At 40.9% G+C, this 72,089-nt stretch overlaps 5 protein-coding genes and 3 pseudogenes across 5 annotated transcripts; 7 read left to right on the top strand and 1 right to left on the bottom strand.

The window, feature by feature from the left end:
- Window positions 1-19,989: 19,989 nt before the first annotated feature.
- Window positions 19,990-20,988, top strand: LOC146594502 (olfactory receptor 5AR1-like). Its single transcript, XM_085307401.1, has one exon. The coding sequence runs from the start codon at window positions 19,990-19,992 to the stop codon at window positions 20,986-20,988; it is 999 nt and encodes a 332-aa protein (XP_085163527.1).
- Window positions 20,989-24,498: 3,510 nt separating this feature from the next.
- LOC146594501 (olfactory receptor 5F1-like) lies at window positions 24,499-30,572 on the top strand (annotated as a pseudogene).
- Window positions 30,573-35,388: 4,816 nt separating this feature from the next.
- LOC146594500 (olfactory receptor 8U3-like) lies at window positions 35,389-36,324 on the bottom strand. The gene has a single exon (XM_085307400.1). It carries the CDS (start codon window positions 36,322-36,324, stop codon window positions 35,389-35,391), a length of 936 nt encoding a protein of 311 aa, XP_085163526.1.
- A 7,086-nt stretch (window positions 36,325-43,410) lies between these two features.
- On the top strand, window positions 43,411-44,242 carry LOC146594499 (olfactory receptor 5AR1-like; annotated as a pseudogene).
- Window positions 44,243-49,396: 5,154 nt separating this feature from the next.
- On the top strand, window positions 49,397-50,344 carry LOC146594498 (olfactory receptor 5AS1-like). Its single transcript, XM_085307399.1, has one exon. It carries the CDS (start codon window positions 49,397-49,399, stop codon window positions 50,342-50,344), a length of 948 nt encoding a protein of 315 aa, XP_085163525.1.
- Window positions 50,345-56,881: 6,537 nt separating this feature from the next.
- Window positions 56,882-57,814, top strand: LOC146594497 (olfactory receptor 5J3-like; annotated as a pseudogene).
- Window positions 57,815-61,573: 3,759 nt separating this feature from the next.
- On the top strand, window positions 61,574-63,360 carry LOC146594496 (olfactory receptor 5J3-like). The gene is made up of 2 exons (XM_085307386.1): window positions 61,574-62,482; window positions 63,280-63,360. Exons 1-2 carry the CDS (start codon window positions 61,574-61,576, stop codon window positions 63,358-63,360), a joined length of 990 nt encoding a protein of 329 aa, XP_085163512.1.
- Window positions 63,361-67,367: 4,007 nt separating this feature from the next.
- Window positions 67,368-68,364, top strand: LOC146594495 (olfactory receptor 5J3-like). The gene is given in 2 exon segments (XM_085307398.1): window positions 67,368-68,155; window positions 68,157-68,364. Coding segments are annotated over 2 exon segments (930 nt in total). The 5' UTR covers window positions 67,368-67,433.
- The last annotated feature ends 3,725 nt before the right edge of the window (window positions 68,365-72,089 follow it).

Below are 72,089 nucleotides of genomic sequence, written 5' to 3'. Positions count from 1 at the left end.
GGTGATGGGATTTGTCTCCTGGTTGCCCAGCTCCCCTTGTGAGCAGAATACAGRTTCCTGGGGCCCCACAGCCGCTTCCCTTCCCAGTGACAAAGTCATCGTCTCACCAGATCATCATCCCCTAGAGAGGGCTCCAGCTCTTTGCACATCTGCCCAGGCCCATCTCCCTCCTCCAGGAGGACAGTTTGGCCCATCAAGCCCCCAGTTCTGAACAGGGGTGGTAGTACACTGCCGTACTGAGGCAGTTGCAGGCCATGGCAGCAGTGTTCTGACCACAAGCAGGTTGTTGGCAGTGGGGAGGCTCACGTGGCCAAGCCCATTGCTTGGCACCAGCACTGACAGCTGAGCTSTGGGATACTTGATCATGGGGTGGTGCTAACCTGGGCGGGGGGGGGCACATCTGGCTGTTTTCACATTAGGGCAGATCATGGGGGCCAGGCAGTCCCCAAGCCCTAGAGCAGGAAGAAGGGGGCTGCTGAAGGTGTGAGAGCAGGTGCAGTACATGAGGGGCTGAGTGCATACAGATGCAAAGGTGCTGTGCCAGCGAGAAAGCACCRTGGCAGGGGGATGGAGAATGCAGGCATGGGCTGATGGGAGAAGCTGATCTCTGTGTGCCAGCCTGGCTGCTGACTGCTGCCAGCCCCCTTGCTGTAGCAAGCTGGTGGCAAGATGTGGTAGAGGAGTCACTCCCTTGGACCCCTGCTTGAATTAAGGGATGCTGAGAGAGGCAATATGAGGCTGGAGGTGGATGTTTCCCTCCATTACACCATCCTGGCTCTTAGCACGTTTCAGCTATTCATGCAACAGCCTCTGGCAGCTCATCCGACAGCCTGCCATCAGCACCCATTATTAAAAAGCACAGCAGTATTTCGAGGCCTTCACAACATTTCATTAGTTCATGTAATGCCTCTGTGGCTCTGGGGAGGTGCAAGCAGTCCTCCCTACCAGCCCACCCTAGCTGAATCCCAAACAGCAGTCTCATCTCTCCCTTGCTCCTCTGCAGGGAAGACTGACCCCTTGCCTCCAGCTTTCTGTGCTGGGGACCCTCTGAGCCCACCTATGCAGTGCTAGTTCTGATGAGGACTAGCTCTGTCTGTGCTCAGCCCCAGGGCTCAGATCCCCTCCATCCATCTTCCTGTCAGTGCGCCTGCGCCACCTCTCACACCTCCTCATCTTTACACTCAATACCTACCCGACGGCAAGAGACGGGAGCTGCCAGCACTGTTGACAGCAGGAGATGAATGGGGCTGAGTTGTGGCTACAGGGCACAGGGAAGGAGGAGAGATGAGCACAGTTGTGATGAGTGCCAGGGCTCGGGAGGATTGTCTGAGAGGCCAAGGCTATGGGATGACTGTCCACCAAGCATCTGCATGGCAGGTTGTTAATGAGCTACCAGGATTGGGTCTCACTACTAGGCTGAAAACATCCATGGGGAGATTCTGGCTGGTGGGTGCCTGCCCAGCCCTGTGCTGTCTACCCCCATCCCTGCCCCTGGACCTATGGGCTTTGCTGGGTTTGGGTTCTTTAGGTATGTATCTGAGTTTGCTGCCTTCTGTCCCTGGAAATGCTAGATGGGGTTGTCCCACTGGCCACAAGAGCTGGGGTTGATCTCATGGATGCCACCAAAGGACAAACCCAAGGAAAAGGAGCAGATGCTGAGACTAGCTCTATGTAAGGACGCTCACGGTCTTTCTGTGGATTCTGCTCCCCTTGCAGCACCTCAGGATGCCCCAGGAGCCCCTACTCTAGCCTTCTCCTTGGGCTTCTCCTGCCCTGAGTGCTGCCAGCCCCACATTTGCTCCAGTGCCAGACTGATCCCTTGCTTCTCCTACCTTGCTTCTCCTTCAGGTGCATAGCAGCAGCGCTGAAGCAGACACTACACCCACAGAGCAGCAGAAGTGATGGGCTTCGGGCTCCGGTGCTGGATAAGAATCACTGTACACAGCCTGCTCCCTCCTYATATCCCACACCAGGCCAGGAGACACCACCTGGAAGAACATGTAGGAGCACTGACTGGCCCTACMAAAGCAGCCCATAGTAACAAGGCAGGCCAGAGAAGAGGCTATGCCATGGTTGAGGATGGGGAGTGAGACTGCCTGCCTGCAAGAGAAAGGAAGAATAGGGTGCAGGTGGGAGTAGCAGAGGGGACATTATGTACAGGGATTGAACTGGAGGCCATGTTCCTTCCTAGTTCAGCCAGGTAATTTATACAATGAATGCTTGGACCTGGAGTGTCCAGGATTTCTGTAGGTGCATGTTGAAGGAGCCACAAAACATGCCTGTTCTGGTGCACCTATATTGGGTTATTGGCTGGAAAGTGGTGGTCAAACCAGAGGACTGTGTCTGCACTGAGCCTGTGTGGTGGATGAGGCACTTCAGAGCTGGGACCTGCCTGATGGAATCACAATTCCTCAAGAGCTGGGGCTCCTCTGTGACCTCTTCATTAAAGCAAGTGGCTTTGGAAAAGCTGGTCCTAGGTGTCCTGTCTGTGGCAGATGGCAGATGAGGTGGCTGCAGTACTATTGCTCTGTCCTTGTCTTGTACATGGGTCACCTAGAGCCTCCCAGAGGTCTTCCCTCTCCAGCAAAGCCTAAGTGATGGTGAGCAAGGGCTCTAATCCTTCCCCATCAGAGGCTTTGCAACTGCTTGCTTCAGCAAAGCCAGCTCTTTCCTGTAAACTTGGACTATTAACTTAAGCAGCAGCTCAGGCTTCAGTTTTGCATATGGGTTTGGTGCTTAAAATCCTTCACAATTCTTGGCTCCCCAAGACTGAAGTGTCTGCCACAGCTCCACATATCTCCTCTCCCTCCCCATGCCCTGCAGCGACCACTTAGCCCCATTCATCTCCTTCTGTCAGCAGCACTCAGAGCTTCTATCTCTTGCCATTGGGCAGGTATTGAGCGTAGAGATGAGGAGGTGTGAGAGGTGGTGCAGATGCACTGACAGCAAGAAGATGGATGGAGGGGATCTGAGCCCTGGGGCTGAGCAGAGCCAGAGCTGATGCTGTGCAGGACTGGCACTGCATGGGGCAGACTGGGCTGGGGAGATGCTCAAGATGTTGCTCAGTACACAGTGTGCTACTTAGGGGTCCCACCTGCTGCAGGCAGAGCTTCCACACTGCATATCATGCTTACTCACTGGAGGGAGCTGCTGCCACTCTGCAAGGGAATCCCCAAGGCATTGCAAGTATGAACCCAAGAGCAAGAAACATCTTCCAAAATCCCTTCCCTGGGCTCTGGGGAGCTTGTCCTCAACACAGTCTCTCAGCCAGAGAAAACACAGCTAGATGCCACTGAGGGCAAAGGCAGTGAGAGTGGGAGTTTTCCAGTGTGTGGGGGGGTGGGAGGTAAGAAGTTGCCCCTCATCCAGGCTTGCAGCTGAATGTCGGTAATGAAACTCCCTGGTCCACACTTGGGAGCTGGCTTACAGGCACYTGCCCCCTTCAAAGAGATCTCCTTGCACAGTGCCTCCAGTTGTCTAAAAATGTGAGATTCATCTTCAAAATCAGGTGGTGGGCTTAAAAACTGCAAGGCTTTTGTAAACAATTGTTATATTTCTGAGACAGAGTGTTAGCTTGATTAGTTTTTTTTACTTCTTTCTTCCCAAGGCTACAAACCTGTTCCCATCTCCCACATTTTTTAGTAAATGAAGACTGAGATTCCCCTTTAACCACGGCACTGCAATGACAAGGCAGCAGAAAGCAGACTCATCTGCCAGGAGAGCTGTCAGTACTGACCCCACCAATGTCTTTAAAATGGACAATGCCAGTTAGGGAATGGTCTCATAGTGCCCAAGTATGTGAAGAAGATAAACACGAGACCGCTTTAAATCAGACCATTTTATATGACATTCCAGATTGGTTGGTCTCTGCAGAATTTGGTCCTCTGTAGTGGAAGAAAATTTTATTGGTATTTTTTCTTGGTGTTTCCTAGCAGATTTTTAAAAATATTCTGTTTGCTTTGTTTCTCCCTGCAGTCTGAGACTCAAATTTTGTTATGGAGCTTTGTGAAAGGGGTGGAGACGTCCAACATATAGAAAAGAGAAAGAGAGAGGCAAGCAAGGGAGRTCCTTCTTTTAGGAAGTGATACTTTGGCTTGGTAAGAGTCTGTCCAGTTCTTGGTTTCACGCAGAGAAAAAAAACGATGCCAAGACTGAATGATCCAGGCTGCTGCTGCACTGGATAGTGAATTATGCACAAGCTGCATGAGACGCTCTGAGGGTGGCTACCTTGTACGTCATGCAAAAGCAGGGACACTTCCAGGCATCAGAGAGCAGTGCTCCTGCAATCTGAAGTGCTCCTGGGTGAGCCTGAGAGCCTGTTACCCTCTCTGTGTGTGAAATTGCAAAGGGGTGTTTGCAATTTCCTCTTGTTTCCTGTGCTGTAGCAGATGCAGAGCAGGAGGGAGGGGGAACTGAAGCAATCAGGGGGTGACATCCAAAGTGAAAGGGGAAGAGGACTTGTCCTAGAGTTGATAACTCCAGCTGCAAACCCAGAAGGTGTCAGGGCACTGGAGGAGAGAGCACAATGTATTCTGGATGCTGACAGCCCAGGGGGAACTTACTGTAACCTATTGTTAATATTCTAGGGCTGTTTCTCTTCCAGCTCTGGGTAACAACGAACAAAAGCCTGGAAGACCAGCAAATGGTAGGAGACCTTGTGGTACACAGCTGTRCTGAGCAGTTAGCAGGGAGCAGAGGCAGTGATCAAGTCAAGCTGGCATCACCAGAGTCCCCTGGAAGATATGGAAAAGATGGAAATATGGAGGAGTTGCCCTCTCAGAGGCCCTAGTGCTTGTGTCTTAGGTTTTCTTACACTTTCAGAATGATTAAACAATCTTAGATCATGGCCTATACCCCTTAATGAGGCTCTAGAAAGGTTTTAAACCTCAGATCCTGGACATACACTGGTGGTCTGCTCTCAGCTCTGGACATTGTCAGAGAAGGGCTATAGAAGTCTATCTCAGAAATCTGAAGATCCAGGACAGAGGAAAGGTTTATATTGATAGCACCACTTCAGTAGGTCAGACGGGTCCCAGCACATTTGCATGGCACTACTCAGGGCGTGCAGTTCAGGAGACAGGAGAGTGAGACAACCCTAACAACACGCTGGGGTGGGACAGCATGGAAAGGCTCATTCCATCAGCTTTGAAAGGGTACTAAAAGAAACATCCAACCCAGCATGCTATTTCCAACCTGGGAACCAAAGAGGTGTAAGGAAGACTTGATAGCCACTGACCTTCATCTTCTGTGTGATTGCAAGGGCTCCTGGACAGACTGCTTGGATGTAAGCACTTTAGTGACTGCATGCTTCAAACTGCACGCTCTGAGAACTGACTGCTGAGCAGATTCCTTGGAAACACACATTCTGGTGCTTCTGAGTACATGAGAGTAGGAGAGTGAGAATAAATGAGACAAATTGGTCTTTCATTTTTTTCTTTTTAAAAAAAGACCATTTCCCTCATCTAGGATCTCATTTGTTACACTTGTTACAATGTTGCAACACCTTCTTAGACAGCTGTATAATGTAATCTGCTTTGGAAAACCTCTGTGCTGTATTTGTGTTCACAAGGAGACCTAGTTTTTGATTGTACTTCTATTTCCCATTCCCTACTAAAGGAAAATCAAAGAGAACTGGGGAGACCTGCTATGGAAATTCATTATTCATTATTATTCATCCTTCTTTTCCAGGAAGACTCTATAAGGCTTAAATATCCACTACCATATTGTGACCTGGGGGACAAAGACGACATTCCTCAATGCATCCTAAGGGTTGCTGACACGTGAGATATTAGGAGAGTCTTTTTTTTTTCCTATAATGGTGGAAATACTGCAGCGGACAGCACTACGCAAGTTCTCACATGGATGAATTTCAGAGATTCTACTCCTAGCTCAGAAGAGGAAGAGGTAAGAAACCCAAAGTGGCTGCAAAACCTGTAAGTTTTTGTTGAAGAAAGGTGCCTCGACCACAGGAATGAGAAAGCCAAAGCCCTACAAAGAATTTCCAAGCAGTGAGTGCCCTCTATTCCCTTCAGACAGTGCAGGAACAAAAGATAGGGTCTGCAGCCATCCAGCTGAGGCTGTCTTTGCCATGTGGTCTTGGCCTGACGGAGCGGGGAATAGTTGGTCAGCAATAGAGCCACCCAGACTTTTATCATGGACAGTTACCAACCTCTAGGATCCCTTGCTGGAGGATGCAGATGGAGTTCATGCTATCTGCCACTCAGGCAAGATCAAACTTCATTCACWGAGCCTAATTTGCTGATTTGCCTGCCCAGGGGCCTACCACATCCTTCATGTTCCCTTCACATTAGGGAATTGAGACCTTCTGTGCATGCGACATCCTTAGGATGGCTTTAGCAGACAAGCTCCTTCATGGAGCTGACTTGGAGTAAAAGTTCATCAGAAAGGCATGTATATCTGTTCAAAGAATCCAAGTCTTCCCTAACTTGACAGAGAGGGGGACAGAGCTCTGACTTTTTAACTGACTGACCAACAGATACAGAAGAAATATGAACTCCATATATGCAAATTGATCTGCCTGGACATGTTAAGGCAGAATAAGTTCTTGCATGGAAATGAATATATTGCAAGTGCATCTGAACACATGGCCCGTTCCCCATTGTGGGATGTGGAATGGAGGTACTAAGAAAATGAGGACAGGAGAGTGCAGGAAGTGCTGGGGAGCTGGAGGAAGCAATACTAGAGTACTGCAGAGCAAATGGCCATCTGGGTCAGCTCCTGCTGACTCTCTGGTGTCTCAGCATCACCATCTGTTGGCCAGAAATGATTATGATCCAGATGTGGCCTCTGGCTCTAAGTCTGTAAAATATTAATGCTTAGAGGCTAAGGGAGTGTCCAGCCCTATCTGACTTCATATTAATCATTCTTCACCATGAGTGGAGGTAGGGTCTTAAACCTGCCTGAACTCTAGTGGGAATCCATGTGACTTTTACTTTCTTTTCTGTGAGTAGCTCTAAAAGTTTTCAATCTGCTACCCAATGCCATGTTCTGCAAAGGATAGGGGTCAAGACTTTTGAGTCTAAGCTAATTGCCATCTGCAAAATATATTGTGTGACCCTATCCTACAGGCACAGATAACTTGTGCTGACCTCAGCACTCACCATCATTAGTTGTGGAGGATGGACAGGGAGCTACTGGAGAGAGTCCAGCAGAGGGCTACAAAGATGATTAGACAACTGGAGCATCTCCCCTATGAGGAAAGGCTGCAAGAGCTGGGCCTGTTTAGTCTGGAGAAGAGAAAACTGAGAGGGAGTCTTATCAATGTATACAAATACCTTAGGAGGGTGTATCAAGATGGGGCCAAACTCTTTTCCGTAGTGCCATGAGACAGGACAAGAGGCAATAGGCACAAACTGAGCCACAGGAAGTTCTGCCTGAATAAGAGGAGGAATTTCTTCACTGTGAGAGTGACAGGGCACTGGAAGAGGTTGCCCAGTGAGGTTGTGGAATCTCCTTCTCTGGAGATATTCAAAACCTGCCTGGATGCAATCCTGTCCAGCGTGCTCTAGGTGACCCTTCTTGAGCAGGGAGGTTGGACTAGATGATCTCCAGAGGTCCCTTCCAACCTGTGATTCTGTGTGATTTTGCGGAAGAGCCATCGAAGGAGGAACGTTGTAACTTTCACTGGACTTGGAAATCTGCCATCAGAGCCACTGGAAATAGGGCCAGCCTTACCATTTTTCTTTGTGTCTTCAGAAGATCATTGTTTTCCCCACTTGCTGCCCCACTGGCTCCTTTTTCATGCTCCAAGTTTGATCCTTCTTGTCATCTTCCTCCCTGCTTTGGGCCTCTCTCCCTCAAGCTCTCGGGTCCATTTTCTCCTTCAGCTGACACAGGTAGGTGCCTGATGACTGCAAAAGCCAAGTGTCTTTCCAAGCACCAAGAAGGAGAAGCCGGGAATTACAGACTGCCTCAGTCTCTAGAAATATGAAATAAATCATCTTGGAAGTTTTCTCCAGGCAGATGAAGGACAAGAAGATGATTGTGAATAACCAGCATAGATTTACCAAGGGCAAATCAGGCATAACTAAGCTGATTGCCTTGGATAATGAGATGACTGGCTGTGTGGACAAAAGGAGAGCAGTAGATGTCCTTCACCTCAAATAATTTTTCTGACATGATCTTCCATTGGCTTCTTATACTCAAACTCATGAGATGTGGTTCACATACATGGAATTTAAGGTGGGTAGAAGGCTGGACTGCTAAGGTCAAAAGGTGATGATGAATGGTAGAATTTCTCAGGGCTACTGTTGAACATCTTGATTAATGACCTGGATGAAAGGACAGAGCGTACCCTCAGCAAGTTTGTGCATGATATGAAATTGAGGAGAGCAGTAAATGTTAACTGTGACAGCAGTTAACTGTTTAATCTCAGTCCTAAACCAATCAGTTTCTAACCAACAGAGAAGAACTGCTTAGAGATGTGAAGGTTGGTGGCAGCCTTGGCCACTTGGGAGGATTATAAGAATGTTGTCAGAGTATGCAGGGATGCGATGAGGAGGACTAAGGCCCATTTGGAATTAAATCTGGCAAAATGTTAAGAAAAAAAAGAAAGGATTCTTCAAATACATTAGTAGCAAAAGGAAGACTAGGGAAATGTGGACCCGCTGCTGAATGGGGTGGGGGCCCTGGTGACGAAGGATACAGAGAAGACAGAGTTACTGAATGCCTCCTTTGCTTCAGTCTTTACTGCTAAGGGCAGCCCTCAGGAATCCCAGAGCCTGGAGACAGGGGAGAAAGTCTGGAGAAAGGAAGACTTTCCTTTGGTCAAGAAGGATTGGATTAGAGATCACTTAGGCAAACTTGGCATCCAAAATCCATGGGCCCTGATGGGATGCACCCATGGGTACTGAGGCAGCTGGAAGATGTTGTTGCCAGGCAGTACTCCATAATCTTTGAAAGGTCCTGGAGAACTGGAGAGGTGCCTGAGGACTGGAAGAAAGCCAGTGTCACTCCTGTCTTCAAAAAGGGCAAGAAAGAGGACCCAGGCAACTATAGGCCAGTCAGCCTCACCTCCATCCCTGGAAAGGTGATGGAACAGCTCATTCTGGATGTCATTTCCAAGCATRTGGAGGAAAAGAAGGTGATGARTAGTCAGAAGGGATTCACCAATGGGAAATCATGCTTAACCATTCTGGTAGCTTTCTATGATAGCATGACTGGCTGGGTAGATGAGGGGACAGCAGTGGATGTTGTCCACCTTGACTTCAGCAAGGTTTTCGACACTGTCTCCCATAACATCTTCCTGGGCAAGCTCAGGAAGTGCAGGCTAGATAAGCAGACTGTCAGGTGACTTGAGAACTGGATGAAAGGCAGAGCTCAGAGGGCTGTACTCAGCAGCACAGAGTTGAGTTGGAGGCCTGTGGCTAGAGGAGTTCCCCAGGGCTCTGTACTTGGTCCCATCCTGATCCGCTTATTCATCAATGACATGGATGAAGGTACAGAGTGCCTCCTCAGCAAGTTTGCTGATGATACCAAACTGGGAGGAGTGGCTGATACACCTGAGGGCTGTGCTGTCATTCAGAGAGGCCTGGACAGGCTGGAGAGCTGGGCGGAGAGGAACCTCCTGAGGTTCAACAAGGGCAAGTGCAGGGTCCTGCACCTAGGGAGGAATAACCCCATGCACCAGTACAGGCTGAGGGCTGACCTGCTGGAAAGCAGGTCTGCAGAGAAGGAYCTGGGAGTGCTGGTGGATGACAAGCTGACCATGAGCCAGCAAGGTGCCCTTGTGGCCAGGAAGGCCAATGGTATTGTGGGGTGCATTAGGAAGAGTGTTGCCAGCAGGTCGAGGGAGGTGATCCTGCCCCTCTACTCAGCCCTGGKGAGACCTCATCTGGAGTCCTGTGTCCAGCCCTGGGCTCCCCAGTACAAGAGAGGCATGGAGCTGCTGGGAGAGATTCCAACAGACCTACGAAGATGATGAGAGGGCTGGAGCATCTCCCCTGTGCTGARGGGAACRGCTGTGAGAGCTGGGCCTGTTTAGCCTGGAGAAGAGAAGACTGAGCGGGGATCTTACCAATGTGYATAAGTACTTTAAGGGGGAGTGTCAAGGGAATGGGGCTAAACTCTTCAGTTGTCCCATGCAAAAGGGCAAGAGGCAATGGGCACAAACTGAACCGCAGGAAGTTCTGCCTGAATGTGAGGAGGAACTTCTTTTTTGTGAGAGTGACAGAGCACTGGAAGAGGTTGCCCAGAGGGGTCGTGGGGTCTCCTTCTCTGGAGATATTCAAAACCTGCCTGGATGCAACCCTGCCTAACAAGCTCTAGGCAACCCTTCTTGAGCAGGGAGGTTGGACCAGATGATCTCCAGAGGTCCCTTCCAACCTTACCTATTCTGCTATATTCTGTGATTCCTGGGCTTTCAGTCCCTGTTTGAGCTGTTTTGTAAGAGTGTGTGTCTCTAGCCTTGACTATGGCCCTATTTCCTACATGGTCCTTGGACCTATGCTGTAGTAAGATTGTTCCTGAATGGAACATACCCCTGTCTCCAGTCCTGTTTTTGACTCCATTTCCTTTTACTTCTGCCTGGAGTCCCTGGATGAACCCTGGACCTCTTTTTTCTTTTTTTTCTTTTTTTTTTCTTTGGCTTGTGGTACCTGGAGTTGTCAGAAGACTCCAAAATCAGCCCCTAGTTCTGCCCTCTGTGTTCCCTGCAGGGCAGCAACCTGTTGGTGCATGCACGACCTGCACTAGGGTGACCCTCAGCTGCCATTCTCTTAGGGAACAGCCAGCCTCGACTACACCCTGACAGGGACCTCAACAATCTTGAGATGTGGGCTAACCATGCTGTGTTCTGCATTTTGGATGGGCTCAGGGCAAGTGAATGAAGAGCAGTTCAACAGTAAAGGACCTACAGGTTCTGGTGGACACCAGGTTGTCCACAAGTCATCAGGGTGCCCCTGCAGCCAACAGAGGCCAGCCACTTCTTGGGCTGTGTTAGCGAGAGTGTGGGCAGTAAATTGAGGGAAGGCATTGTTCCCCTCTGTTCAGCACTAATGAGACCATATCTGGAATATTAAACTGAGTTTGGGGCTTCCCAGAATAGGAAAGACATTAATGCACTGGAGGAAGTCCAGTGGAGACCACTAATCTAGTCAGAGGGCTGGAACACGCGATATATAAGGAGAGGCTGAAAAAAWTTGTTTTGCTTTCCCTGAAGAAGAGATGATCTTTTTGCTGTCTTCAAATACCTTGTGGGTGGATAGAGAGAAGACTATAGCCAGATGTTTTGGAGGTGCACACTGGCAGTGTGAAAGATAAACAACCAAGCTGTAACACAGGAAATTTGGATGAGATATTAGGAAAAAWATGTTTCACCCATGAGAGTGGGCAAACATTGGAAAGCATCTTGATCAGATATCTTTGATCTTTTTTGAGATAAGAAAGCCAAAGGCTTCAGAGAGACCTCACCTTCAAAGAGATTGCCTAACCATGCCATCCCCAGCTCAGTCCTCCAAAGCTATAGAAGCTGCATCTACTGACCATATGCTCTTGTTTGAGTTCTTGGAAAGAAAAAGGCAGGGTCAGCTGATTCACCTTCTGTGATCATATTATCAAATTATGAAAAGAGGTACTACTTTCAAGAAGTGTCTATTATCTCTATATGCTTTATGAAGTCAGCTGATAGTGAAAAGCTTGATATAGAAGTCTCAATTTTTGGCTTTCACAATTTGGTGGAGCTGGGCCACGAGCCAATTGGAAAAGCATATACGTCACAGTAAGGGAAATTCAAGTCTGATACCGAGAAATAAAAGGTGAGGCTGGTCAAACACTAGGAGTTTCCCAAGCAGGTTGCAGAATTTCTATCCTTTGAGAATTTTAAAACTAAACTTCTATCTTTGAAGCTCTCCTGCTCTATGTTGGGATTTGGACCACATGACACTCAGAGGTCCCTTCTAAACTCCCAAAGTTTGACTCTGTGATTGTATAATTCTATTTCTCTTGTGCATGGTAAAGTTAAACTAACCACTTCTGGAGTTATTATTGTCTCTGAGAAGTTGTTCAAAAAATGGACATGAAAGATAGGATGTGGTTCTGTGGTTTGTCCTTTTTGATTTACTTGGCTCAAAGTCCTATTGTTCGTTTAGAATGAGGTCATTTCCTCTGGGTATGCTTCTCCAGACTGAGAAGTGTAGCAAAAAGATAATGACCTGCTTTGAGCTCTTTAATGCTGCAGAGACTTGAAGGAGATTCTCAGTCTCCAAACCTCCATATTAGGTAAACTAATAAGGGTGTTTGGTGAAGGTGGCTTGTTTTCAAGTTCTACTCTACAGCTTAAGCCAGGTGCTTCTTCATATCCCTCACCCCTAGACATCTGCATAGCAGACATCTGTGTGTGTTCTGTGCACACTGTGCTCCATTTGTGGAAAAGGGAGAGTATAGGTCAGCTTTTGTTATTTGAAATTCTCCTTTCCTCTCTGTGTGAAAGAGCCCCTCCATGCTTTCCCAAGCATCTGCTTTCTTTCTACATAATCCTTCCAAAACCTCTTCCAGTCTCTATGTCATACCCTCTCTGTAGGATCCTGAGTTTCAGTTCCTCAGTCAAATATTTGTCCTGCCAGCAGTAGCTACCTGGATGATTTACTTCTGGAGCTTTTACAGGTCTGTAATTCTGGCTTTGCTGACARCATAGGCATCCTTACTCACTCTTCATTCCTTCACAACCCAGTTTGTTCTTTGTAAAAGCCTCCTCTGCCTGCCTCAGTGGAGTCCTTGTCATGTCATTGTGGGCTCTTTAAAGATATTTTTTCCATGTTGCCCAAACTGGGAAGCTCTGATTTTGGTCAAAGCTCTAGTTACCTCTTTGGTAAGAGGGAAGAGTGATGTTTCTTCTGTGGTATGATGCTCTGTACTTCTCAAAATGGGCAACTCACTGTTCTGCCTTCTTATTGCGTAACTGTTGAGATGGCAGGTCTGGTGATTACATTACCGGAGCGTGTTCTCAGGAGACATTCTTTCCCCATTGACCAGAACGGACTCCCGGGTGAGGACCAGAGTCGTTCCCATAATGAATATTTAGGGACATTACTTTGAAGATGAGGCATGTCCAAAGGCTGATTTACCTCCCTCTCCCCATGTATTTTCAAGGAGAGATTCTTCAGTTTCTAAGGCTGCCCTTAGCAGTAAAGACTGAAGCAAAGGAGGCATTCAGTAACTCTGTCTTCTCTGTATCCTTTGTCACCAGGGCCCCCACCCCATTCAGCAGCGGGTCCACATTTTCCGCAGCGGGTCCACGTTTTCCGCAGCGGGTCCACATTTTCCCTAGATTGGACTAGATGATCTTCAGAGGTCCCTTCTAACCTTACCGATTCTATGATTCTATGATTCTATGAAATTGTATGTTAGCCTCTGGCACTACTCTTGCTAGTAGAAATGATTTTACCTCTTCTTTGTGTTTCTTTCCACTTCCTTTGCCTTGGTACCAGGAGAATGGCTGAGGGAAACCATTCAGAAGTGAAAGAATTTGTTCTCCTGGTTTTCACAGATCTGCCAGGACTGCTTTTTGTGATGTGACTTCCTCCTTAGCAAACTCTCTAGTCTGGACACCTATTATTCTTCACCTGTAACTCCTAAGCTCCTGCCATGCTTTCTTGCTGAGAGGAATATAATTTCTTTTAACAACTGCGTTGCACAATTTTATGCAGTATTTGGAACTACAGAAGCTATCCTTCTGGATAGCTGTTATGGCTTATGATCACTATATGGCCAGCTGTGAACCGCTGCACTATTTGTCTATTATGTCCCCTACAATCTGTGTCCAGCTGGTAGCGGGCTTTTGCATTGCTGAGACTCTGAATGCCCTGGTGCACACTAGTGTCGGAGGTGGGCTTGTGGAATCATAAGACGACTCAATATGAGCTAGCAATATGATCCGTTTATTTCAGCAACTTAGCCTGCTTATACACCATCGTATGCTGTTCACATGCTCAAGTATCCTGCTGGCTATATCTAATTGGCTTACTACTATAGTTCACGCCGCAAAGCTCTCTGCTATTGGCTATCCACATATTCGCTGTCCCATCTTGCTAATCTCTTCATTCTGTTTTTACATAGCATTCATACTTTCTCCCTCATTACTTGTCCTTCAAGGTGTCTCCTTGAAGGACATATCAACAAGTCAGAGTTGCTCATTTGCATGGCCTGATATCCATGCTCATGCAGCCAATTCTCTACACACTAGTACTCTCTTCCAACTGTCTTTCTGTAGCCCAGATGTTGTCAATCATTTCTATTGTGAAATCCCACCACTCCTGTTACTCTCATGCTCTGACACTCCGATCAATGAGATGGTAATGGTAATGAATATTGATTTCATCATAACATCTTCAGCCTTGGCCATCTTTGTCTCTTATACCTGCATTCTGCTCACTATCTGGAATATCCATTCTGTGGAGGGCAGTTACAAAGCCTTCTCTGCCTGCACCTCTGACTTCATGGCTGTTGCCCTTCTATGGCTCTGCTGCTTTCTTGTATCTACATGCCCTTTCCGATTACTGAGAAGATCAATGGAAAACAGCCTCCATCCTCTGCACTGTGGTGATTGCCATGCTAAACTCTTTCATCTGCAGCCTGAAGAACAAGGAGATGAAGAACATCCTCAGAAGAGTGATGAAGTTCCTCTCCTGAGTGTGTTTCCATAGGCCTTTCCCTAACCAAACTGAAATAGACATTAATTGTCACAGTGGTGGGAACAGAAGGAATATACTTGATAGCTGACTCAGCAAGGGCATTTTACATTTCTTCATAGATGATGAGATGTACTTATGCTGTCTTCTGTTGAACATAGCAAAATGTTTGAATTATGAATAGATTCAATGTTGGAGTCTTTTAAAGAATAAATTACCTGCAATTATAATTTCCTTAAAAAGAGAAAAAAGAAAAGGAAACAAAGAGAGAAAAACTATCCTAAAAACTTCCCACTTACATTTTGGAGGAAACAAAGTTATGAACAGAACTAGAATACCTACAATTAATACCTTTTACCAAGGAGGATTTATGCAATGCTGCAACAATATTTGAATTTTTGACTTGAAAGAGGTGTCTCAAAAGAGAATGGAACAAGCTAAAGAAAGAAAATATGTTGGAGAGGAACAATGCTTTTCATTTTTCCACAATTTCTGAGTATTCGGAACAATGTTTTTCATAATTTTGTTTCCACATTTTCTAAGTATTCGGAACAATGCTTTTCACAGCTTGTTTCCACATTTTCTAAGTATTTATCTGAGGTTTTACTTTAGTACAATACACTTGACTTATTATTCTGTCTGATTTCTCTATCCAAAGATAAGGGTATCCCCTTTACTGTGGGATAGCTTATCTCAATGCTTCATATCTTCCATGCAGATCACTTGCATTGGGCATCATACTCTCCCAGATGTGTCTCCGTCATGGACAACTTCCAGGCTACAAGTTACGATGTTGACAGTTTGCCTAGGAGTAAGAATAGTTTTTTATCACCTGAGACAATGGGTTGCTCAACTTGGTAAGCAAACTTTCAAGGTACTACTTGAGCAGACTTRGATAATTCCAGGATTTCATGGCCATCTCTCAGGTGCTGACAGCACAGAAAACCTCCATGCTTCTGGCAAGACCCTGCATCCCTACGTGCCTGACTCATTTAATGGTTCTGGCATGCTAACCATTGGCCAGAACTCCTCCACTATGATTTCTCTCTCTTACTTACATGTCTCAGGACACGTAAAGTTTATTTTCTAGTAAGTAAACGGGACTTCAGTTTACTAATACTTTCTGCTTCCACGGTTCACTGTGGCAGGGATTTAGTCATCTCAGTCCAGAAGTCATCTTAGCTAATTTTAGGTGTCACCTGCTATGGGGAGAATGAGGAATCTGACAGGTTTGATTCATCTGATCTTTCTTAATCATCTGTTTCAGGATTTGATGAATTGTTCTGGAAAAATGCATAGTTTTCTCTGTTTGCTCCCAGGCTAAGGGAGATTAGCTGCCAGGTCTACATGGCAAATACGGATTTTTGTTCAGAGCAGTCACATTGAGGGTACATTGTAAAGAGTTAATTTAAGCATAAGGGGGAAAACTTCAGCTCATCATGCTGAAAGAGTGTATGTCCATTCTAAAATTAACATTTCAAGTCAGTGTATCAGAACAAATGGGTACTTGCTGCTGAGTCCCTCAGACAAAACCTTAACCTGCTCAGGACCCCCAAAGAATTAACAGCAACATTTTTAGGCTAACCTTGATAGCTGCGGAGCAAGGAAACTACTGTGGGCATCCCTGGAAATGCACTTGGCCCTGCCCAGTCTGTAGGTATTGCTAAGGGGAGCATCATTTCCCTCCATTTGCACACTGCAGACATACCTTTGTGCTTCTGCAGTATGTTCACTTCTCCTGTGGCTCTTCTGAAATCAGTATTTTGGTGTTTACATCTGGTGAGCATAGGGCCTATTAAGGTGAAGAGAAAGCTTCATCCTTTGAAGAGTAGATCTGCATGCAGCTGATCTGTGCTTGCCTTCTGTCTGTTTACCGTCCCTGGTCTCTCCCCCTTTCCTCTCTTCTGCAACAGACAGCTGTGCTTGTTACAGGGTAACTAAAAGTGCACCCATACGAAGCTGTCTTGTCTCAGGACTTCTTGAAATTAWGGTTACTGGGAGGGAAAGAGACAGACCCCACACACCTCAGAAAAGGGTGTAGGTACATAGTAGGCAGTTTAGGGTCAGGATGAATGCTTTTAATGGCTTGCTTTGACAGCTTATGGAATTAGTATCAATCCCACGGTCTTCTGCTTGCAAGGTGCAAGTGTACTTTGGACACTTCTGAGAACGCAATGGGGCTCAATACTGATGCACATGAAGAGAGCCAACACAAGTCACCCCACCTCTGGGCTGTTTTCAGGGGTCCTGGAGTGAAGCACAGCCAAATGACAAATCAGGAACTGTGACTTCTGGCCCCTGCAGGAGAGCAGAGATGTGTCTGCACACAGTTTTCAGAAACGCTCTCAAAGTTGGCACAGACAGGACTTTGGCTTCAAAGGGAGGGTGCTGATTAACAAATTGCAAGAGTTATTTTGGGTGCTGATGAGCTACAGGCACTGTCTTTGGAGGAAGCTTCTTTTGGTGATCCAAATAAGCATCTTTAGGCCAGTAGCAGGTAATGAAGAGATGACGTGAATGAACTTCTGCTTCATCTTTAGAAGCCAGGTTCACACAGGTGATGCTGCACCAACACCCATTAGGGCAAAGTGATCCAAAGGACGTGACAGCACAATTTATGTAGGAGCAAATCTGACAATCTCATGAATAAGAAATAGAAGACAGATGAGGAGGAAAAAATACAAAAGTAGAAGCTTACAAGCATGAAGGATACGGAAGAACTGGGTTTGTTAGATGTTTTGGAGACCTTCAAAAATCATGTACAAATAAAAGTGAGAATGTGAAACTAGCTGTTAAATTATTATCTATAATTCAGATGAGCACAGATGCTTTCTGCATGCAAGAAAGTTTCTGAAATGAACAGAAATGCAAAATGGACAAAGGCAGTGTCTAAGCTATGCTTTTTCTTTGATATAAAGGTCACTAAGACACAAACTTCTTGAAGAAAGGCTGATATTTTATATGGTTGGTTTCCCTAGAAAAATCTAACTGCAAATGCCAGAATTGTTTTTTCCCCCTTTAAAGCAATAAAAGGGAATTTTGTCTTTATGAGCCCAGCTTTGACTCTCACAGAAGACCTAGATACAACTCTCTATTTTTTTATTAACAGAATATCTTATTTAATGTCAGGACAAACTGTAGTAGAAGAGTTCATGAATGGTTTTCCTTCCCCTTCTTCCCTTCCTCCTCAAGTAGCATATGCAAAAGTCTTCAAAATCCTAAATCTATTTCCTAATCCTTGAATCTTTTTTTCTTGAATCAATTCTTTTTAATTCTCTATGGTTCTAAGAGATAAATTGTACAAAAAAGAAGTAGGAAAAACACCTTAGTTTACACCTTCCTTGATGAAAGTAATTATGTTTACTTAGTATTAGTACATGTCTCCTCCTTAAGGAGCTATTTTCAAACTCATGAACTCCCAGGAGAAATTTCTGCATGACACAATTAAGAAGTTACCGATAAAACCCTTGGTATATTAATAAAAGAATCACTTAAACAGTGATTTTCTTGGTCACGAAGGCCCTTCATGACTGGCAAATTATTCTTGCTTTTAACAAAAACACTTGGAGAAGAAGGGTCTTATCTCCCACATCAAATTTTGGTCTAGGAGATATCAAGCATCACCTGCATGTCTCCAATGAGCTGAAAAAGCCCCTGAAATGTAAGTAAACAGGTGAGTTGGGGAGCACCTCTCAATTCCAGCCTAAATCATGCCATGAAGAGTTGGTCTGTTATCAAGGGCATACTTCAGACAGGAACCTGTTTGCATGTGAAATAGTCACTCAAGGTTAGGATACGTCTTGCTAAAGCCAGGTATTTAAAAGATGTTTATCCAAGTCTCAGGTAGATGCTAGACTCTATTTAAAGTCAACTGAGGTACATAGGCAGAGGTTATTATCTCCAGAAACTTAGCTGATTATTTTAATTAAGATTACTGGCATTCAAAATTAATTTCTAGTGATTGGTGAGGTCAGCTAGTTTGGACAAGGTGATGAAATGGCTCAACAAGCACTGGTGGTCTGAGACAGTTAAGTAGTCAGCAGCTACTTACCAAACACTTAATGACCAGGAACTTCACACTGCTTTTACATGCTCTCTGTTAAGAATTACCTGTATGATCATTGTTATCTATCTCACGTTGTTGCTATTTATGAAGCAGATTAATATGACAAGAGAGTACATAAGAAACTAAATAGAAAGTGTGTGACATAATTGTTTCTCACTGAGTGCCTTTTTACTATGTTGGAAAAAGCATGCTATCTTGCTCTTGAGCATTTTTTATCTCACACTTTTCACATGAAGCATAAGAGGACTGGCATTGTTTCTGCTACTTGATATACTTTGAATATCACCGCATGGAAACCTTCATGGTGGGCTATTTGGCAAACTTCAAATTATTTTAGACTGGTGTGAAAGTTTCTATAATTGGTTTGAATCCTGGAATGAAAATTTGTGAAGTCCTACTTTCACAAAATCCAGATTTAAGGGAGACTTACATGCAAGTCAAATAAGGATATATGTATTATATTTTCCATAGATTATTGCATGCAGAATGGACCTTTAAAATGACATAATTCAATATCTTGTGTAACACAATTCACAGACCTTCATTGAAGGCTTTCTGTAACTCATTCTAACTTCGGTTTTAAAAGGACAYAGGCTTTTATTGTTATTTTTCTAAATGGTATTATCAATATCTTACTTCCTCTGTTTAGTAACAGGACTGTAGCATTACTGGGGTGTCCACTGGTGCTGATCTTTTGCAATTTCCATCGTTTTTCTCAATTTAGTGGCATCACAAGAATGATACAAATATAACCATTTTTAAAAGGACATTACACTTCCACTCCTAGTTCAAATCTAATCTAGTTCAAACTTAATTTCAATGTTGCTCCCACCTTTTTCATTGGAAGGAAGAGAAGAAATGAGAATTTTATGCTAATTTTTCTAAAGTTAGCTCCCTAAAAAGAATCTCTCTCTCACCAGTGTTTTCCCTCTTTCTACCTTCTTAGACACCTTTTTAAAAAAATATAGACTTAGTTTTCTAGAGCCAGAAGAAATTGCTGTGGTCGTTTCTTTGGATCTGATAAGTAACAAACTTACAGCTTCTTCAGGAGATGGAACAAGTCTTCTATTGAGAAGTAATATTTTCAGACCAAATTAGTAGGGACTGGAAGAGAATACTACTTTTAAAAATACATTCTATCATGCACTTTTTTCCCCCCTGAAATGTGTTTTGAGAYAAATCTTCAATATGTTGTCCCATAGCTCCTGCCTCTGAGCTTTTTGCTTCCTAATAAAAAAGAGATGTATTTGTCTACTATTTATATGGGAAGGAAGGAATATGCTGACTTTGTGTTTCTCTATGTCTCTGCTTTCATACAGCAACTCTGTTATGATGATGGACAAAGGAAATCACACCCTCATTGCTGAATTTGTTCTCTCAGGATTCTCAGAGCATCTGAATGTTCAGGCCATTCTCTTTATCATGTTTTTAGTGTTCTATGTGATTACTSTATTAGGGAATCTAGGGATGATTGTATTAATCCAAATAGATTTTCATCTTCACACCCCAATGTACTTCTTCCTAAGTAGCTTATCCTTCTTAGACATCTGTTATTCTTCCTCAATCACCCCCAGATTGCTCAAAGATCTTGTAGCAAAGAGGAAAGTCATTTCTTACTCTGCATGCCTTACACAATTTTATTTCTATGCTACCTTCGCCACCACTGAATGCTACCTCCTGGCTGTTATGGCATATGATCGCTACATTGCCACCTGTAGCCCATTGCTCTATGCGATCTCTATGTCCAGCAGAGTTTGTGCCTTGCTGGTAGCTGGCTCATATATTGCTGGGATCGTGAATGCCACCATCCATACAGGTTTTGCATTTCGACTGTCTTTCTGTGGTCCCAATGTCATCAATCACTTTTACTGTGAGGGGCCCCCACTTTATGCCATTTCTTGCGTGGACCCAACCATCAATGAGATTATGATGTTTGTTGTGGTTGGCTTCAATTTGTTGATAACCAGCCTGATCATTCTTCTCTCCTATACTTACATCCTGGCCACCATCCTGAGAATGCACTCAGCTGTGGGCAGGTACAAAACCTTCTCCACTTGTGCTTCCCACCTGACAGCTGTGACTCTTTTCTATGGATCTGCTGCGTCTATGTACTCCCGGCCTAGCTCCAGGCACTCCCAACATCTTGACAAAGTGTCCTCTGTGTTTTACACTGTGATGACCCCCATGCTGAACCCCCTCATCTATAGCCTGAGGAACAAGGAGGTGAAAGATGCCCTTGGGAGAGTGATAGATAGGAAACATTYATCTGAAAGATGATTTTTCCTGATGCTTCAGAAGAACTGAGAGGTCTCTTTAGAAAGATTTATACTTTTCTATATCTATACTGCTATGATATGAAAAGAAACAGAGTTCTCCTGTGAGCAAGTGGTGAGCAACTGGACATGCATATTGGGAAATTGCTGCCTTGTTTCTAAACATTTGATCATTAACTGCTCTTGGATTAAATCATTTAATGAACTTTCTTAGTAAGGCATGCATTTATCATTCTTTCCTTTGTATTTTCAGTTTTATATTAGTAATTTCAGGAATTCAGCCCTTTGGACCACTTGTGATTTGAGAATACATTAGCACTGTTATCTCGGATAATGACAATGAATAATAGCTATTGCTTTCAGTGTGAAAATGATTATCAGAGCTCCTTTCATATCAAAAATGGGCAAATTTCAAGTGAACACATCAAAGTKTTTACAGCTCATTGACCATGAAACTTGATAATCTAACCAGAAGATCACAGTTCAGTTCCCAGAAATGTCACAGACTCCTTGTGTGACATGAGGCAAGTTGCTTAGACCCAGATTTGACCATCTAAGTAAAGTGCCTCCTAGGTTCTCTTTCTAATCATTAGGGGAAAAGATATCTAGAGCTGATTGAACTCATGAGATATTCATTGCCTTCTGAAGTGCCTACCTCCTTCAACAAGGGCAAGTGCAGAGTCCTGAACCTAGGGAAAACTAACCCAAGGCATCAGTTCATGCTGGGGGCTGACCTGCTGGAAAGCAGCTCTGCAGAGAAGGATCTGGGAGTGTTGGTGGATGACAAGTTGACCATGAGCCAGCAGTGTGCCCTTGTGGCCAGGAAGGCCAATGGTATTGCGGAGTGCATTAGGAAGAGTGTTGCCAGCAGGTCGAGGGAGGTGATCCTGCCCCTCTACTCAGCCCTGGGGAGGCCTCATCTCGAGTCCTGYRTCCAGTCCTGGGCTCCTCAGTACAAGAGAGGCATGGAGCTGCTGGGAGAGATTCCAACAGACCTACGAAGATGATGAGAGGGCTGGAGCATCTCCCCTGTGCTGAGGGGAACGGCTGTGAGAGCTGGGCCTGTTTAGCCTGGAGAAGAGAAGACTGAGCGGGGATCTTACCAATGTGTATAAGTACTTTAAGGGGGAGTGTCAAGGGAATGGGGCTAAACTCTTCAGTTGTCCCATGCAAAAGGGCAAGAGGCAATGGGCACAAACTGAACTGCAGGAAGTTCTGCCTGAACGTGAGGAGGAACTTCTTTTTTTGTGAGGGTGACAGAGCGCTGGCACAGGTTGCCCAGAGAGGTTGTGGAGTCTCCTTCTCTGGAGATATTCAAGGCCCGCCTGGCTGCAACTCTGTCTAACACGCTCTGGGTGACCCTGCTGAGCAGGGAGGTTGGACTAGATGATCTCCAGAGGTCCCTTCCAACATTACTGATTCTATGATTCCATAGAGTATAGGGGGAACATGTATTGCCTATGTTGTTAAATTAGGCACTATCTTTTCGTTAAAGGCAGGTCAGATGAATGTAGGGTGAAAGAGAGAACATATTCAACTCCAACTTGAATATATATGAATGCATGTGTATAAATATATGCCTGCACATACACATTTATTTATAAAATAGACAATATAATATGCTTATGTGTGTATGTATATACATCATGTATGTTTATTTAGGGTTTTGATGGGTTACTATTTTGATTCTTGGTTCATCTGACCTAGTTTTAAATTGTTATAAATTACAGTATGTGCATTTGTAGATACGTAATGCAATTTTATGTATATAAATTGGGACTTTGGTCAGGAAAGTCTTCCCCTCCCTCAAGAAATCCCTGACTCCAGGGGCCAAGCAGGTTCCTTTTTTCTTAGCCTGAAAGTTCCTTAGATGCTTAAATATATACACCTTCACCTCAAAGGCAGTGCTYTCTGCAGGTTCGTGTTCTCAGCTTCTTCCTAATTTTTATATTGTGCTTTTTAACTCTAAAATGTGGTATTTCCAGCCAGTATGTTACCACAAACATTAGTAATCTAGCAATGTTTCAGATAACATGGTTTATCTCAGACCTGGAGTATGACTCTGGCCATAATCTTGTCTGGATGGCTTAATGGAGTGTTCAGATGAGCTTGTATAGCAGTTCACAGTATAAGCCAATCTACTTGATGAGATATGTATTTGTTTTTGGAACAAAGAACATTCTGATGTATTGTTTAATACAGCAAAAACAGCAACGGAGATGGAAAATCATATCCACTTAGAAGAAGTTGTGATATGACTTATTAAGTGGTCAGGATTGAGACTACAGCCTCATCAGTCAAGGTCACTGATAGTTACCTCTTGTGGATCAAAGTGCTTAATATTCACTGAGATATTAAAACAAACTAGAGAAAAAGTCTATAAATGCAAAAGCTGCTCAAATATTTATTTTTTTTCCTCACCTCTCCTTCCCTGACTCTATACACATCAAGGTCACTGAAATCACTTTGTGTGTGTTTCTGCTATGCATTTGCCCACACAGGAATTTTGAAAAATAAAAGAGAACAAACTTGGGGTCTTTGCATACAGATCCTGGAAATTCTTCCTCTTACTTAAGGGAAATCACTGAGTTCTTCAGAAAAGAATAGTTTTCATGGCTCTCCACTGATTTTATGTGCAGGCAAGACAGAAGACATTTCTATGAATCATTTGGTCGGAGTTTGTACTTGAACCCATTGTATATATTGTCTTTGTCTCTCAGAAGAAGCAGAAGTGCCTTTGATCACAAGATGTCAGATAAGTTCAAGAACCTTCCACTCTAAATTGTTACAGAAGATTTAATTATGAGGAGAATTATTTCCTTCTCATGTTTATCTTTTAATAAAATACATTTAAGTGAGTTATTTGAAGACACTCAGGAGAAACCTATGAGAGACTGATTCATATTCTTGCTAGTTTTCTTCATTTCCATAGACAACATAAACAGCATCATAGAGGTGATGTGTGTTATGCTTAGCAAAGATCATATTTACTCCTGCAGAACAAGAATGAGAAAGCACCTGATTAGGATTTTATTTTTGCTTACTTTGAACTACGTAATCATTTTGAAAACTATATTATTGTTTCTCTGATTTTTTTTTTGCTGGTGTCACCTCCTCTTTCATGCATATTGTGGTTTGTGGTGTGTTCATGTCACTTAACCTCAGCCATCCATAAGTTAGGCATTAGCTTGGAATAGTTGCTGAGGCTTCTTTTCAAGTCAATAGAGACAGAGAAGTGGATATTTCTTGTGGATGATTCATCTCATCTTTCTTAGATAACCTTATGATGATGAGATGACTCAGGCTCCAATATTGTCTTTCTCTTTAGGTTACTTGTAACAGAACATGGATATTCAGGTTTTAGATGGTTTGCTGGAAGATGGGAATCCCTTTCAAGCTTTCTTACAGAGTATTTCTTATCAAAACAATTTTCTCTGAGACCTCTTTTTCTAACATTAGAGAATACTGATTTCCAGTTTGTTTTATCTATTCCTAATCACCAAAAAAGGACAAAATGGAGAGATTCTTGATGATTTGTTTCCAGCTGTATCTTTATCTTCACAGTTATTGGAATTCCTTGGATTCAAGGAAATCATTGAGTCTGATCACTGAGTTCATTTTAATGGGACTGACAGACTGTCGAGATTTTCAGGTGCTCATATTTCTCTTTTCCTTGTGATCTATATCATCCTCCTGTTTGGAAATTTTGGGATGATTACTCCCATCAAAAATCAGTCTCAGACTTCACACCCACCACGTACTTTTTCCTGAGTAACCTACCCTTCTTAGAAATCTGCTGTTCCTCCTGCATTACCCCCAGAATGCTGTCAGAGCTATAGTCAGAGACAAAAGTCATTTCTTCTGTTGAATGTGTTAGTTTTATTTTGATGCAGCCTTTGCCACTACGACTGTTCCGAGCTAATGCTTAATTTATGGATGGTGAAGGTTAAGTGCCATGTCCTGGCCATGATGATGTGTGACTGTTACCTAGCCATCTGTAGCCTGCTGAACTATAAAGTCACCAAAGGATTTCTGTTCTGCTTGTATTGGCTCATATTTGGCTGGGACTTTGAACTCCATGGTACATACTGCCAACACCTTTCATCTGTCTTTTTGTGGTCCAAATATCATCAATCATTTCTACTGTGAAGGTTCTCCAGTATGAAAGTTCTCCTTTGATTCTAATGTCAGTGACATAGACATGCTTGTGTTTGTTGAATTCAATGTGATCACCATGAGCTTGACTATCTTCACATCCTATGCTTATGCTCTGATTACTCTCCTGAAAATTCACTTTAAGCAGGACAAGTACCAAGCCTTTCCTACCTGTGCTTCCCATCTAACTGCAGTCACTGTCTTCTATGGAAACGTTGCATTCCTTTTTTTATGGCCTACAAACACTTGCTGGATCAGGAAATGGTGGTCTCTGTTTTCTACATGGTGGTGATTTGAATGCAGAATCCTCTCCTTTACAGCCTGAGGACCATGAGTATGAAGGACAAGCAGAGGACACTCCTGATGGGGAAGCTTTTTTTCAAAAATGTCTAAAAACAATTGGAGTACAGAAAATGGATTTACCTTTAAAATAGGTCTTCTGGAAGGCACAGAGAGTGGAATGCACATAATCTAATTTTAATTAGGTGTACAAAAATAGTCCTAGCTTCCTGTATAGAATATGAAGAGGAAAAAAAAAAAAAAACCTTTCAGAAGGTGTTTCCAGGTGGGATTACAATACAGGTGAGATGAGATGACAGTTTCTTTCATCTGCTTATAAAGGAAGCCTAGATAATTATCTTATTTGTGCATAACTGAACATTTGTAAGTGTCAATGAATCAAGATTAATTTTTAAAATAAAAAATAGAACTAATATATTGCTATGTATTTCCCAATTTGTTAATATCCTGCTTATTTCTAATGAATGAGCTCTAAGGCTTATTCTTAAATATAATTGACATCATTGATTTTCAAGAGCAATTTTGGGTGATTGCTTGCAATGAATCCCATTTTGCACACAGCATTTTTCTTGACCAGTCAATTTCTTATGCAAGTGGCAGCCTCACTGTTTATGACAATTCTTTCCCACCTGTGCTTCCCATCTAACTGTGGTCTCTGTCTTCTATAGAAACGCTGCATTCCTTTTTTTATGGCCTACAAACACTTGCTGGATCAGGAAACGGTGGTCTTTATTCTTTATTATTTTGTGATACTTAGAGTTTTTCTTAAAATTCAAACTTCTGAAACCAATAACTAATACCAGTATTTAATAATTATTAATATCAAATTAATAATTAAAACAATCAATTGATTAAAATTAAATTAAATTAAATTATATAAAAATTCATAATAATTAATCATGCTGTCATACAAGGCAAGGTCTGGTGGTTGTGTGCTGGAGGTGACGTGAAGCAGAATATGTAGGGAAATGAGAAGAACAGAAGTGTTAGTAGCATTGCTTTTTGATTATGATGTGCCACTTGCAACACAGCAGAAGACATCAGCGTGCAATCATATCTCCTACATTCCTCTGCAGCGATTGTTGAGGCATCACCCCATGCTCAGGTGCTATCCTGCCCCGATAGAGAGCTTTCCAAATAGCTTCTAGAAAAGGCAGTCCCTCCAATATCAACAGGGGTAGAGAGGATCACCAGCATCCTCACATAGATTGAGGGAGGCACAGCAGATACCTGTCAGGGTCCTAAGTGCTGGTCCTGCAACCTCTTCTCCTTACCAGGGCTTTGATGGTGCACAAGGCCAGCTCTGATATGGTGACTGTGGTGGTGGTGGTGGTGGGGTGTATGTGTGTGTGTGTTCATGTGTGTCTGTTTGTCTCCTCCTTCTCTTTGCTTGAGAGCTGCATTTAAGCTCTACTTGCTCTGGTCCACAAGCAAGCAATATTGCAGTTATGCCTGGTGAGGTATCCTGCTGGTCTGGATCTGATTTCCTGGGTGACCCTAGTAACTATTACTGAGCCAGCTCTACTCTTCTTCTTTGGGCCCTCTGGGACTGTCCTGTTGCTGGTGTGGTCCCTGTCCAGTATGCCTTGCTGTCAGATGCTTGATTGGCTGATGGTAGGAGATATACAGCTTTGTTTTCCTTCAGACTCTTACAACAAATTCTGTACCAACAGAGCAGTAGCTCCTATGATAAGAGTGGAAGACTGGAGGTATGAAAGAGTGAGTCTGAGGCTCCTTAAAAACTAGTCCCTTAAATTATTCATATGTTAGCACACTGACCCTTCTACTCTGTGATCACTGACTTCAGGGCCCAGTCTATCTGTGACAAACCTACTTTAGAAATGTTCATTGCCATTAACAAAGAAGAAAGTTTCTTTCTTGTTGGTTTCTGCTAATTAATCCCTCATGATTTATTAAGAACAATGAGTAAATTGACTACCAGCTTACTAGGAAGGTTTCAGCAGCAGTAGGATAATTTCTTCATGAAACCCAGAAGGGCTTGTTAAGCTGATGCCTCCTGGAAAGGTGGCTAGTCCCTGAAGTGCATTTCTTGCTCGGGGAGGGAGAGTAGTGCCATTTGTGATGGCAGTAGATTTAACCTCCTAAATGATGAGAGCTTTGCATTTAGGCCAGCTGAAAGGCTTTCTGTAGGTCCAGCTACAACTATTACCACTGTTCACACTGGTACAAGCCTGTTCATTCAATCTCATTAGAGAATAAAGGCATCCCTGTTCTAATGACATGAACAGTTAACAAGCTCTTGCTAGTTCTCACTGATCAGACAGTTTGTTCTTGCCTGCTTTTCATTAATGGAAAGAAAATAAAAAAATAGTTCAAATGCCCTTTAAATATTTTGAAAGTTAGGGTTAGTCTAGTATTTGCTCCTGAATATACTCCCTTTTTTTCTGATTTACCCTGCACTAAGCACAAGGGAGTATATATATTGCATTTGTCTTTATCTAGTAAAAGCTTCATTTGCTTCAGTTACTCCCAAGGAGTCTGTGATATATACTAGTATGCCCAGCAAGTCACTAAATCCAGACTTAATATACCTAGACTTGCTCGACTGACATTAGTCAAGGCTTACTGATGCGAGCTGCTGCAGTGGCTGGCTGGATTATCTTGATTGGGTTAGGAAAGTATCCTGGTGAGAAGTAGGAGCACCTGCCATCATAGTGTATCTCTATCAAGACTGCAAAAAATATCTCTTTCCTCAAACAGAAGGTAGGACCTACTTCAGCAAGGTCAGTACTTATTCTGTGCTGGCTATCATACTCAGATTTTTCACTTGACCATCTTTGCATATGGCAGCGAGGGCAGCAATTTGACATGTGATCTGCCTTTGAAGGATGAGGATTTGCCTAGAAACCCAAGGATGGGGATAGTCTTGTTTCATTCCATAAGCTGAGCCCTAGCAGAAAGAGTAAAAAGTGTTTTTTAGTGAGCTTGATGGTTCCTGATTCTGCTTGAGTTGGATCACAATGATAGGCAGGCAGAGGTTATTTCAACAACCTATCTACCAACAGAAGTGTGGAGAAAATGGTAGCTGGTCATTGAATCTGTATCATGGATATCATTAACTATCAGTTACCCTAGGCAATGGAAACCAGAAGTACTTACCCTTACCATGAACAGGAAAGGACTAGCCAAGCGGCAGTCTCAACCTGGACTCTGACACTGCATTGGGCCTCATAAAGAGGTTACTGTGCCTGTGGATACCCTTGGGGTCCTGAGAGAAGGAACCAGGGAAGCTTGTTGGACTTCTCCAGATTTCTTCAAGAACACCACAGACTTTGAGTTTCTCAGTGTTAATGGGCCCGGTATAGAACTTCATTTTTTGTTTTGTTTTGTTTTTCTTTTCATTCTTAGACTGTAAAACAAATTGAAATACACTTCATATCCTCTGCATCTGATGGGTGTTCATAAATCTATATTTCCTCCTATTAAGACTTTTGGACTGGTGAATTAGTCTCACCTGACCCTGGACATCTAAAAATTCATTGTCCAAATCCGAGTTAATGAGAATAGAGGATATTTCATCCCATCCTAAAATGGATAATTAAGGCAGGTGGGATGAATGGAGTAATAGGAGCAGATCTGTATAGCAAAATAGCAGGTGCGAAGGAGATGATGTCTATGATATATACATTTCAGGACAGTTTCCTTTGGACTAAACTTACTCTGGTCCAAGGGTTTGAACAGCTATTGGAAGTCATATTATATTAGATGCATTCCTAAAGTACATCTTCGTCGGAGGCGAGCTTGCGGAATCATAAGACGACCCAATATGAGCTAGCAATATGATCCATTTATTTCAGCAACTTAACCTGCTTATATACCATCGTATGCTGTTCACACGCTCAAGCATCCAGCTGGCTATATCTAATTGGCTTACTACTATAGTTCACGCCGCAAAGCTCTCTGCTATTGGCTATCCACATATTCACTGTCCCGTCTCACCAACCCCTTCATCCGGTTTTTACATAGCATTCATTCTTACTCCCTCATTACTTGTCCTTCAAGGTGTCTCCAAGGTTACTCCATATCAACAAGTCAGGGTTGCTCATTTGCACGGCCTGATATCCATGCTCGTCCAGCAAATTCTCTACACATCTTCATTTTAATTTCATCTAAAAGACCCCAGTTAAGACTGACCCTACCCTACTTTGCAATGCAAACTAGAAAATGTAAGTAGAGAAAACTGGAAGATCCTGTTTAAAAMTGTGCTCTTCATCTGAACAAAAAAATTAATAGAGACACATCCTTATTGATTAGAGAGTAACTTAGACTTAATTAATCTTATTTGTCTGCATTTGAAGGAGATGAATACACTCACCATACCTTAAAATAGGTGTCTAAATTGAGCTATCCTGCCTGGGCAGATACACAAGAATACAAAAAATGCCCATGGCAGCATTATTCATACATTACAGTCTTTCAAACATGTTTTCTTTATTTGTCCCCTTTGAACACTACGATGTTGTTAAGATGGAGGACTATATTCTTAGTTTTTGATTCACACTTTAAACAACCTAGTAAATTTTAATCTTGACAGAAGTATGGGTTTGGTGGTTTGTTTGTTTGTTTTTTAAACTGTAGAATTCAGAGAGATTTTTCTTAGTTTTATTGAGCACTGCTTTTGTCCAGCATGTGAATTTCTGAGAAAACAATGGGACATCCTTTCCAAAATCATATCTGGCAAACCAGCTGGCTGGTATGCCTCGTGTCCCTAAGCAATCTGCCACATCCCTCTGATATCTCACTTATCTTAGTACTTAGTGTTTCTAGTGGACTAGCGAGGGCACCTGGAGAACCAACTTAAAGCCTAGAAAGCTTTTTTAGAAGTCTGAAGTAAAGCATTCATATCTAACAACAGCTGAGGTGAATCCCATCTTTAGAGACTACAGGGTGAGCTACATCTTGCTACTTCATCATAACTTTCCCTAAGCTTGCTCCAGTTTTCTGAGCACCTCCTTCAGATGTTCCTGGTGCTATCTGTATGTTGAAGGTGGTGCGATAGGTTTGATGATTTAATTTTCATCTGGCCTAATATGATGATTCTAATGTTTCCGCTTGGATAGCACAGTGACGAAGAAGAAGAAAGAAGAGGAGAAAAGGAAAGAGGAAAATTAGTCCCCTTTAAGACATATCTTCCTGAATATCCCCTTTAAAAAAAAAAAGACAAAAAATTGGAAGCACTAGAATTTCACTTAAAATATCAGATTCTTTTACCTTGCCACGAGGATGCAGGAAGAACTGGCACTAGTAATGACAAGTTTTAGCACATCTGAGCCCTCAAGATAAACAAATGGAAAATAAACACATAATTGTTATACAGGAATAAGAATACGTAATGGTCCCATCAACCTATCCATAGTATATACTCTTTACTGTCCCAATTATCCCTCTTATTCATGGTGTTGTCCTGCACAACACTGACAGGAACCAAAAGATTAGAGGTCATCAGAAGAAAGAACAATGATGCTTTCCCTGTAAAATCACTGCACTATCTTATAGGGCAAGGCACAGAAAGCAGATATACTCTTGCCACAACAAATACTGCCAGTTGTGGGTGCCTGGGGTATTCATCCACTGGCTTGTTGTGCAGTTCCTTAAGGACCTGATCCCTCAAGTGTTTATTTCAGCTGTTCAGCATATTCTTCGCATAGAAAAAAGCTTTGCTGTTCCTTGTGTAAATATGCAGTTGCACATCCTATAGAGATCTCCTTAATTAGTCTTTGTATCCTTGAAAAAGAATTTCAGCACCCTCTTGGCTTTGTGTGTTATGTGAACGTATTTTTGTGCTTTTTAATACACTTGAATTTTCCAGCACTGTTCTTGGAAAAGGTAGCAGAGGTCAATGTTGTGATGGAGGCAAGGAGGTCTTTCATTTCTGTGTCTTATGTAATTTTGAGCTTCAGACGTTTTAGTTGAAACAGTTCGGGCTTAGTAACTGGGTTTGCTGCAATGACAATTTTTTTGTCAAGTGTCAGACCTGTGCTCAAGATTCACTCAAACTTTTGAGGGCCTAAAGGGAAGTGACAATCCCTTCAGTGCAATCACATTCAGTTCCTACATTTTAGAGGGGATTCACTCCACCTCTCTTCGGATATGCCAAAGTTTTAAAGTGTAAGCTATTTTCTAGACAGAACTATACCTTTCTGGGGAGTACTGGAAGGCTTCTGTAGTGGAAGAACATTGTAGAAAAAGTGATGGACAACATTAGGGCCACAGAAGTGTAAATTAAACTCTGAGCTGATGTGCATGTTTTGGTCACAGCAAAGAAGCTCAGCAGCATTTTGGGAGCAACTGCTGAGGAATTGCCTGCGTCTAGCACAGAAAGGTGGCAGAGGAAGAAGTACGTGAGGGCAGAGTCAAGAGTCAAGCCTGACTAACATAATCATATTGAGATACTCCACCAAGGCGGTGACATAGATCAGAGGGAACAGTACAAAAAGAAGGACCTGCAGCTCCTGAATATCTGTGATTCTTGAAAGAATAAACTCTTCAGTTGTGGTCCTATTTCTTTTGACTATTCCCGTAATGAATGTCGGCCTCTCTGAGTGGGACAAAAGACAAAGAACACAAATCAGTTATGACCATGAGATGAAAAGATAATTCATAGTGACACTAGGAATATTTTGGATTTCACAGAGATAAGGAAAAAAATTAGATACTCTCATTTTAATAGCACCCAAACTCCCTGTAGGTATATGAGAGCTGCTTGCTTGAGTTCAAGTGTTTTTGAGAACTCTGCTGTTCTGACGTATATACTATTTCTCTAATGATACTTCCAGAGAGGGTTTACTTTCTCTTCAATGTTGAGATTGTCCCAGGAAAGATCAGAAACCTTCTGATCTCATTTTAGAGCTATTTATCATTGAATTTGGGGGCATATTGAAAAACTCATCTTTGTTCACTAGTTTTGGACAGCCTAAAAGGATGACTTTGGTTATTTGCTCTGCTGTTATAATACAATGGAGTAGTTAATAGTCACTCTAAGATGAAGAGAAGTAGGAATCTTAAATCACTACTTATATGAGCTATGCAGGATGTTTATTTTGGAGCAAGGTGAACTGCTTCCTGTAGAGCCTGGTAATAAAGTGTAGAATGGCTAGGTCAGATGTAGAAGTTTATACTTGTAGGTGACAGCATTTAGCCAGCTAAAATTGTATGCTCAAACTCAGTGACAAGGTGACAAGTATGTTAAATAAAAGCACTGTAGTAGTTGTGGATGAGATAGAAAAGAAAGAAAAGCACTATAAACCAACAACTAGCTTTTCATTTCTCTGAAAATGATAATTTAAAGAAAAAAATAGTTGCCATTTTATTATTCCAATGTTATTTTGATATTTCTAGATTTCCATAGTTATAATAAATAAAGGCCTGAATTTTACTTGGCAAAATATTTAAATAATTTAAGAATTGCTTAAGCTCCTGTTACTTATACTGTGTTCAGAATAACTGCAGAGTACACTTTTATCAGTTACAGTGACTCAGCTACCTGGTAGCAACCAGCAAAAGCCTACAGCCTGCTTGCTGCTGACATGCATTCATAATTTTGTATGATGAGAAATTCCATGTGAATCAATGGGACTATTTGTGGCGACTGGCACTATAGTATGCATCACATGCTCGTGCTGCTGAATGATTCATCTCATGTCTTACCACTTTTAAAATTTTACTTGGAGCAATCCAGTGCTCATCAAGTTAATATTGAAATTTTATAAATGTTGGTGGTATAAGATTATGCACAGTTTATAAGAATATTTTGAATCAATTCACAGCTGCTTTTAACCCACGCAGAAGAGCTGTCAAAGATCTACTCCAGGAAAGGACAAATTATTCTGTTGTGTGCTTGTTTGGATGTCGTTTCTCATTCCAAGTCCAAACTTTTGGGAGCAAGAGTCCCAAAGCCACCAGATATGTTAGGGAAAGAAACCGTGCAGATTCTCATTTTTTKGGGGGGGGGTAGATTTTGATTTTAGCATACTTTTCTATTAAATTTATTAGAGGATTTTTGGCAGTGTAGTACACTTGAGCACAGATTGCATTTTTGTGTATTCCCTAAATGACTAAGATTTAATGGACAGAATGAGGATAGAGAATACAAATAATAATGCAGACACAAGCAGTTAGATGTCATAATATTTCAAGCTGTAAATATTTTTCCTGCCTTTGAAACTACCTTAGAAATCTGTTAGAAAATTTTGCTTCCATTTTCCTAGACACAAATTCTGTTGAAAAGCTGGAAACATGAAGGAATTTAGATAAGGATCAAGTAGGCCTTTAGTTCATTACCAGGTAATGAAAGACAGACTGTATACTACAGTCAGAAGAGGAAATTACAAGATTTTCATGTTCTTAAGTCCTCCGTTGAAAGAATGTTGCCATGGTCGCAAGTGTCTATGGAGGCTTTTGGTCTCAAATCTCATTCAGAAAAAATAAAATGGAAGAAAAAGTTCAGCACAGAAGTTAGTATAGGACCTGTTTCTGTGGAAAATGCTATCCTAATATTTTGACAGTAACTTGAACTTTTCTTTTCATGTTGCTTTTTTTAACAGATGAAGGTGTTCATCATAGGCATGGGGCTACAGATAGTGACAGATCACAGAGGATAGGGTGCATGTAGTGATCAATATTGATGAAAGGCAAGATCTCTAGGTTCATACCTGCCCAGGCTGAAGACTTAGAACTCAGTTTTGCTATCCTCCAGCTAAATGCTGTAATCTCCAGGCCACTATACACAGGGGGATGTCCTTATTTCCAGTTGGACTTGAAGTGTCAGATGCTATTTTGGATTTGGGCTAGGGAGATTGAGATTATCACCAGGCAGCCTGAGTATAATATTTAAGGGACTTCTGCAAACTTTATCTCAGGGAATTTATAACGCTTCTTAATTCTTACTGTAAAAATGAATACACGTTTGCATACAATCTTATTCCCATTAATAATGGCAACAAGTAATAAAAGATCTCTTAATCATAGCTTTTTGAAGTTCTGAAAGTAGTTGCAACCTATTCAAGCAAATAGCAACATGGAAAGACTGTTGAGTCTGTAAACAACTAAACCCCTTGAAAACGAAATTCAAGGAGAGCACCTCATGATTCCATAAATCAAATCTACAGTCCTGTAGATAATATTTTGCATGGCATTTGGACTGTGTAGACAAGTCTCAGTGAAAAATATTTCTTTTAGGTAAGAATACAATTCTAGAATTGCTTTGAATTTAGATATTTTTCATTACTTTTTTCTTTGCACTGTAAATAGCAAAAGAAAAGAAAGATAAAAAAGACTTGATGGGAGGAAAATCACTGTCTTACCAAACCCACATTCATTTACATTGCCTAAGATATTTTGAATTTCTATTTGGTGAGATTTCATATGAATTGTATTTAAGAATGAGCAGACCCTGTGGATTCACAGATGCATTTTCAACTGAGGGCTTTTCATAGATCTCATTTTTATTTTCAGAGAGTCCTTGTCTCCCAAGAGAGCTAATGATTCCCAGCAACTATTCACCAGAATAAAGAAGCTTCATTTCTCTTCATTTCTCAGACCTTGGGAGAAAACAATTGAAGCTGTAGAATTTTATTTTGCAATAAGCAGATGTCAAGATCCTTTCATCGCAACACAAGGTATTACAACCTGAAGCTGCATTTGTTTTATGCCTAACTTTCCCACAGTAGCTCACAGGTTGCCCAGAAATAGGGAATCTGTGTTCTGAGCCCTCCTTAGTGTGAACTGTTTTGAAATTACATCCACCATAACACATAAATGACAGTTCACAGTAGGAAAGTCCTTCTTTTTTTTTCCCTGTATGTCACAGAAATGCCAGGCTTCCTAAAGTATCTACTTTTTTGTTCAGAAAAGATCTAATGAATGTAACGAGAAAAGTCAAAAGTTGAAAAAAGGGGGGAGGGGGACAGTTTCCTTTCTACAACATTATTTAAAACACTAATATTTTATACACAACTTTCCTTAGGGCAGCCTTCACCTCCTGATTCCTCAGGCTGTAGATAAGGGGGTTCAGCATGGGGATCACCACTATGTAGAAAAGTGAGGCCACCTTGTCTCTGTCCAGTGAATGGTTAGAGCTGGGCTGTAAGTACATAAAAATTAGGGTTCCGTAGAAGGTGGTGACAGCTGTCAGGTGGGAGACACAGGTGCTGAAAGCTTTCTGCCTGCCGTGAGTAGACTGGATCTTAAAAATGGTAGAGAAGATGCAGAGGTAGGAGACAAGCACAATCAGAAGTGAGAAAATAATATTAAAGCTGCCAAAGGCAAATATTAACATTTCTTTGGTGTAGGTGTTGGAACAGGAGAGTGCTAATAAGGGGAGGTCATCACAGTAGAAATGGTTGATTATATTAGAAGCACAGAAATTCAAACAAAATGTTATTATAGTGTGGAATAAGGCTACACAGAAACTGTATAGGTAAGGGCCAGCCACCAGTTGGATACAGACAYGCCGGGACATGATGGCCCTATAGTGGAGAGGATTACAGATGGCCACATAGCGATCGTATGCCATCCCAGCCAGAAAGAAACACTCTGTAACAGTGCATGTGAGGAAACAACACAGCTGTGCAGCACAGGCATGGAAAGAAATTGCTTTTCTGTCTGATAAGAAGTTTGCCAGCATTTTGGGTGTGATGGTTGAAGAGTAACAGAAGTCTACAAAGGCCAAGTGGCTGAGGAAGAAATACATTGGAGTATGAAGCTGGGAGTCAATCCTGATGAGTACAATCATCCCTAAATTCCCCAGCAGGGTCACAATGTAGATTAGCAGGAACATCATAAAGAGAGGAATCTGAAGATATGGATGACTGGTGAACCCAATAAGAATGAATTCTGTCACTGTGGTTTGATTCCTATCTGTCATTTATCTGTCTTTAAAAAAAGATGTGGATAAGAAAATGGAAAGCACTCCTTAGACATAACGTTGTTGATGGAAAATAGAAATTTGATCTTTATTTGATCTTTAAGATCAAAGAAATTTCTCTCCCGGTATCTGCAAATATTCTGCAATCTCAGTTAATTCAGTGACCTTTCGTGGTCATTCTCACATTTTCTCCTGAGCAGTATATATGAGATCAAAAAGTCATCTTTAGGCCATTGGAAATGAAAACTAAGTGATGCAGGAGGAATGCAGTTGCTATGAAAATGAAGGAATGCCATAATATTCCACCAGGTAGATGATATTTCAGGTCATATTTTTAAATGGTAGGGAGGAAGCTCTTCTGTTCATTCTAGAATGACAAATATTTTCAAAACTATTTTCAGTCTTTTTCCCCTCTCCAGCTACGGAAAATACAACAAAATAGTGCCAGGATTTTAATATTCAGTGCAAAAGTTCCCTTTTTTATGTACATGTACCATCTAAATATATATTGAAGGTATTAAACAGAACTTTCCTGCATTATAATATCACATCCAAACATTTCAGGGTTTGGGCTTCTATAGAATTTATCCAGACAATCTTCAGATGGACTTATCATCGGCTATTTGAATTCAATATAACAGTGAGTGATTTGAACCAGTGGATACACAACACTGCCAGATTCTCACTACCTGTATTAGTAGGAAGAGATAATAATGGCACCTAATATCCACGCTTGGACTGCATCTCACAGAACTTCCTTCATCTTCAGAAACTGCTGAGCTGAACCTGATGATGATATATTTCACATGCTAGCCAAGGGGGGAAAAAAAGGTAAATAGTAAAAAAAAGAAAAAGCAGTACAAAAAAAATCTGAAGCCTAGTATTACTCTGAGGACTTTATTAAATTGTTTGTCTGCTTAAAACTAAACTCATTTGGAAAACTTCATAGTCTTCATATTTTTCACAATTTGTATTAATTCTAAAATTATTTGGATGAAGTAAGTGACCCAAGCAAAATAGATAATAAGGTCTTCAGTGATTACAGTGAACGAAAAAGATCTCTCTTGCATTTCAGAAGTGCTTTGTAATGGGGATTTACCCCATTAGAAGTGGAGCTTAAAGTGCTAATTCCAGTAAATAAAGTGGACATCTATCTGTTGATGGCTGAATAATTCTCAAGGCCCTACTAAGAATTATGCTGAATCTCCATGAACAGTTGTGTTATAGATTCCCAGAAGGAAAGTAGGTGCATAAATACAGGTCTCTAGCACCAGTTCAGCCCCATCTAGAGTACCTCTTCTTGCTGTCTCCCTGGTAGAACATGATCTCTACAGCTCTCTACAGATCCCATCTGTCAGGCCTATGCAGATTTCCTAGGGCATCTAAAATAGTACCTGAGTCTCTTTTCTGGAAGTAAGATGAATCCCAATAGAGAATTCTATTCCTTGTACTGAGTTTCTACATGCATGAATAGGGCTTCCTAATACAAATAAAAGAAAAAATAAAGATAATATAAAATAAATTCAAGGTTTAAACAGCTGGCAATGAACAGCTTAAGAAATGAATCCACCTGTTATGAGAACTAGAGACAGGCAGTCAGAGGACTGAAGGCGGGACACATAGGTAGGTAAAACGAGGTCTGACAACAGGAAATCGATGTCTTCTGTACAACAGAAAGAAGAAAAGAAGTAGCATTTAAACGTATAACATCCATGCTTATATACAAGACCAAGCTGTGTCTCCTCCTAAAATCATAGGAATATTAAAATTAAAAAATACAACTACACTGGTCTAACCTACCTTTTCAACAGCTTTCCCTGTTCTTTCTTTCATGAGTCTGCTGTTTTCCTCATACATACATACACATATATGTATATATATAAAAAACTCTGGATCCCTCTGGGATGTGTTTTTCTTCTGAGACATACGTTGATGTCAGCACAGGATATGTAAGATATATTTAAACCTGAAAAAAGCCTACTATTAATTAGCCAAAATTGTGAATCCCTTGTGAATCCTTTCTAGATACTACTAAAAAATCCCTCAAAACCAAACCAAAACAAAAAACCAAAAATCTAAACCCTCCTCCCCAAGGAAACAGGGAAGAAGAAGAAACAGAATTTAAGAACTAGACAGTGAAGGCTCTCATATTTTATTAGGTTACTTAGGTTACTTTCCTAAAATACCTAATCATGGTATGTTTTTCTCACAGTTAGTCATGAAGAACAGACATTTTTTGAGCACCTATTTGAATCTGTATCGTCCCCCAGAGATGCCTTCTTTACTATATAGAATGGTTCCTTCTTAATTGGAAATACACTTCTGTGTGTATAATTTTGCTTCTGCCTGTGCCCATAGATATTTGACCAGCCAGATTCTTGCCTACGTAAAGCTAGGTTCCAGAAATTAGATGGAGAGTTGCCTACATTGCCTGGGTAACTGTGTTTTGTTGGCATGAACAGAGCTTCCTTAACAAGCAGTGACAGTACCAAGTTTCTTCACAGAATGACATTATACTCTGTATTTTTGGCAGCAGACAAAAAGCTGGTGTTAGAGATGAGGCTAATATACAATCTCAGACATCAATAAGAATAATCATTAATGATTTACTGCAATTCAGTTGTATCCATTTTACTGCATAAATGAGAAGTGAGGAACATTATTTTTATCCTGTGCATATGAGGCTTGTTGAAGTGAATTAACTTCTCTGCAACAAAACAGCAAATACCTTCTGGGAGAACCCAGGTCTCCTGCATCTTTACTCCTGACCTTAGTCATTGGATAGCAAAGAAAAGTACAGAGAGGAGGACGGGGAAATTTAAGCCAGGCAATCTGAGCGTTCAGAATGATCAGAATAAAAGATAAAATAACAGTCAAATTCTGCAAATTCGATTTCTCCTGGAAGATATCTGCAGAAAATGTATGAATGTAAGATTCAGGCAACCCATCTCAGATGTGTGCAATGGAGCACCACATCTGAGCTATCTGTCTAGAATCTCTTGATCACTGATGGAAAGGAATGGGCACTTTAAGATTTGATTCTTCTTAGCCTAATATAAATGTTTATAATGGGTAGTATAAATTCATTTCAAAATTTACTCTTGATCTCAACTGAGTGCAAAAGGAATCTAGAGAACTAGTTACCTATTAAGAGGATCACTGCTTAGAATATCTCTGCAATTTGGATAGTAATGATCAGAAATTGGCCATTTTCTCCAGCAGGGATGATACAGATATATTATGTAAGTGAAGAATGAACATTAGTTCATATTTGAATAATAAGAGCCCAGAATAAGCAGACTAGACTGAAAAAAATTGCTGGAGGTGTTACTGGAGAAACGGCCTCCAAAGTTTGCTTTTATCATTGGATCATCGTGATCACAACAGCATCGCTGTTACTTTTCACAGGAACACTTGAGAAAAGGGGATTTGATGTCTGTATTTCTAGAGGTCATGATAAGGTAGAAAATAATGCACATCTGATGAGCATTGGTGAAGCTATATGAACTGACAACCAAAGCAATGAGGTTTATGCTGATTCTTAGAAGCTGAGGATACGCTCTTGCATCTTTATATATTTTTCATGGATTTATTAGGTGAGTGTTGCTAGTACGGAAAGGTTGCACTGAAGTATTACATTGAAGGAAAATACAAAGAAACATATATGGCTGCTGTTCACAGCCGAGTGGCAAAGTCCTGGATGCAGGGAAAGTGTGCATGACATCATATTTAATCATCTTCTACATTAAGACAGATGTAGATCAGAGCAATATTTTCCAATCAATTTGTCCAATTTTAGATATCCAAGTTTCTAAGTGACAGCCTGTTAGTTTTGAGCTATAACACAGGATGCTTGCAGAGCTTGGAGGGTTGTGTTCAGTGGCACAGAGTTTAGTTGGAGGCCTATGGCTAGTGGAGTTCCCCAGGGCTCTGTACTTGGTCCCATCCGGGTCCACTTACTCATCAATGACATGGATGAAGGCACAGAGTGCCTCCTCAGCAAGTTTGCTGATGATACCAAACTGGGAGGAGTGGCTGATACTCCTGAGGGCTGTTCTGCCATTCAGAGAGACCTGGACAGGCTGGAGAACTGGGTGGAAAGAAACATCCTGAGGTTCAATAAGGGCAAGTGCAGGGTCCTGCACCTAGGGAGGAATAACTCCATGCACCAGTAGAGGGTGGGTGCTGACCTGCTGGAAAGCAGCTCTGCAGAGAAGGGAGAAGGACCTGGGAGTGCTGGTGGATGACAAGTTGACCACGAGCCAGCAGCGTGCTCTTGTGGCCAGGAAGGCCAATGGTATCGTGGGGTGCATTAGCGTTTCCAGTAGGTCAAGGGAGGTGATCCTGCCCCTCTACTCAGCCCTGGTGAGACCTCATCTGGAGTATTGTGTCCAGTCCTGGGCTCCCCACTACAAGAGAGGCATTGAGGTACTGGCGAGAGGGCTACGAAGACGATCAGAGGACTGGAGCATCTGCCCTACGAGGAATGGCTGCAAGAGCTGGGCCTGTTTAGCCTGGAGAAGAGAAGACTGAAGGGGGGATCTTACCAATGTGTATAAGTACCTTAAGGGGGAGTTTCAAGTGGATGGGGCTAAACTCTTTTCAGTTGTCCCATGTAAAAGCACAAGAGGCAACAGGCACAAACTGAACCGCAGGAAGTTCCGCCTGAATGTGAGAAGGAATTTCTTTCTTGTGAGAGTGACAGAGCACTGGAAGAGGTTGCCCAGAGAGGTTGTGGAGTCTGCTTTTCTGGAGATATTCAAAACTTGCCTGGATGCAACCCTGCCTAACAAGCTCTAGGCAACCCTTCTTGAGCCGGGAGGTTGGACTAGAGGATCTCCAGGGGTCCTTTCCAGCCTCAACCATTCTGTAATTCTGTGATTCTGTGGTTAGTGGAAAAACAGGGACAACTTCTTAGAAAAAGTAGTTTCCCTGTATCCTCAGAGGGTTTATTTACAATTTCTATTTTCCATAGGGGAAAATGGGGGGGAAACAGGACTTCAAATGATCACAGTAATGTTTCTAAAGTGCTTCTTTTATCCATTTTATATTTATAAGCAGATATAGACAGAGCTTTCATAATCAATTGTAACAAAGGTCTGTGCTGTAATCCTTATTTTCACATGTGAAAATTGAGGCATGGTGAGATGCAGTGATGTGCTAAAGGTCAGCTGAGAAGATTTCTTTCAACTTCGAATTTGATTCCAGGTGCTCTGGGCTCGGAGCTCTGCCTGCTGTGTCATGTTGTTTTCTGCAAGTACTGAGTGGAGTGACGTGAGGTTGAAAGAAAAATTTTTCCATTGCTAATAGCTATTTTACTTGTGACACTAAAAAAGATACTCAAGAAAGTTAGATAATAACAAGGGATGACAGTGTAAAAAAGGTTGGGTTTGCTTTTGCTGAGTCATTTTTAAATGCTCATATTTTGTGCACTGGAGATGGGGGAGGATATCTATTTAAACCCAGACATTCATAACAAATTGTTCCTAGACCTCATTTATGAGGCTACAGATTAAGAAATTTGTATCCCAGGTGGACTTTGCTTGATTCAAGCTTCTATTCTCCATAGACTGAAATAACTCCAAGGTCATAGCAATTAATATAAACACAACATGAATAATAAAACTAAAGAGAGGTCTTGTCTGTGGTCTGGAAGCTACAGGAACAAATCATCCTCAGTACTTCATTAAAGGAACAAGTACTAAAAAACACTCCTGATATTTGTTTAAAGGTGAATTTTAGCTGTGGTCATACGCTCTGGAGGAACAGCCAAAAGTATCGCAATTCCTAAAAGTGCTACGCTGACCTGTCTATGCTGGCTGTAGACCCTGAATGTGTGAGTTTTATGGAAGAAGTCACATCCAAGATGAGAAGTTATTTTGTATTCTGGTCAGTCCTCAGCCTTCTCAGTTTGAACAGATGGGATGTGAAAGGGCATCATGTAGCTAAGATAAACATGTCTTTTGTTTTTTTTTTTTTTTCTTAAGAACTTGAAGGCATTAAGATAGTTGAAAGAAAGGACCAGAGGTTTAAGATATCTCATTTATAGCAATGAGGTTGAGAACGACAGAAGGAATCTAACACAAGGAGAGGACTCTGCTGCTTGAAATTACAGATGACATAAAACAGGGAGAGTGTAGACGTTAAATCTCTTTGCAGCTCCCATTGCAATGGTGAGGGATGATTGTGGTGGCCAAGGCAACAGGAGCCACATTAAGCTAGTTTGCTGTGCACAGTATGTACAGCATAGGCTGTATTATCTTCTCTGTCTGCCCTGCTCTGCTCTTCACAAGTATTTTTTTATGGCTTTGGCAATGCCAAGTTCAAGTTAGTTCCCCAGTCATTACTGTACTGCCGTGACTTCTTTTTCTACAGAGTAGTCAAAGCAGTGTATACTGAAAACTGTATTTTCATGTCAGCTTAAAAATAAAAACACACACACTTTTATTTTGCTTTGATTTGCATAGGGGAAATGAAAATCAACAAGAAAAGTATTTCTACAAGTCAAAATATTTCACATTGTTTTATTTTTCAAAAATGTTTTTTTCCCCTTAATTCTTTTCAAAATGTACCTGTGATTTACCAAGGAAAAACCAGCATACATTAAGTATTTTAACTGAAAAAAAAAAGTTATCACTTAAAAATGCCCAGTGTATTGACTTTTTACCAGTGCTAAATGTTGCCAGGAATTCACAGATAGAAAGCTATGTAAGACATGAAATGCTGAATTAAACCCGGGTGGGTATTCTCACTGTTTAGTTTGACAACTAGGTTTTGGCTTTAGTTTCCTTTTAAAGTCATCAGACAGAGGCCTACCAAGAATGACTCAGAGTCTAACTGACATTTTACGTCCTATGCATAGGAAGTACTTTGTCTCTCTTCAGTAATATAGAGGAAGTTGGCTACTGAAGTGTCAAAATCAGATGACTGAAGCTGCAGGATTGTAAAGCTCAGTTTCCTCCACTCCTTTTCCAACCCTGCTTTTTCTGTCATTTTATCTATTCACTGCAGATTTAATGTGCTACAGAAAACAATCCCTGCAAATTACACTGAAGGTCAGTGACAGAGTTCATTCTCTCAGGGTTGATGGATCTGCAGGTCCTTCTTTTCTTACTTTTCCTGGTAATGTACACTGTCACACTTTAGAATGATTATATTAATCAGTGTGGATCTTCATCTTCACGCTCTCATGTACTATTTCCTCAGCCACTTGGCTTTTGTTGACATTTACTATTCCTCTGTCATCATCCCCCAAATGCTAGTATATATCTTGGAAAAGGAGAAAAACACTGGTTTCTCAGGGTGTGCTGCTCAGCTGTGCTTTGCTGTTATCTTTGCGATCACTGAGTGTCTTTTGCTGGCTATCATGCCATATGACAGGTATGTGGCCATCTGTAAGCCGTGTCATTATTTGTGGGAAGACACGTGCATGGCCAGTAGTTGGTTCCCATCAGCAATTGGCATCCAGTGACACATGCCACTTTCATCTTTCTGTTGAGCGAATATTATCAATCATTACTTCTGTGATATTCCCCCACTCTTAGTTCTTTCCTGCTCTGACACCGACACCTATGAGGTCATCATCTTTGCTTTTGTCAGCATCAATTGACTCAGCACATTTAAAATTATCTTTGTCTTCTATAATTATATCTTTCCCAGTATTCTGAGGATCTGATCTCCAGAGAGCCAGAGAAAAGCCTTCTCCATCTGTGCCCCCCATCTATTAGTTGTCACCATGTTTTACGGGGCAATTTTGTTCATGTACCTCTGCCCCAGCTCCACCTATGCATTGGCCAAGGACAAAGTGGCCATTCTGTTTTACATAGTTATGATTCCTATGCTAAATCCCTTTATCTACAACCTGAGGAAGAGTGAGGTAAAGGTTGCCATGAAAAGAGCGGTTCAGAGAATGCAATAAATGCAATATATTAATGAAGAAAATTGGTGACCAGGAAAGCATTTTCCTACTGCCATTATAGAACTCCCAGTTGCAAAGAAATCTGTACGACAGTGTACTGAAAGTCATATGCAGGCTATATTGGATGAATAATTTCAGCTGAAAAATTATGAAAACACTTTGACATTTATTAAATACAAGTTTTGCTTGGAAATTCTGGAAATAACTATAACTTTTGTTTTAAAATGACATGCTTGGTATTAAAAGTGTCCTAATTAAAGTGATCAAGTATAAAAAAGGAGGAAAATACTTTAAAATAAGATTAAATAATAAAAGTAAGTTAGAGTAATATTTTTATAACTGATGAGAACACACGCACAGTTGGTAGAGAAATGTTACTAAAATGAATATCATCCTCTCCTCTTGCAAAGATAAGGAAGTAATTGTTAGCTTTGCTTATTGTGCTAAGAAAGTAAGCCATTTTGGAGGTTGATAGTAAAGCAAAATGTTGGTTAGTCGTCTAGTTCCTGTGTGAGTATTTACTTTGGAGTATCTCTTATCGAAAATAATGCTTATAAAGGATACAAAATATCACTTGAGTTTAAGAGAATGTAGCCTGGAGACCCTCTGTGTCTCAACATGAAGGAGACATGCAGATGGCTGTGCTGGTGAAGGTTCCACTCTTATCAGGTTGAGCCCCTTGATGGGTTTCTTGAAGAGGCAAGATGATGAATCCCCTGTGTGACTTCAAGGTAGGAAAGGGAGGGTTGGATACCAGCATAGAAAGACACTCAAGGCATGTGAGGGGAAGCTGCTGGACGGATGGGTCAGATATAGGCAGGACTCACTTTGCGTATCATAAGGGCCCCTTTTATCTGATAGAGCTGTTTTCTTATCTTGACTCACAAGGCTGTGGTCAAAGACACAGACTATTATTACTTGTGAGAGGTTCACAGAGACTTTACATGATGTTCGATGTTATGATGTTAAGCTATGTAAGAAAGATCTTGCTGTATTTGGTCTAGCTTTTCAATCACACAGAATCACAGAATGGTTGAGGTTGGAAGGACCTTGGGAGATCATTGATTCCAATTCCCCTGCTCAAGAAAGGTCACCTAGAGCATGTTAGACAGGGTTGCAGCCAGGCAGGTTTTGAACATCTCCAGAGAAGCAGACTCCACAACCTCTCTGGGCAACCTCTTCCAGTGCTCTGTCACTCTCACAAGAAAAAAGTTCTTCCTCATGTTCAGGCAGTAGTTCCTGTGATTCAGTTTGTGCCCGTTCTCTTGTGTTCTGTCAATTGGTACCACTGAAAAAGAGTTTGACTCCATCCAATGTGGCCCCCGAAACAAGTCTGCACGCATGCGCAGTATCATAGCCCGGTTATGCAGCCGGGGCGGAGTTGGGCTAGACTCCCTGCACTTGCTGGCCCCAGGTGCCGGGACTCCCGCCYACCGCAAGTAATCATAAATGCCAGAGTTTTCCGAAGGAGGGGGAGGCTGCTGCACAACAGAGGACCACGTTGCCTCCTCGGGGACGCCCGAAAAGATTGTGCCTGCCGACTCTCCCTCTCGCCATGCAGATGATCGGGACAAGCATTGAGGTGGTCCTTCTCAAGATTACCATTGGGTCGGTCTGTTTGTAAGTATCTACGAATAAACTGCTTGCTACTGAAGAGTGTTTGTGCGTGTGTGTGTGTGTGAGTTTGTGCCGGCTGGCCAAACCGGATGTTTGGCCCCGGGAATCTAACTAGAACAACAGGCTGGAGAATTGGGTGGAGAGGAATTTCATGAAGTTCAAAAAGGCCAAGTGCAGGGTCCTGAACCTAGGGAGGAATAACTCCATGCACCAGTAGAGGGTGGGTGCTGACCTGCTGGAAAGCAGCTCTGCAGAGAAGGACGTGGGAGTGCTGGTGGATGACAAGCTGACCATGAGTCAGCAGTGTGCTCTTGTGGCCAGGAAGGCCAATGGTATCGTGGGGTGCATTAGTGTTGCCAGCAGGTCGAGGGAGGTGATCCTGCCCCTCTACTCAGTCCTGGTGAGGCCTCATCTGGAGTCCTGCGTCCAGTTCTGGGCTCCCCAGTACAGGAGAGGCATGGAGCTACTGGAGAGAGTCCAGCACAGGGCTATGAAGATGATCAGAGGACTGGAGCATCTGTCTTATGAGGAACAGCTGCGAGAGCTGGGCCTGTTTAGCCTGGAGAAGAGAAGACTGAAGGGGGGATCTTCTCAATGTGTGTAAGTATCTGAAGGAATGGTGTCAAGGGGATGAGCCAAACTCTTTTCAGTTGTCCCATGTAAAAGGGCAAGAGGCAATGGGCAGAAATTGAAGCACAGGAAGTTCTGCCTGAACGTGAGGAGGAATTTCTTCCCTGTGAGAGTGACAGAGCACTGGAAGAGGTTGCCCAGAGAGGTTGTAGAGTCTGCTTTTCTGGAGATATTCAAAACCTGCCTGGCTGCAACCCTGTCTAATATGCTTTAGGTGATTCTTCTTGAGCMGGGAGGTTGAACTAGGTGATCTCCAGAGGTCCCTTCTAACCTTACTGATTTTGTGATTCTATGATGTACTGGTATAAGAGGCTGTGTAAGATGACTGCCCAGGTTAGCAGAGAGAAAGCCATTACAATATATGAAGCCTCAAAAGTAAATCAGTTCACTCCAAAGTAGGCACCAGYGAGTGCCTACTGAATTGCCCCCTCAACTACACTTCTTACATTAATTACATCTCTGTTGATTTTAATGAGAGCTATACACTTAGCTCTTCTGTAGAAGCTTATATTTGCATGCCTATATTGAGATATCTGAGTCTCTAAATCTTGCCTTAATAGTCAGATGAGCTGAATTCCACCCTAGATTTCCCCTGTCCGGTCTTGGCACAAGTACTCTGCTATAAGAGAAGTTTAGGGTTGCTCAGAGATACAGCTTTTGGATTTATGGAACAGTAATGTGATGTGTCTTACGCACAGACACAATTTTACTGGCTTCCAAACACATCAGAAAAAATGCACCTACCATTGCTTGAAATCAATCGTTCTCTAAGAATACCCTTTCCCTCTATTGAGTGTAGATTGATAACTAGCTTAGACTAGATGCCTAATTTTTATATGGTTCAAATTCAGTGAAATTAATCCCTTCCAGACAGAAGAACAGGGGAGTCTATGTATATTTTAATTAGAATTTTGATTTTAAACAAAAGTTCACAAAAATATGACTAAGCTAGGGAGCTAATAGATAACTCTTTACCCATGTTATGCAGTTTAACCATTAGATGGAGACAAATCATTGAGATCTTATGCAGACAGATTTGGCAGTCAGGACTTTAGCAAATATTAAAGTTGTGGGAGAAATGAGCTTACAGTTGAATCCTGATAATGTTATTGCCCATATTGGGAAGCCTATTCATGTTGCAAGTAGGATTTAGCACTATATTAATGGCCTTCAGAAATAGCATTAATCAGTTTGCAGTTGAAAGGAATATTAGAAACATTTCTAGCAGTGTGTAAAATACCTATACAGCAAATTGTGTCATTCATTAAGACGGTTGCACACTGAGACGATGGTAGCATTTCAGCTGTTTATTCTACTCTCTTTCCCTTGAGAACATCAGGGTCTCCTGTGTCCACAGCATAAGCATAAAATATCTGGCAGCTCCCAGCAGCAGTATTTTACAAATCTTGGAAAAAAAATATTTCTTTCCCTGGTAGGTGAGTTTTATGATGAATTCAATTCCCTCACATTTTACCTCGGTCATGTAACAACAGTTTCAAATCAATTGCCTTGTTAGAAGGCTTAATTTTAGGTGCACTGAAGAAAAAGTTTTATTCTTCAGGGTAAAACAAAAGAAAAAATATGAAAATGTCTTTGAAAATGAAAGTGGAGCTTAATTTTTAAAGGTGCCTAAAATATTGATCTGGAGATATAAATCTGTTCCAGTTGTATGTCAGAAGACTGTTAGAAGGTGTTAAGGTTCCCTTGCCTTCTTGTGTGAGGGTGGTCAACAAACTGCAAATAGAAAGAAATAATATGGTCTAAGTAACCACAAGATATTTCTTTTATGGCAGAAACAGCCTTTTTCTCTTCTACCAGTATTTTCTAGAATTATCTAAGCTCAGTCATAGTTTGAAAATAAATTGCAGTGTTATTCTGTCTCCATGTCATTCAGCTCGCTTAACTTTAACTAAAATTCCAGGAATGGCTGCTTGTTATCTAGTATAAAAAACATAAATTAGAGATATAAGTCATGAGCTTAGTCAATCTAGGTGCCTAGATGGTGAAGGAAGAGGCACATCCAGGAAATGATGCATCCTGCCTATCGCTCTTTAACGATTACAGATGGACTTGAGACAACTCAGACATTAGGCAGCTAAATGTAGGAACAAATCCTTCCAGCTGCATAATCTGGGAATACAGCATTCAAAAATATCTAGCATTCAAAACTGACTTTCTGGGGAAGGTATTTAGGGGAATGTATTCTTGGGAATGTATTAGAAAATACAATTTAAATTTAATTTATAGGTTCAATCAAAAGAAATATGTGAGGATTTTTTTTAAAAAAATTGTTCCAGTATTCAAAATAATTCTTACTGTTTTCATAACTAATTTGCAACTTAAAAACTGATCTGTCTCAGAAAAGAACTTCCCCTCTCCCAATATTTTGGAAAGAATTAAAAACTAAAAGAGAAAAAGAATGAGGAGCAATATGTAATAGTAAATCAAAAAAGCCATTCTAACTCCAAGTTCTGCCTGACCTTCATACCTTATGCTTCAGTCAGGTGAATATCTAGCAGTTATTATTTGTTAAGTAATATGTTTTCCCTGAGTTATGCATCATATAAAACACTCTCAGGTAACCATGTTATAGTCTGTGCTTTGAAATGAAAGTATCACTTAAGAACCTATTTCATATGCACATCGTTGAATGTATCTGCTTTATAAGGAATAATTCCTCATACGGAATTCTCTTTACTAATCTCTCTTTGAATGTCCTCCTAAAGTTATATGGATGGTTACACTCTAAGTCACTGCTTTCCCCTCTGGATATTATTTCATATAATCATGCTATCATTAATTCTCTTGAGCAGGGAAGGACGAAGTATGTTTATTCATTGCTTAATTATTAAGACTGACTGATCCCTCCAGCACCGCCTACCTAAAGGGTAAAAATGAAGCAAGGAAATGTYTGAAGAAAATCGTACTGCAGTGACTGAGTTCATTCTCCTGGGTTTCATCAACCATCTGGAGCTGGAGTTACCTTTGTTTGTGCTCTTTCTATTCGTCTATGTTACCACTTTGGTGGGGAACATTGGCATCATTGTGCTTATTAAGTTCAATGCCTGCTTTCATACCCCCATGTACTATTTCCTGAGCAATTTATCTTTCTTGGACCTTAGCTATTCATCTACTATTTGCCCGAAGATGCTGGTGAATCTATTAGCACAGCAGAAGACCATTTCTTTAACTGGCTGTGCAACACAGATGTTTCTCTTCGCTGCCTTTGCTGATGCTGAGTGTCTCCTTTTGGCTGTGATGGCCTATGACCGCTATGTGGCCATATGCCATCCTCTTCTCTATGCAGTCGTCATGTCTCGCAGGGCCTGTGCCTTCATGGTAGCTGGGGCTTATCTCAGTGGGGGTCTGACCTCACTGATACATGTGTATTTTACATTCACGCTGTCATTCTGTGGACCCAGCACCATTGATCATTTCTTCTGTGACATTCTCCCAGTGTTGAAGCTCTCCTGCTCCAACACACATGTGAACGAGGTCCTTCTCTTTGCCCTATGTGGCTTCATACAAACCAGCACCTTGCTGATCATCATTGCCTCCTACATCTGTGTCCTTTGCACCATCCTCCGAATCCATGCAGTGGAGAGCAGACACAAAGCCTTCTCCACCTGTACTTCCCACCTGATGGCTGTTGGGTTATTCTATGGCTCCCTCCTCTTCACATATTTACGGCCCCACTCCAGCTACTCGCTAGACACAGACAAAGTGATTGCTGTATTTTACACCGTTGTATTTCCAATGCTGAACCCTCTCATCTACAGCCTGAGGAACAAGGAAGTAAGGGAAGCCCTAAGAAGGTCAACAGAGAGAAAAGTGTTTTCTCAGTCATTTACTTAGCAGGAAAAAGGAGAATGCAGAGACTATAGGGTAGCTGTGATGCAGCATGCCACAAAAACACATGCAAAGCTCCATCTCACTAAATGCAGGTATCTGTTACTCACGTTTCCATCTAAACAAATTTCCCTAGGTTCGCATTGTAGTTAGTGGGGGGAAAAAACAGTTTAGGGGATTATTCATCTCAGCCTAAAGCAGAAACCTGAAATAAGTCAGATGAACTGTATCCTGAAATAACATATTTCTCTGCATGCCTACAAAATGAATCTATTCCAGATATAGACATCTACATTTTTGATGCTTACCTTTAGTGAGATTGTGCTCAACCAATGTCTTCTAAAGAGTCCTATTTATATGTCTACTGTATAAGAGTGCATTGTATTTTTTTAAAAACAATTAAACCTTGTATACTGGAGAAATATTCAGTTGATTTAACAGACAGCTCTGTCATATATTTTCAGAGTTATTTCATAACACTGATTCAGAAGCTTAAGTGAGATCCCCCTTTTTATTTGATTATGCTACATTATTGATTACACACTGTAATGGATGTATGTAGGAATTAACCCTTCAACAAGTGGTGATGACAGTTGATGGGAAGGATCCTATTATGGGACTTGAGGCTAACCCACTTTGAAGGTCTTCTGGAGAAGATCTGTGTATATTTTTGATTACACATGTCTAACTTCTGAGTAAAGAGAAGACAAACTTTCAGGGCATTTAACTTCCTTCTTTGATGGCGTGAATGCCATTATTTTTTTCCTCTGCTTTTTGAAGCGTCAAGCATGTTTCTCTTAGCTTGCGATGAAGAATGAGATAAAACTTAGAATTTCAAGGTCTCTGGCATTTAAAGTGTTTTATCTGTGGTTTATGTTAATGCTAAATGAAAACACTTCACGTTGAAAAGATGGTTGTTCACTATCATTACTTGCAAGTTCTCAAAGGAATCAACAGAGGTACTTAGGACTCTATCAGGCTTCAAAGTCAATGATTGGATAGTTGAGGCATCTTGCCCTGTTCTACAAATGGGATCAACACCAGCCTCTGTACCAAGGAAGTGAAGATGATGAAAGGAGACATATATTAAAACAAAGTCTGTAACCATGACAGTGATGCTACCTAACTTTAGTTATCAACTTGAAATTTGTCTCACTTAAATTTAATAGAAAGTTTTCACTGGCAAGTATGAAATCTAAAAAGCAAACTTCTACACCTTAGCTTATCTCCCAGGAGTCCCCTTAGAGTCAAGGGAGAAAAAATAAATATTTTTAGGGGCATGATTGATTTGTAACTTATATGGACATGTAATACACTAAACAAATCACATTTTAGAAGTGCCTATTTTTCTCTCCATTGTATAGAAAGTCAAGGTAGGGATCACTAATTCAAATGCAGATGTGTACATTGTAGACCTATAGCAAAACAAACCCTACTCAAGACATTTAGAATTAGGTATCCACTCTGAAAAAGTGTCATAGTCTCTCTACAGTCAGTGCAGAGTTACAGGTTTTTGAGAAACTTTAGATGAATCATCTGTAAAAATGGTCATTGTCAGTGAGGTGACTTGAATGACTAGTCTATACTGTCTGGCTAGTCAGTGGGAAGCTGGCATCCAAGATTCTTGTACACCAATGGAAAAGCGCATCCAAGTGTGATTTGGGCAGTGAGAAGATTTGGGTATTCTCAAGCATTCTCTGGAGGCATTTCTCCCTCTACATATTTACAGAACAGGAAGGGTCAGATCCTAAATAAACCACACAAATTACTTCTGAGGCTCTGCCTGTCTCTTTTTCTCTCTACATATGTATGTCTCTCTTGCCTCAAAGGAGGAGAGATCATAGTGGAAATCCTGGCCCTGCTTATGTAAAGTTTAAGTCTATTCCTCATTTCAGTGGGACCATTTCAGTGGGACCAAATCTTTGAATTTGAAGCAGAGGCTCTATGCTATTTCTTGTTCTCATGCAGAGACCTTGATAAATGACTGAAAAGAATGTGTTTCTTGATGGTGAAATGTCCCAGGCAAAGGACAATAACTTCACACAGATTTGTGCGGACTGAAGGAGGAGTGGCAGATTACTATATATGTTGCTTGTCTCAGTTATTTAAATATTCTGAATTACATGTTGGCTACTCACTACTGATTTCATATGTCCCAGATTTATAGGACCTGGACAGCACAATGCTACTACCTCTCTTTTACGAATACAGAACTGATAGGAAAAGAAGGCTGAATTCAAACTCCCTCAAATATTTATGTAGGTTATTTCTACAGACGTGCCTGAATCTCACTGAAATTAGTGACTTTTGAAACCAATAGGATTTGCAGTGGCATAGGGTGTAGATCTCACTCAACTTAGACATAGAAGACCAATTTTGAGCCCACCTAAGAAATTGTTGCAAAGACTAATTTCATTCCATCTTAAAATAGGAACCAAAGAGAGGCTTGGGTATACAGACCTTTGTGGTTATGCCTTGCTTTTTCAAAGATGACATTTTCTAATTGGTTTAAGTGATTAAGACTGAAAATGCCCCAACAGGTTATCTTCATTTAATCTAATCCTATTTCCACAGGTAGCAATCATTTGTGACACCCATTACGCCAACAAAACATCTCAAGCAGGCAACATAAGGCATCAGAGACATCGCATATCTTTTCAAGATGACAGGATGTGATTAGCTCCTGTCCCTCAGAAGATGTGAAGCACAGTATAATTGCCTTTTCTTTTGTGTATAGGCTGTTAAATATGTAATTGCTTCAGATTTTCTTTTGTGTATTAACACACAGGTCCATCTAAATGTATATATTTTGGAATTAAGAATAAAAAATGAAGGGAGACAGTTGAGATATAAGTAAGATGGATAACTTGTTTTATTTGTTCTAGTAGACACTAGATTTACACTTTGCTAAAAAAAGAAAATATTCACTGAATGTTGCATGTTGATTATTTGATTCTGCAAAATTATACTGGTGTCTGAATTAAGCATGAGTTAAAAAGGGATGTCTGCATTAAGGAGGATAAAATAACATAGAGGAGAAGAAAAGGGATTTGTCTGATTCTGCTCTTTACATGGTTTTTCTTGTATAATTGTGAACTTTCTGTGCTTTCTTAACTGCTAGGTTGAACTGTTTGGTTGCTTTTCATATGCAACTACTATGAACAAGCACAGGACAAGCACCATCAGTGAAAATCATGCCAGTAGTCTCATTTGGGTTGATTCTAACCCACAGGACTCTAGAAGCATTTCAAACCTTTTTCTCTTCTCATGAAATATAACATAAATCTGTTTCTTCTTAAAAGAAGAAAGGATGCCCTGAGCCATGTATAAGCCAAAGCTTTACACTCAGGAGAAACAAATTGAAAATACTTTCTTAGAGCTTTGGCCTCTGACAATAATTCTTACTTAAGCTATTGCATATCCCTGTATCAGTTTTGACCATCTAGTTACCTCCAAACTAGATTAATACCAGAGTCTTATTTAAGGCTGCCTTGGAGATCAACCAGCAAAGTTAGTGAAATGAATATTCTTCAGCATCACAACATACTTGCGTCTAGACACAATTCAAGGCATTCTTTCCATTGTAAAATTTCAAGTTGTCTGTATTCTTAAGCGGGTAGAAGAGTATGCATCCTCCTCTCTATTAGAGTATCATGTATGACTTCTCTATTACCAGGTCACTGCTTTGTCCAGTGTGAGTCTTGGTGGTTTCTTGTTGATTGTCAGTGGATTCTTGTTGATGAGTCACTTTCCTGTTTAATGCAATACAGACTGAATTCGCCTCTGCCGTTTGTCCCTGGTACGAAGAGAATTAGAAGATATCAAGACTGTAAACAATTTTTTCTCGGTACAGCCCTGCAAAGGAGAGATGTGCTGTAAACCACTATAAACACAGCTAATACATAAATGGAGATGAGAAACAGAGATCACATGCTGGAGATACAGAGAAAAACAATCAAAGAAAGATAACAGACCCACATAAATGTCATATTAATTTGTTTCTGCTATAATTACACTGCTCTTGCAATGCTAGAATATTCCTCAGACAAGCAATCTCACTCTAAGATGAGGATCTTAGAATCTCAATCAAGGAGGAGGAACGAATCAACCTCTGCAGAGGGTCAACTCCTTTTTTACAGGGGAAGCCTAAATGGTAAATTTAGGCTTAGAAAACTAACACTCAGATTCCTAAACTAGTCTTCCATGGGCCAAAAGAGCACTAGATGCTTATGTTTAGGAAACAGTCAGGCACTTTGGGGGTCACTTAGCTCACAGAATACACACTAATAGAATTTGACATAGAGGTGTCTATATGCAATGTATAGGATCTCATTCTGCTCACTGGAGACCTAGTCAACATAATGCCTGTAGACTAGCCAACCCTTCACCTGCCCAAATATAAGTGAGCTGTATGGCTCTCCAAGTGACATTGACTGCATTGAGTAGTTCTAGCCTATGGAAGGAGATTTCTGGATCACCTGACAATAAAATAATGGAAGCAGTTATAAACATAATTTGCTTTTCTCTTAGGGCAATTCAACTGAGGGCAATTATTCTACGCCGAAAGCATGGTTTTAAATAGCAATCTTAATTTGTATTAACAAATTATTATGGATATCTGTAAAGGCAAAAATATATGTGGGTATGAGTTTATTTCCATCACACACTTTTTTTTCATCTCATGGATGAAAGATGTGGATTTTTTGAAGGCACAATTCCCCTCTTCCAGTAGGAAAGTTTCCTAGCAGTAAGTGTAAATTACTGTTGGCCATGGAGTTACCAAATTTGGAGTTTCCTGATATTCCTTTGTCCTGGACTGTCCTGAACAGGAGTAAGAGTTTTTGTAAGTCTTTGGGAAATTGAATTAGCACCACATTTTAACTCCATGCATCATTTCTCTCTCCCTCACTGACTGTCTCTGCATCTCAAAACCGCTTTCTCTGTCTGAGTCCCTCCACAATCACTTTAAAATTCTGATACCAAACTTTTCTGAAAGCAATCAATTTACTTCTTTTCCTATAAACTAGGATTTAAATAAAATGTTCCATAGGGAACATTTTCAAAACTCTGCTTTTCAATGTCCATGTAATTAAAATGTATGGCTAGAAGAGGTTAAACCATGCCCATATGCAACACAAACACTGATACTTTTCATATGTGCAGATAAAACATATAGGATCTACATGTTATTACTAATAGTGCTAGTTACAGTTGTATAGATCATGTCATAAATGTTTATGTCAAATAATTTTTCCTAGCCCTGAATCTTAACTCTATGGATGTAAGCACTCATTGTCTCTTTAGGCACAGAACACAAGATTCGTTTCTCCTAGCATTATAAGGAGCTAATGGGTTAAATTAATTTTTTAGTTTATTTAATTTATTTAGTTTATTTAGTTTAATTAATTTTTTAACAGCCTAGACAGTTTCTCTTCACCTTGGTCTCCTCCAACCCATTGCTACAGTGCTACTCCATGAGAAGAAATGGTCATCATCAAGTTGTTTTATGTCATCTATCTTAGGCATTTATCTTAGGATGGAATGAACCTCTGTTTCTTGACCTAGAAAAGTGCTAAGACTAGGAGCTTTCCTTTGAGACAGGTGCAGTCAGGAGAAAGGCTTTTCTCCCATATGTAAATAGCTCTCCAAACTGGAATTGCTTAGAACAGTGTCAATTCTGAAATAAATTCTTAAGAAGTAAAACATAAGCAATGTGAATAAGGTTTCTTCTGATGCGTTGAAAATAAGAAATATGATGACTCTAGCTTTTAAATTATTTTTAAAGATATTTTGACTTATATATGATGTTTCAGAAATACTGAGCTTCTTGTTTTAATCTTTCTCTTCTACACAGTTGCTGCTGCTAGGACCATGGCACTGGGACCAGTTTGGATGACATACAGCCACATGCATCAAACTAGAGTTCTTGAAGAAAGTGACGTGCTTGGAAACTTATGATTTTGGGAGATCTCTTCAAAATTGTTCCAAGTGATGGGTAAAATTGAATGCTTGGTGTCTCCTCAAAAGGAATCCCTTCAACAGACTGTTACTTACAGTTTCATGAACAGGTCAAGTTATCTCAAAGCACCAGTCAGTTCAGAAAGCATTAATCATTATGTTTTGAAAGACTAACTCACATTTGCATTACGGGAAAAAACATGCTTAAAGAGGCTGTGAAGTCTCCATATCACTGGTGTAATGGAACTCTGCCATGGAGCTGGACAGTAGGCTAGAGGTTTTCTTGATGTGCCTTCACGTCCAAGGAAATTTACACTGTCCATGGACTCTGATGGGTTTACTCTCTAATTCTTCGTGAAAACTACAGGTTACTTCATCTTGTGTCACAGAAAGGTGACTACGGAAGAGAAAAGAAAAGAAAGGAGACCAGTGAAAGGAAGGTAGAAGTGAAATATCTTCTTTAGATGAAAAAGCTAGGACTGGAACCGATCAAAGATTATTAAGATTGTAGTGGGGAATGCTAACGATCCATCCCCTACACTGATACGGAGCTCTTCTCTCATAGGCAGCAATTAAGTGAAACTGATGGCTGAAGACAATTATACCACTGTGACTAGTTTAATTTTCACAGGATTAACTGATAGACCAGACCTGCAGCTTCTACTCTTTGTTGACTTTTTCCTGATTTATGGAATGACCTTGCTGGGCGATCCAGGGTTGATCTTAGTCATTAGGTTTGGCCCACAGCTGCACTGTGTACTTTCTCCTCAGCAATCTGTCCTTCTTGGATGTCTGCTACTCTTCCACTGTCACTCCCAACATGTTGCTCAACTTTTTGAGAATGTTACGGGAGTGTCATACAATGGGTGCCTTACACGGTATGGCTTCTTTGTAGTTTTTGCCACCACTGAGATGTTTCCCCTGGCTTCAATTGCATATGACCACTATGTGGCCATTTGTGACCTATTGCTGTACACTGTCATTATGACCAAAAAGATCTGCATACTGTTAATAGCTGTGTCATATCTGGGAGATATTGTACATTCATTAATTCATACCCATGGCTTGTTGAGATTGTCTTTTTGCAGCTCCGGTGTCATCAATCGCTTTTTCTGTGATCTCCCTCCTCTCCTAAAACTCCCCGGTGGTGACATCTATCTCAACAATATCCTTGTTTTCATTTTTGGCACAATATTTGAGACAATCACTTCTACAGTTGTCATCATTTCCTACCTTTTCGTTATTGTCACTGTGTGGAAGATCCACTCTGCCAAGGGCAGGCAAAAATATTTCTCCACCTGTGCCTCCCACCTCATGGCTGTATTCACATTTCGTGGCACAATTCGATTCATGTATTTCTGCTCCAGTTCCAGCTATTCACTGAGCACTGATAAAATAGTTTCTGTTTTCTACACATTGATCATTCCTATGCTGAACCCCTTGATCTACAGCTTGAGAAACAATGACACTAAATGTGTTGCAAGGAAACTGTTGAAGAAGGAGGTCTTTACATGCTGAAAGCCTTCCAGAACTGCGTGTGGGTAACTACAGGCAAAGTGTGGATAGCTTATATAACTATATAACTCTATTCTCTTTGATATGGGTTATCAAATACTAGATCCTTCACATAACCTTATTGAAGATAAGTGTCATGAAGACTGTTAGTTAAAGGATGTGCAATATGCAAACATATGACAATTAGTCCTGTTACTAATGCCTTATTTCAGCAAATGCCTAGTCAATGCTTTCCACCACAGAAATCTTAAATCACCTAGGCGTTCTTTGAAGTCTTTGGACACCAAATATTGGAACAATCTGCCTAATTTAAATATTTAAAAGTTGTATATCTAGCTCAAACTTACTCCTTTTCTCTAGCCAATGACGAGACATAGACACCCCAAAATTTTAGTAGTCCTTCCCAAGAAAGGTGTTTAAGACAGACTAGATGAAATTTCCCACTGAAGCTGCCTATTTTTTCTATTGACTATAGAAAGACCAGCTTAGACAAAAAACTGAACTTCCATCTTCCCAAATTTATGCATTTAAATCTCTCCTCAAGGCTTTAAAGATTCCTTGTAATTAGAGTTATCACCAGCACCTGTAGCCCTAGGACTAGGCAAAGCAAGAGTTAATATTGACAGTACCATTTGTTGTGCTCCATACTTGTACCATTCAAAGTGTTTCCATATGCTCTGGAAATAGAGCAACCAGGCAAGCTGAAAGGTGACTTTGCTGTTGTCAAGGAAAGAAAATAAAAACGAGGGAAAACTGCATGTTGCTTGCCTTGCTGTAAACACATGACATAGATAGTAATGCCAGAGGAACTTCTCCAGAAGCCTGTGTGTACAATGGAGCAGTCTGAGTTTTCAGCACACATCCATCAGAGTCTCTTGCAGACACGTGACAGTGTGTGCCGCTGTTTGCTTCTCCACCTTTAGAACTGTGGATATTAAAGGATATTTCCATACTTGAAGTTTCTTAGAAACACTCTCTCTTTTACTCATACATTCTGCCTAGTAACTGCATGCATAGTCAAGCAGAAGAAAGTGTTTGCTCCTGCAGATCACTGAAAAGAGGTTAAGAAAAAATAGAAATTAAATTACTGAACTGATTTTACGTGCAATTTCAATGATTTTTTTTTATTATTTCTTGGTGCTATAGCTTGCTCTTTCTTGGGCACTTGCCACGTTCAGTGCAAATATTATCTCAGCCTTTAGCACATCATTGCTTTTTCTTGGTCTTTCATACAATAACTTTTTTCCCAATAAGATTGTTTCTTGGGACTTGGGAATACTGGTGATACAGATCTCTGTTCTAGATATGAATAAAGGTCCTGCAGAACTCTTTGAACATGTCTGTATTTGCAACTGCTTTACTGAGCCTCTGGCTCTGGATCTTTATAGAGGCAACAAAACTTGAAACAGTGAAACAATGTGAAAATAACTCAAACCATCAGTTAAACTTTGCATCCTATCTTCTCAACAAGAGCATGATCCTGTATGAGACTCACGTTTTATTTCACAAATACTCATTCTCTCTTTTTCCTACTGTTGTCTACAGGGTCATAACCATGCTGTAAATATGCATATGTTAAATGTAAGAGGTTAAGTGACTTTCAGTTAGATTAAAAAATCATTATCAAAGCATTCTAAATCTCCTATTTGGAGGACATCTTTTCTTTTATTTGATCAGACAAGAAAACAGAGTATTTGTTATTTTTATTATTGTTTGTTTTTTCATTAACAGTACATAGAACCAATCAAGTACAATATTCACCTGCAATCATAATATATTCTCCATCAGTTGAAGACCTTAATTTAATTTAAGACTTAGGACTTAAGATTAGTTGAGCTGCATCACTAGCTGTTAAACAGTCATACATTTCTCTTAGTCATCCAAACATTAGTCAACTTCGGTCTGAAAAACAATTAATCAGAGAGGTGAGCAAAGAGGATTTTGCTGTAAACTGGGTAATTGAGGAATTGTAAACGTACTCATTTTGAGCTTGTTGCTAAGGGAGACCAGACTTCTGTTTGCCTGTTTAAAGGCTCCCATGAGGACACTTTAATGATGTCCTTTGTGTTTGATCCGAAAAATATTAGCTGAAAACTCAGCTGCTAGTGAGGTTTTAGTTCCTAATGGCTGAATTAGCAAAAGAGTCTAGTAGGAGGTCTTGACATGATCTCTCAAGTTTGAGGGATGAGCCGTTGTTCTGTGCCACCCATAAGCATGAAACAATATTTCTTCTTTTCTATGGAGGGAAGAGGATTATTTTATCTCTTCTCAGATGTCTTCAGAAACGTCTCATTATCATGTCAATATGATGAGCAACTACATATATTTCACTTGTTCGCATATTTTCACTAAAGAGAAATTACAGATCACAGACATGAGTTAGATAAGATCAATGAAAGAGACTGAAAGACCCAGCTGAACATTAGATAAGAAGGCCATTTTTGTATCGCTGTACTGAGGGGGTTGTGATGGCATCTTTGTCAATGAGATTGAAATCCAGGCTTCTGTGGTGTCAGAGCATTTGGAGGCTAAGGACTGGAGAGTGAAGTGCGGCTGAGCTGTAAAATCCAGGTATGTCCTTGACGGTATTAGCACTGAACTGTCAGTTTGGCATTGATGGTGCCCACGTTCACCATAGGCACATACCTATAGACTGTTTTAAATAATTCAGGGTCTGAATAGACAGGAAAGAACAGAATGGGAAAAGCAATATTACTGTCTGTACTTTACACCTGGGGAGCTCAAAAAAGTTTGGCTGCTATTTTTGTTTGCTTTGTGTGAAATCACATAGTGAATTGTAGCATTAGCAAGGTGGTCAGATCACTCTAACGATTAGACCAAATGTGGTACATCCTCTGTGGGATAGATTGCCTTGAACTTTAGATTTCTCCATTAATTGCTTATTTAGTGAGTTAAACATCTCAGCTGCCTTTATGGTTAACTGAAAGAGACAGGACTTCTCAGGAAGAGGCTTCTAAGCTACTCATTCCTTTCAAAAGGGAGTGCCATGTGAGTGCTTTTTGAAGAGAGCCACATCCTGCCTGAGCTGCAGACCCAGCACTACATGAGCCATTCAGGCTCCCTCTACTAGTAACTGAGTAGAAACAGGCATTTTCTTAGTTTAAAGAGAGAGAGAAGTCGATGAGTTTAGATGAAAAACCTCTACTTTGGATGAATAAACTCTGGTGATGTTAATTCTTTCCTCAGCAAGTAAATAAAGTAAAATACCTAGCTTAAAAGATGAAAGAAGTTAGAGAACTTGCTCACTGTTTAGACTGTTTCCAAAGCCAACAGTGTTAACTGCATGTTAGACTTAGCATCACCTAAAAATATCCACATACTAACTCCAATTCAGCTAGAATGTTTGTGTTGCAGAATAAAGCAAAGTGCTGAGTTTTTCAGTTGGGCCTCAGTTGCTGTATCATCTCAGATGTGCACTGCAGTACCCAAAGATAATCAACGAGCTCTGCTCTCAGCGCCTTGCTCTGTAGCTGTCTGTTTCTGGGGCTGACTTGTTCACAGCTAGCACAGAGAATCTCTACATGAGGCTGGTCTAATTGTTAAAAATATAATCATAGGAAGCTTTGAAAAATCTGAGCCCCACAAAATGAACACAAGGTCCTGGTACTTAATCCCAGCATTTTCCCTACTTGATGGTGGATTACTCCATGAAATATACTCGTAAACAACCTTGTCTTCCTTTCTTATCTATACAGTCATCACACATCTCATCTTAGCATGTAGACTGTTACAGATGTATGCATGGCAGTAAACAATCACACAACAGTGACCCATTTCATCCTGTTGGGACTGACAGCTCAACTAGAACTACAGTTCCCACTTTTTCTAATGATCCTACTAATCTATGTCATCACTCTTGTGGGTAATCTTGGAATGATTGGATTGATCAGAATTGACCTCCAACTTCACACACCTATGTACTTCTTCCTCTTTAACTTGTCAATTGTGGATCTCTGTTATTCTTCAGTTTTTGCTCCAAGGATGCTGGTAAACTTCTTAGTGAAGAATAAGACTATTTCTTATTCTGCATGTATTGTTCAGCACTTTTCATTTGTTGTGTTTGTGACCACAGAGGGATTCCTGCTAGCTGTCATGGCCTATGACCGTTATGTAGCTATTTGCAACCCACTACTTTACACCACACTTATGCCCAAGAAAGTGTGCATTTGGCTGGTAGCTGGATCATATTTAGGGGGACTCTTTAATTCATTGATACATACTTGTGGCTTACTGAAGTTGTCATTCTGTGGACCTAATATCATCAACCATTACTTCTGTGATACAAACCCACTGTTGAAACTTACTTGCTCTGATGACTATATCAATGAGATTATGCTTGTAACCCTCTCTGGGATCATAGCTATTTCCACACTTCTAATTGTCATAATTTCCTATCTCTACATCATCTTCTCAGTCCTGAGAATGAGCTCCACAGGCAGGCACAAAGCCTTCTCCACCTGTGCCTCACATCTGACAGCTGTAACCCTATTCTATGGGCCTGTGAGTTTAAGCCACATACAGCCCAGTTCGAGATACTCACTGGAACAAGAGAAAATCTCTTCAGTATGCTACACACTGGTCATTCCCATGCTAAATCCACTGATCTACAGTCTCAGGAACAAGGAGGTGAAAAATGCACTTAGAAGGGTGATGGAAAGGAAAAAAGGCTGTTTACTGACTTGTATTTCAGAACAATCAATTCCCTAGAAAAGCTGAAAGGAGAGGGAAATATCAGTTCTGTACCAATGTTTTGACTTTTACTAATAATATGTGCATAAGAATCAAATGTAAATGAAAAATTAGAGAAACTTTTACAGATAATTTTTAGTATCTTGAAGAAACATGAAGACCTAAAATGGTATGTAATGAAATGTAACTTAAACATTTCACTTAATTTTGGACATTAAAGCTAAATAGACATAAGGAAAATAATAAAAAAAATCTCTCAACTTTACTCTTTAGTTTTTACTATATTCCTGCAACTCTCTGACATATTTTGAATTTCCTCGAGGAGAAAATGAAATTTGTCTGCTAGTGTTTGGCTCCCATAACACATGTCTATGTTTTTGGGGTGAGGTTGTAGGAAAATATTTTAACTCTTTATTTCAAGAGACAGAGCTTACAAATTCAAATGCATACTTGCAGCATTGCCAGTGATAGCTCTTGCATTACATATTTTTATTGTTGTTACTGTTTTTTAATGATATGGCTATATCTGATGTGGCTTAGGTCACAGAAAGGAGGCCAAAATGATATTGGACTAGCACTAGCTACACATAAAATTCTGTAAATTCTTTCAGCTTTACTAACCATGATTTCTTAGTAAATAATAAAAAACCCACCAAAATCCACAATCAGATATGGGAAATAACTCACTTTTCCACGGACGTACATTTTTTCATTGTCTTTATGAATTCTCAGCTGAGCAGTCTGTCTATCCTCTTCACTTTCTACGGAGCTTTGTAAATAAAGTGTCTCTGTGGTCTTCCAAAAAAAGAAGCGCCTCAAATTATTGGAACTGTCTATAAACTATAAGGAGATGTTCTTCAGTAGGAGTATCATGACTGGATGTGTACAAGAGACAAGATGATCCTTGAAAATCAACCAGCTTTCCTGGATCTCTCCTCTCTTCATGGTTATACCACATGTAATTCATCCAAGAAGGTCCCTGAACAGGCTAAAGTCTGTTTTACTGAAATCTGGGGTTGTGATCTTGCTTTTTGTCTCATTCCCTCCTCTTAGGATCCTGATCTCCACCATCTCATGCTCACTGCTGCTAAGGCTGCCCTAACCTTCACATCCTTGGCCAGTCTTTCATTGTTTTTTAATCTGAGGTCCAGCACAGTACCTCCACTCATCAGCTCCTTAATCACCTGTGTTAGGAATTTGCCATCAAAATAGTACAGAAGCCTCATGGATTACTTGTGCACTGCTACATAGTCCCTGCCGCAGATATTACTGTGGGTAAAGTCCCCCATGAGAAGGAGAGCCTGTGAACATGGAGCTACTTCCAGTTCTCTGAAGAAGGCTACCTCTACTTCTTTTTCCTGATCAGGCAGTCTGTAGCAGACACCCACAACAGCGCCATTCATGTTGGTCTATCCATTATTCCTGACCCATAAGCTCTCAGCTGGCCCTTCACCCATCTGCAGGCAGAGCTCCATGCATTTCCATTGGTCTCTCACACAAAAGGAAACTCCCCCTCCTCACACTCCTAGCCTCTCCTTCCTAAAAAGCCTGTATTTATCTGTGTCAGCATTCCAGTCGTATGAACTGTCCCACCACACCTCTGTCATCCCATTGAGATCATAGCCCTGTAATTGCACATAGACTTCTAACTTCATTTGTTTGCTCCCTATGCTGTGTACATTAACAGGCTCTTTAAAGAGGCACCTCAGCATGCTGATTTCCCAGAAAGAGTACGAGAGCTTTTCCCATATTGCTGTTCTTGATTGCTGGTCATTCTCTCCCTCTCCTGTCATTCCTAATTTAAAGCCCTTCTTATCAGTTGGAGTTACCTCCTTACAGGTTGGACAGCCTATTGGCAAAGAAGCTTTTGCCTCACTTTGTCAGGTGGATCTCGTCTCTTGCAAGTAGTCATTAGTCCTCAAAGAAGGTCTCATGGTCATAGAAACCTTGTTGCACAAACAATTTTTGACCTGCATAACCCATCCAATCCTCTTCAAGCCCTTCCTCCTCACTGGCAGGATCAAGAATACCACCTAGCCCTCAGGCCCTTCACCACTGCCCCCAACCATGTAGTCATGCTTGATACTTTCCAGGTTTCCCTCACAGTTTTTTTGGTGCCTGCATGGTCTTTCAACTTTACCATAAATCTGAGCAAGCACAAAACTTCCCTTTATAACAGGTCAGGTTAGCAGATGGGAACTTCCTGCAGCAGAGAGTATCCCACTACTAACCTCTCTTTCTCCTGCTGCTCCTGTGTGGCGTAGGCTCAGCTTGCACGGAAGCTTCATCTGACAGAGCTGCCAAACCTTTGTCTGCTATGAGGGCACTGAAGTTATTCTGTAGTTGCAAATTTACAGGTGGAGTAGGAGCATCATCTTGGTGCCAAAAGTCACAAACTTCCAGCCTTTGCCACCATGGGAGCCCTCACTTCCCAGTCTGATAGGCACAGACTCTGCCTGCTTCTCCTTATGTACTGTTGGGGATTCAGGCTTTCTAAGCTGTAGGGTCTCAGAGAAGATCTAGTTGATTTCTTTCTTGTTGTCTCTGATGCTGCCAATTGCTGCCATGCAACAAATTAAAGAGAAGGCAAAAATGGAAATATTTCTACCTCCAACTTTTCAATATCCTAACTCAACTTTTTCCATATCCTTCTACCAATGTCTGCGTCAATATTCTCAACTGGGACACTGCAGAGCAGTTAGAGCACTTAAAAAAAAAAGAACCTTAGGGATCCTTTCTCTCAGTTCTGATGCCACAGTCAAATGTTTATTCAATATGGAACAATCTCTGTGCTTTTGGTTGTTTTTGGCACGTATCTTCCACTGAAGGCTGTGGTACAGACTTCAGTGCTTCAGGCTTTGTCCATGACAAAAGCAAATGAGATGACTAAATCCTGAAAGTGCCCTTCAAGGTCAGGGCCAGAGGCACTCGCAAAGATCCCACTGAAATAAACAAACTATGGTTCCATCCTTACAGTCTGAAAACTACGTGTCCTCATTTAGAGATCCTTCCAGATGTTCAGTGAACTAAGGTGGAAAAAAAAAAGAACAAGGAAACAATATAGAAAACAAGAAGCATTTATCCAGCCTTTATGTACACTAGGCTTACTTCTCTGTGACTTCTAGGGTATGTGACCTCCATGGAGCTATGTAAGTATAAAGCAAAAGTGAAAACCAATGAATTAGCTTAATTACAACAGTGCAGTCTTCCCCATAGTCACAAAAAAACCCTTGTAATATTAATGATCAGTGTCTCAAAAGGCCAATTGCCCAACCACTTCTGTATTGCTTTTAGCTGTTTGAAAACTTTATACCAAGCATGGAAATAGTCTCTCATTATTTACCCAGACTGATCCTGTGGGGCTTTGGAAGTCAAGAATGAAATACACTGCGTTTTTTTTTCTCTCTCTCTCTTTTCTGCAGTGTCTGAAAATTTCAGTGGACACAGTAGTTCCTGTATGGAAATGAGAAGTCTCATTTCTCCGTCTCTCCGTCTGGAATCCACACTTTCTCAAGCTCATGTACAGTCCCTTCCAGGATAAACAGAGCTGAGATGGGCTCTGTAGTATGTATGTGATTGGGAAAGCTGTACTTCATATTTCAGGTAAGTATAAAGTATTTTAGTAGAGTTTCGACTGTAAATAAGACAGGTCTTTTCACGAGTCTTGGCTCTTTATTATTTTTGTCATTTTTTTTCTTATTTCATTCTTGGATGTGATGCTGAATATGTTGAAAAGGCCATGGGAAACTGGTGACTTGAAAAACCTTGGGACGGTTCCTGTGCTGAAATGAAAGTGCATTTCAGTGTTATATAGCTCATACTGACAGGTTATGGCACTCTGAGGTTTTTTTTTTTTTTTTTTTTTTTTTTTTTGTTGTTTGATATCGGTTTGTTTTTTTGTCTTCACTTGTTATGAACATCAATGTTTTTAATTGGCCAGTGGAGTGCCTTAAAATGTTTCTTTTCAATTGGGCAGATTAATGGGATTATAGATTTTTTTTTGTTACTGATCACTTTAGATCCCCCTAAGAAAATTCTTCTTCATTTTCAAATGAATATCTTTTTCATCTTCTTAACAAAGATTGCCAATTTCAGATTAAAAATATCAAAAAGCCCAGAGAAGGAATCTTCTCCCCTAATTTCATTCACTTCATGAGAAGTGTAATCTAAGTTTGTTCTCCAGATCTCTCTATAGAAATGAACTTTTCATCCCTGCTCTTTCAGAATCCAGTCTTGCAGTAAAATGAGTTTTACTTCTGAGGTTCTTGTCTCTCTCCTCTGCCTAGGCAAGCAACCCAATCTTCTGACTACTAGTCTAGATGTCTAACATTAAGACAGCAAAGCTAGAAGTAAATCCCAAATAAGAAGAGAAGGCAAACATCAATGTGTTTCACAAATCTATGGGATAAGGTTACATAGGAATTTTTAAAGTATATTGAAAATTTTTGCTTCTTAAGTTTGGATTTAAACCTTACTAGTAGTGAATACTGCTCATGCAGAGATCCAGTTATGGGCTACACATAAGAAGTTTTATCAGTCTGAGGAACAAAGACATTCAATAACTGGAGACATGAGGGCCTTTTCTTAGCGCCTAGGCTCTGTATCTACTGAACAGAAAGAGGTAGTTCCTCCAGTGATGGTGCAGATTCAGAGTACTAAATGTCAAATTCTCTTCACTTAATTACTGTAAATGCCCTCTAGAGGGACTCACCTCTAGAAGCCTAGGCTTCCAAAAGAGACATCCATGCTCCTTACTGGAAGTTAAGGAATGTGAAATACTGCTGACTGTGTTTATTTGGTACTTTTCCCCCTACTCAGTTGAATTCGTGCTGTCCAACCATTTAAAATGTTAATATTGTGTGTCTTGTCGCTCTTATCTTGGCAGGAAAGAAGTACTTCAAAGCTGAAATAAATGAATGGGAACAATCACACAGTGGTGACCGAGTTCATCCTTCTGGGGCTGACAGATCTTCTGGAGTGGCAGATGGCCTTCTTTGTAGTGTTCCTGGGAATCTATATTCTCACACTGCTGGGCAATACTGGGTTGATCCTGATAATCAAAATCAATACCCAACTGCACACACCCATGTACTTCTTCCTCAGCAATCTGTCCCTCATAGATTTGTTCTACTCACCATCTATTACTCCAAAGACTTTGGTGAGCTTCCTGTCCAAGAGTAAAGCAGTGCCCCATGCTCAGTGCTTTGCCCAGTTTTCATTCTTTGCTGCTTTTGTAGGATCAGAATGCCTCCTGCTGGCTGTCATGGCCTATGACTGGTTTGTGGCCATCTGCAAGCCTCTGCTGTATATGGTGGCCATGTCCAGGAAGGTTTGCATCTTCCTGTCTGCTGGGTCATTTATAGGGGGTTTTGTGAATTCCCTGGTGCACACAAGCTCTTTGGTGAGCTTGTCTTTCTGCGGGCCCAATATTACCCACCATTATTTCTGTGACTTCCCCCCACTTCTGAAGCTTGCCTGCTCTGATACGCAAACCGCTGAGGTCTTATTGTTCACTTTTTCTGGAACTATTGCTGGCGTCACCATCCTCACAATCCTCATCTCCTATTTGTATATTTTTTCCACCATCTTGCAGATTCAGACCAGTAAAGGCAAGCACAAAGCCTTCTCCACCTGTTTCTCACCTGATAACTGTCACTTTGCTTTATGGATCCCTAAGCTTTATTTACATGCAGCCCAGTTCCAGGTACTCATTTCAACAGGAAAAAATTGTTTCAGTGTTTTATACACTCCTGACCCCAATTCTGAACCCCTTGGTCTACAGCCTCAGGAATAAAGAGGTGAAGGATGCCTTGAGAAAGGCAGTGTCCCAGTTCGTTTCTTAACCAGTGCAATGGTTGACATTATAGAGCCTAATGGAGTAGGAGGAACAATATATCTCCCAGAGCTACCTGAGTTCATGATAGTTGCTGTTCTTTTCAACAGCTCAGCTCAAAGCAGAATCTAAAACACGTGTGCTGACTCCCATTGTCAAAGTACCTACGCCTTTTCAGTGAGCAAAAGAGAATATCAACAACTCAACTGGACATATAAACCAGAGGACTCTCAATTTCTGAGACAACGTCACGATAACTGACATCATTAGATCATGATATCCAGTGGACCTAGAAGGAAAAGAACAGGAATTTTAGCTCCAAAATCAGTCTTTGAAAGTCCTTCACAATCTTTCTTTACCATGGTGCAGTAGAACAACATTCTGCATACAGCTTTGCAGTAATTTGTCTAAAGGGCAGACCTACAGGAGACCTTGGGCTGTAGGAATAGTCTCAAATAATTTCTAATGAAAAACAAGATTCACCAAGAAGAGAGCTGTTTAAAGCTAAGGTCATTAGGCTTTTAGTGAGAGGAAACAAATAGGTATGTCTCTGGGATAGTGTTGAGAATCCCAAAACTGATGTCTCAGCGAGTATAATTACTTTCTGCAGATGCTCAGCTCTTCTTCTACTAGTGCCTAGATGATTTGCCTGAACTAGACCAGAAAATTCAAGATGATTTAAATTCATTGAAGCATACTGTGACCAAGATTCCACCTAGTAGAAGTTGGTGTGTTTCCACTGACCATTTTCCTTGGCTACAGGCTGCAGATAGGTTGGTATGTCCCCGAAAATGAGCTCTCAGTAGAACATGAAGAACAGAAAAAAAGACTGACCATTTATAAGGGCTTTGATAATATATGCAGATAGATTGGAAGTTGGCAGTTCCACAAGACGATTTAAACAATTTAAACTTCTGGCTTCCTAATGAATCTGTATTGGCTGTGCCCTCAATTAAGTATACGCTATTACCTGATATAGCCTAAATATTTGTTGGGGTACATATATAGGTAGCCAACTATAATGTAGTTACACTTACAGGGTAACAACATCAGAATTTATAAGCTGTTGTAGATAACAAAACAGAAACAATGTATATACAGGTGGCTAATTGTGTTTTGTGGTTGTGATAACTAAATAGCAGCATGAGAAACCACAGATAGGTGAAACTTTAAAAAGAACAAAAACAGCCTACTGGCATAATAGAAGTTGCTGACCAAGTCAAAAATTACCAGGGTAATCACAGATACCAAACAAAGGTATAAAGTTAGGAAATTAAGGTCAATAGGGAAAGGGTGAACAAAGGTGGGCTGTTTATCTGGGAGAGGATGAGTGTGGTAAAAGGGAAAAACTAGGGAGGGAAAAAAAGGAATAATGTTATTAGTGCTTTACAGGGGTACCTATCAAACAGCCCTGTACCTGATCAGTGCATCTTGGAGCAGGACAACAAACACATTGTCGCTTTGACCACAAGCATGTCTGGCTTACTTCCATGGTCAGGGGAGACCTAGTGTGCTTTTCCTACCTAACATGAGAGAGGGTGCACTGAGAAGGGATAAATTAAACACTCTAACATGGTTAATTACATGAATTAATGTGTGATCTGTTACACATGTCCCTAGGCTGCCAGCGTTATGCCTCTGACTAAATGAGAAACAGAATGGGCATGTATTTTGACCTATTTCCAGGTCACATTTGTTCGCATATGAGCTCACAGATAATTGCAAAGAAATTGGACATGAAGCTCAGCCAGAGTAATTTCTATTATTCTCCAAATTAAGCAGTATGGCTGTGTTGGTTTTGGAACAAGGAAGTCTAAAAAAAAGGGAGAAAAATGCAGTTACAATGTGAGAGATTTAAGGGTCAAATTCCCAGATAATGCATGGTTGTAAAACTCCATTGACTGTAAGCAAATCTGATAATTTTTATAGCAGTTAGAACCTGACTTTGAAGTAGGGATTTAGCCAAAATTTATTTGTAAGTAGCAGAAGGAAAGATTAAAAAAAAATTTTTGTAGCAGTGCTCTATCACATACATGTAAATACATGGAATAGAAGAAGTTATTTGAAAGACCTGTTTCTATAATCCCAACATGATCTCATCTTGATCTGCATTCTCACTCTAGTGGGAAAGCTTGGAATGACTGTGTTGATAAGGATTCGCTCTGAGCTTCACATCGCCATATGCTTCTTCCTCAATCTCTTCCTCAGTCTCTTCTTATTGGGGTTATTCCTCCATTACCACACCTGGACGTTTAATTACTAACAAAAAGGTGAAGAAGGGAAAATTGAATCTCTATGTAAAAACTGGATCTGTTTTGCTTTGATTGTTTGAACTCCAGGGGCTTTTTATTTATAAACAATGCATGCTTGTTTCTGTGTCTGTCTCAGAGTGTAGAGACTGCAATGAACAGTTTTACTTTTCTATGAAAACGTTAACAATACAATAAACTCAAGTAAAAATAGGGACTTTCATGTTTATCAGATAACTGGATGAGTGACTCCAGCTAGTRGGAGAATAGCCTGCAGCTGAGGCAGGAGCACTGGTTTGGAGTAATCGAGTCTGCCTATGTTAGGATGGGATGAACTGACCTCTGGAGGTGGTCTTCAAAGGAACTGCGTTGGTTAGTGTCACCTTAGAATTTGACTCATCTAATTTAATACATAAAATTCACTTAGCATAATCTGAGTACCTAATTCCTTTGTCTCTAGTGCAACAAAAATAATGCAGACCAACTGAAGTTTCAGGAAAGTTGTATCAATCAAGGCGAACAGATATTTCAGACTGAGTAGCTACCTGAAGTAATCACACTGAATTCATGCAGATGTAAATACATTTCAAATCTTAGTTCTCCTATATTTTTATGAATTAGTGTACCACTAAGAGAACTGAATGTTTCTTGTATTAATTTCCATGTTAAAAGCCTAGTAACAGATATTGACAAATTTCTTTACTTTGCTTCAGCGATAATCAAAATGAACAACAATTACAGAATGTGTCCTACTCTAATCTTTTTTCCTTTATAGCCTAGCCAAATGTAGTCTTCATGTCAAAGGGAAAAAGATGTGTGATATTACTCAGAGCTTATGCCAGGAGTTGTCATGTTTGCTTCATTCTCTATGATTATAAGCAAGCAATCAAAATGTTGTTAATAAGCACAACTGTTACTGCCAAGCTTTGACATTCCCCTGTTGGATTGAAGTCTCAGTAGGAATCACTGCTACTTGTGGAAATGTAGTGAGAGATTCTTGCTTCATATTTCATAATTCAATTTATTTGGAAGGCAGGGCAGGGAGGAATGAAAGAACAGAGGAATGAAGGAGATTGCTCTTCTCACATATTTTCCACAAGAAAAAGCCCATCTTCTGAGTGTTACATATGTTGTTTTGTTTTTTCTATTACACAGTAGTATGTTGCAACATTTATCTCAGTTCATATCTGGAAATTAAAAGAATTCTCCAAGAGATTTAATCATCTATGTCTTCTCCAGAATCATAGACAAAAATCTCTTTCTAGAGCTAGTACCCAAGACAAGTCAGTCTGCAGACACCTAAGAAAAGTGGTGAGGGAGATTCTTGCACCTTTCCTTTCCAAAGGAGGCCAATCTTTCAGCGTTGCTTAGTTCACCCTTCTTTACCTGTCTTATTTTACCTGAAACAATTAAAGGTATTTTAGTCAGAGTGGACCCAATGTCCTTGTAGTGAGACAATTTGCTCCAGAGATTGTTTGAAAGGCTG

This window comes from Rhea americana, unplaced genomic scaffold, assembly GCF_003343005.1.
Source record: "Rhea americana isolate MKP2758 unplaced genomic scaffold, rheAme1 scaffold_257, whole genome shotgun sequence".
Taxonomy (NCBI): Eukaryota; Metazoa; Chordata; class Aves; order Rheiformes; family Rheidae; genus Rhea; species Rhea americana.
Note: the sequence above shows the minus strand (reverse complement) of the source record. Positions and strands in the feature narration are given on the sequence as shown.

Bases quoted from the DNA above. Each gene is read 5' to 3' on its own strand.
- LOC146594496 (XM_085307386.1), top strand. From the start codon at position 61,574: ATGGCAGTAAACAATCACACAACAGTGACCCATTTCATCCTGTTGGGA. The intron at 62,483-63,279 runs ATGGAAAGGAAA...TATCCTCTTCAC, and splicing joins AAAATGCACTTAGAAGGGTG to TTTCTACGGAGCTTTGTAAA.